A 50,662-nucleotide genomic window follows, 5' to 3' on the forward strand; every position below is an offset into this window, starting at 1 on the left:
TACTTCGTGATATTGATTCAGACAGCTATCAACACCGGCATCAGCATAGGCGCCATTCTGCTCTCAGGGGAGTGCCTCAAGGTATACCGATGTAGGTATCTAGTCGTTCTTTAGCCCACAAAGACTCATTAACTCGTTCCTAACAAACAACGTGTACATATGCTAAAATCTCATGAAAACAGGACATATACTTGGTTGGAGGCACTGCATTACATATTAACATTCCTCAATTTTGTTGTCGAATTTGTTCTGACTTGGTCTCGTTGTGTTGGGGTTATAGATAATGTATACGGAACTCGCTCCAGATGGATCACTGAAACTGTATCACTTCATAGCAATGGTCACAGTAGTCATGATCCTCCTGTCTCAGTTTCCATCCTTCCACTCTCTGAGGCATATTAACCTTGGCTCCCTTTTCTTGAGCCTCGGCTACACTTTCCTCGTTGTGGGCGCTTGCATATACGCAGGCACTTCAAAAAATGCGCCTCCAAGGGACTACTCGTTAGAGTCATCAGAGTCGTCTAAGCTATTCAGTGCTTTCACCTCCATATCGATCATAGCTGCCATATTTGGCAACGGCATACTACCCGAAATCCAGGTAACCCTAATAGCCCCTTACGATTTCTACGATATGGACTATCTCACGATGCATTTTGCAGGCGACGCTGGCGCCTCCGGCCACTGGGAAGATGGTGAAAGGCCTCATCATGTGCTACACTGTAATATTTTTCACCTTCTACTCTGCTGCAGCTTCTGGATATTGGGTGTTTGGGAATAAGTCTAATTCCAACATTCTCAAAAGCTTGATGCCAGATGAGGGACCCGCGTTGGCACCCGTTTGGGTTCTAGGGCTCGCGATCATCTTCGTCCTGCTCCAGCTCTTCGCCATCGGCTTGGTAAAGATCATCCTTGGTTCGATATATTCGTCATTTCGTTCATTTTTTTATTTCTGATTTGGTCTTGCCATCATTTAGGTTTACTCTCAAGTAGCCTATGAGATGATGGAGGCGAAATCAGCGGACGTGAGGCAGGGGATCTTCTCGAGCAGGAACTTGATCCCGAGGGTAATTCTGCGGTCGCTGTACGTGATCGTGTGCGGATTCTTTGCAGCGATGCTACCGTTCTTTGGAGACATCAGCGCGGTGGTGGGGGCCATCGGGTTCATCCCTCTCGACTTTGTGCTGCCGATGCTACTCTACAACATGACTCACAAGCCAACCAAGGCATCCGCGGCGTTTTGGATCAACAACGGCATCATCGTCGTGTTCACGGGCGTCGGACTCCTCGGCGCCTTCTCCTCTGTGAGGAAGCTGGTTCTTGATGCTAAAGAGTTCAAGATTTTCAGCGATGATGTGGTTGATTGAATTTGAGTGGATGTAATGTAACACCAAGTTTATTTAGATTTTCCTGATTTTGTATGAAGTCAAAAACTTGTGTACATTCATTCTAATGTGCAGCGAATCCTTCCTAACTATATTTAATTGGATTTTTTTTATTTCTTATTTAATATTTAGGAGAAGGAATGTGAGGTATATTCGAATAGTCTGCCTCATCCGAATATTTTCTTATGTTAATTTTGGCGGGAGAGGCTGGTACTACATAAGGGTGTCCACTATAAGGCGCCCAATAGGCCCGCCCCAGTTTTTGTCCATAGCCCCAATTTTATTGTCCATAGCCCCAAAATTTTGTGTCCGCCACTATGGTGGACACTTCCAATAGCCCCCAAATTTTATAATCAATTTTTATTTTATAATATTTCAAGTAATTAAGAACAAATTTATCGGGCTCTTAGTGGATTAGAAGAAGTCGACTATACGAATTAAAAAAAAATAAAAAATAAAAATAAAAATAAAAATAAAATACAAATTAAAATTATAATTAGAATTACACACTAAATTAAAATTAAAATCACACACTACATTGAATCTAGTACAAATCACTACAAAGTTTACACAACGCCACTACCTCCCCTACGTGCTCACACTTCTTCAATCAAATCGGCCAGCAGTGTGTTATGTGATGTGGTCCTGCGCATATCAGCGAAGCGTTGGATCAAATATTCATTGCTCCGTGGTATGCCCATCTGGATCGGCGCGGAGGCGACACCGTGACTTGTACTTGCACCCTCTTCCGGCGCCCATCGCTCTGCCGAAATACGCATGCCAGATCTTCAGACGGTAGTCCGCAACGGCTTCCAGTATCATCGTTGGATGTTTGCTTTTGAATCCAGTAGTGAACTGGCCTTTCCATGCCACGGGGCAGTTCCTCCACTCCCAATGCATGCAATCGATGCTTCCTAACATTTCTGGGAAGCCGTGCACCGACCCGTGCATATCAAGTAGGCGCTGACACTCATCCGGGTTGGGCTTCCGTAGAAACTCCCCACCGAAAATTTCCTGGATCCCCTTACAGAACTGCCTAAGCACCGTGAGGCTAGTCGTCTCACCCATTTGTAGGTATTCATCGAACATGTCTGCTGGTCCAGCGTAGGCAAGCTGTCGGATTGCAGCGGTGCACTTCTGTTGTGTGGACAGCCCGATCCGGCCAGCCGCATCACGCCGGAGGGTGAAGCACCGGTAACGCTCCGCCAAATTCGTCGCTATATAGTTGAACAGCCGCTGCGACATCCTGAATCTCCGGCGGAATATCTCGGGTGGATAACGGAGGTTATCCACGAAGTAATCATCCATTAAACGTTGGTGAGCATCGACGTGGTCTCGTGGGATTGTCCGCCGATGAGTAATGGTGCGAGGGATCGGATCCTCCGCATCCTCCGCCTCCTCCGCCAAACGGGCAGCTACCTCCTGGGCGGCCTGGTGTTGCACCTGTTGAATCAGAGCATTCCAGTTGTCTCTCCACAAATTGTTCATTTCCAACCCCAAAGTGTAGTGAGAGAAATTTGTATAGATGTTGTGTTTGAATGGTGTGAAGATAATGAATGGAGTGGGGTGTATTTATAGGTGAATTGAAGTGTAAAAATTAAAAATAAAAAATCGCCCCGAACCGCCGCGGCTAATGTCCGCCGCTATAGGCGCCGCGCCTATAGGCGCGGCTATAGCCCCCCCGCCGCGTCCTCGCCCCGCGCCCGGCGATTCCTCGTCCGCCGCCCCCCCCCCCCCCACCCGCCGCGTCCACCCCCGCGGCGGACACCCTTCCCCACTATAAGGCGCCCCCGCTTCCGCCCCGCATCCGCCCCAAACGCGGCTATAGCCGCGTACTCATTATAGTGGACGCTCTAAAGAAAAATTGAATAACACTTTTTAATGCTGATGCTAATTATACTATCAATACTTCATAAAGTGTCCTTATTGTTAGTGTCTTAATTAAAATTACAAGACACATATAGAAGCGTTCTAAAAAAAGTAAAAAATTAAGATAATATGCTCTCATACGTTCTAAAAAAGTAAAAACTTAAGATAATATGCTCTCAACTTGTGAACGTTTTCTTTTGCGTCATAAATTATTATTATTATTAAATATTTCTAAATGTTAATGATTGTGTCTCAATTTTTGTGTACCTAAAAGATAAAAAAATTTTAGTGTAGGTTTACATGAGTTTAACTATAATTAATTCTTTAATTTTACTTTAATTAATGTTTTAACAGTAATTAATTAGGGAGTATAAAATAAGCATTATTGTTTAATCAGTAATTATCGATGGATTAAACGATGTACTGCGCATAAATTTAGTCATCACAATAAAGTTGGAATTAATCTTTTCATTAATCATTTTTTTAGGGATCGTGGTCCGTGGATCAGGACGAGCCTATAATATTGATGTCTGATAAAATTAAATTCAGATTCGTTACACCCAAAAAATGCGATTTGGATTTATGTTTTTGTTGGAAAGAAATCATGTAATTAAGCTAATTGATCACAAATTGATTGTTACCATAGCTAGAATAGGATCCCTAAATTATCTCCTTACCATATGAAGGATTGATTGTATCTATAAGATTGTAACCTAGCACACAATGAAATCAAGAAACAAATTCACCAAATTACCGATTCTAGTTTCTTCATGGCATCAAGAGCAGGAAAAAGATCTCTGGCTCAGAGAAATCTCATCACTGCCGTGTAATACCCCTCTCGGCCTTTACCTAAAATCAAACACAATCAACCTCACCAAAAATGTCAGACGGAGCAGAAGAGAAACCAACAACAGAATCCTCAACATTGAGGACGAACAAGAACGTTACCGTGGCGTTCAAATTAAACGGGAAGAATTACCCGTTATGGTCGCGCCTAATGAAAGTCGCGATAGGAAGCAGGAGAGGATATACGCATATCCAAGACAAACCGCCGGAACCCGGAAGTAAGGGGTACCGCGAGTGGGAAGAGACAGACCTCGTGGATCATCGACAACGTCGAGCACGATATCATTGCCGACTTCGCCCACCACCAAACGGCCAAGGCGTTGTGGGATAATCTCGCAATTACGTTCGAAGGAAAGGCGGATCCATATCAGATATATGACCTGGAGGACAAGATAACATATATGAGACAGGGAAATCTCGACGTAGAGACATATTACCGTCGCCTCCACGGATTGTGGATTAGCATTGATCGAACCCAGAAACAACCGGTCACATGCTGTGATAAGGGGATCGGACAGTATCGACAACACGCAAATGACAAGAGGCTCATCAAATTCCTCACTGGCCTGAATCAAGAGTACGACCACATCCGACGGGAGATCCTCAAGGAACAGCCGTACCCCTCAGTCGAAGAGGCCTACGGATGGGTGAAGAAGGAGGCGGCTCGACAAAGGATCATGCCACCGGCGTCAACTCCACCCGCCGGAGACCCCTCTGGCATTGGAAGTGCCGATGCATCATCGGGGGGAGATAGGCTACGGATTCGGGGCACAGAGAGATCTACCGAACAATCGAGGGAGCCAGCAGCGTCCGCCACCAGCCGGAAACCACCACCAGACCGCCGCAGGCACCGGAGGGAGACCGGACAAGAGCAAACTGTGGTGCTCCCATTGCGAGAAAAACAAGCACACGAGAGAGACCTGCTTTCTCCGGGTAGGATACCCGGAATGGTGGGACGAAAAACAGAGAGCACGAGCCCAAGGGAGGCTCGCCGCCGTCGGAGTTACAGAAATCGCCCAACGACAGCCCCCAAATCAGAACAGGGAAGGGGCGAGTGGTGGAGGAAATTCAACCGGTAATTCCTCCCAATCAGAAATCAGCGGTGGCGGTGGAAGCAGCGGCGGCGGGAGCGGCATCCAGATCGGAAATTTCGTGGAACGAACCGGAGCAGCGACAGAGAATCAAAATTGGGGTAGCGGCGGAGGAATAGGAGGTAAAGGGTTTGATCTTCGATCAAACCCTAGTAAATCCCTTCAATTATGTTTCTATCCCCAACACTTTCAAATATTACAAAATGAACCCCACTACATTGAAAAAGAGCCCCCAGATTCCTATTATTCCGAAAAACCCCCCACACTTACTAAAAATCCAAAATTGACCCCAAAAATTGAACAATTTAGTATCCAAAACCGTTTTACACCCTTGTTAAATATTTCCGCTGCATTCAACGTGCAAAATAGAGATAGGACTGATAAAAGAGGTTGGATTTTTGATTGTGGAGCCACAGACACCATGACCCCTGAAAGAACGGACTTTAGCGATTTTAGTGAAGTCACTAAAACCTTTATTAGAACTGCGAATGGGGAATTAATTAAAGTAGCAGGGGCAGGAACCATAGAAATTTCTCCAAGTCTTCGATTGTCAAATTGCTTATTTGTGCCAAGCTTGTCTCAAAGATTGATGTAGGTTAGTCATGTCACACGGGAACTACAGTGCACTCTTCTGATGCACCCAAATTGTTGCGTTTTGCAGGATATTCGGACGAGGAAGATCATTGGGCGTGGCACTGAGAACAATGGACTCTACTACGTGGATGGGGTAGTCCAACATGGCAGTGCAATGCTAGCTCACGGATCTACAAGAGAAGAGGCTTGGCTGTGGCACAGAAGACTAGGACATCCTTCTTATGGTTATTTTCAACTTTTGTTTCCTAATTTTAAAATTCCTAAAGACTTCTCCTGTGAGACATGTGTTTTGGCCAAGAGCCACAGACAATCTTTTAAACCTTCAAATTCTCGTATGAAATCTATGTTTGAACTTGTGCATGCTGATGTTTGGGGCCCTGCGCCAGTTGTTGGGGGAAAGGGATTTAGATACTTTGTGACTTTTATTGATGATTGCACTAGGATGACATGGGTTTATTTCTTGAAACACAAGTCTGAAGTGGTTGAAAAATTTGTTCTTTTCTTCCATATGATTCAAACTCAATTTCAAACCACCATAAAAATCCTTAGGTCCGATAATGGGAGGGAATTTGTCAATAGTGATATGTCGGATTTTTTCCAAAAAAAGGGCCTTATTCACCAAACTTCATGTGCGTATACGCCCGAACAAAATGGGGTAGCCGAGAGAAAGAACAGAACAATCCTAGAAATAACCCGAGCTATCATGATTGACTCCAAAGTCCCAGCCTTTCTTTGGCCAGAAGCCGTGGCAACTTCCATCTACCTCATAAACCGATTACCCACAAAAATCCTCAACAAAAAAACACCCCTTGATGTCCTTTCCCAACAAGCCAACATACCTGAATCCCAGAGTTTGTCACCCAAAATTTTCGGATGCACAGTTTATACCCATATTCCCAAACATGAAAGAACAAAATTTTCTCCATGTGCCACCAAATGTGTCTTTGTGGGGTATGGAATCAACCAGAAGGGATATCGTTGCTTTGACCCAAGTACCGGGAAGATTATCACCACCATAAACTGCACCTTCTCAGAAACTGAGTTCTTTTACACCCACCACCTTAGCAGTCAGGGGGAGCAAAATCCTGAAATTAATCATAGGGACTGTCTAAGTTGGTTTGTGTCACCTCCAAGTCCTTCAATTGAGGATCCACCAGAGACTGTAGCGGTCACTGCCGCCGAACAAGCCTCACCACCAGAGTCTCCTCAACCACCTCAAGATCAACCTCAACCGATATCCCAGGTATCTCCTATACCACCATCTGAAGAGAATACTGTGGCTAATACTAACCCTGCAGAAGAAGAAGAAGATAATACCATTGATAGTGATACTGGGAGATATGTCCTCCCAAATCGAAGTACTCGGGGCATCCCTCCGAAACGGTATTCTCCCGGGAAGATTGGTGTCAAAAACAGATATGGGGTTGCAAACTTTGTGCAAGGGAATTTGAGCAAGATGGCGCGCGCATTTGAGGCAGCGCTGTATGAGGAAGAAGAAATTCCGCAAACTGCGGAAGAAGCAATGAGGCACAAGCACTGGAGAGAAGCCATGGATACAGAAATGAAAGCATTGATGAAGAACGAGACATGGGTGAAGGGAAGACTGCCAGAAGGAGTCAAAGCCGTGGGATGTAGATGGGTGTTCACTATCAAACGGAGACCTGATGGCTCGATCGAACGATATAAGGCACGACTGGTAGCAAAGGGATACACTCAGACTTACGGAGTTGATTATGCTGAGACTTTTTCACCAGTAGCAAAGATCAACACAGTTAGGGTGCTATTCTCGATCGCAGCCAACAAAGATTGGCCACTTCATCAGTTTGACGTGACGAATGCCTTCCTACATGGGGAACTACCCAAACCGATCTTCATGGTTCCTCCCCCAGGATTCGGAGATAACTTTCAGCCTGGAGAAGTGTGCAAACTACAGAAGACATTGTACGGACTTAAGCAATCCCCGAGGGCCTGGTTCAGTCGATTCACCGAAGTGATGAAGAAGTATGATTATCGGCAGAGTAACTCAGATCACACGTTGTTCATCAAGAAGAAGAACGGCAAAATCACGTGTCTTATCGTATATGTGGACGACATGATTATCACTGGAGATGATGAAGAAGAAATCCAGGAATTGAGAAAGAACCTGTTCAAAGAGTTTGAGATGAAGGATCTGGGTCTTCTCAAATACTTTCTAGGAATTGAAGTCTTAAGATCAAAAAGGGGGATCTTCATCAATCAGAGGAAATACATCCTTGATTTGCTAGCAGAAGTGGGAATGATAGATTGCAGGCCAGCAGACACGCCAATGATACAGAATCACGGATTACAAATAGTAGAAGGAGCCAAACTCACAGACAAGGGGAGATATCAAAGGCTAGTAGGTAAGCTCATCTACCTAGCTCATACTAGGCCTGACATAGCATATGCAGTGGGAGTAGTAAGCCAGTTCATGCACTCACCACAAGAAGATCATTGGGAATCAGCTCTCAGGATTGTACGTTATTTGAAGGGTACAGCGGAGCATGGGGTCCTGTTCGAGAAACATGGACACTTGGACATTAGTGGTTTCACTGATGCAGATTGGGCCGGGAATCCGAACGACCGAAAATCCACGGCAGGGTACTTTACGCTGGTTGGAGGAAACCTCGTTACTTGGAGGAGTAAGAAGTAAAAAGTGGTTGCTCTCTCAAGCGCAGAAGCTGAGTTTCGGGGAATTAAAAGTGGCCTCACTGAGATTTTGTGGCTAAGGAGGCTCATGATAGAGCTTGATTTGTACGTGCCAAAACCGTGTAGACTGTTCTGCGACAACAAAGCTGCGATCAGCATCTCCGAAAATCCAGTCCAGCATGACAGAACTAAGCATGTGGAAGTGGACAGACACTTCATCAAGGAGAAAATTGAAGCCCGGATTGTCGAATTTCCATATGTGAAGTCAGAGGATCAGTTAGCAGACATTCTAACCAAGGCGGTGAACTCCACGTCTTTCAAAGGAGTACTGAGCAAGTTAAGGATCGAAAATCCCGTTACTTAACTTGAGGGGGAGTGTTGGAAAGAAATCATGTAATTAAGCTAATTGATCACAAATTGATTGTTACCATAGCTAGAATAGGATCCCTAAATTATCTCCTTACCATATGAAGGATTGATTGTATCTATAAGATTGTAACCTAGCACACAATGAAATCAAGAAACAAATTCACCAAATTACCGATTCTAGTTTCTTCAGTTTTAACACTTATAATTTACAATTTGTGAGTTAAAATCGGCTATTCAATATATAATCTATATAGGAATTCTTGAACACTTCAAAATTTGGATGGAATCTATATATTGTTCCACTTTTTTTTGTATGGCCATCATGTATTTATGATTTTTTATTCGAATAGTATGAATTATGGAGTATTTAAGGCCATCCACAACGCTGTCTCTATACCGTCTCTTAAACCGTCTCTTAACTACTATTTGAGCACTATTTGAGGGCCCCACTGTCCTTTTTTCCTCCATCTCTTAACTAAGAGACGGAGGCTGCAACGCTCCGTCTCTTAACCGTCTCTATACCGTCTCTTAATTACTATTCATTCAATTTAATTTATAATTTTTTTTAAAACCCAATTCAATTTAAACAAACACACTTTATTAAAATTAAAACAATATTACAACTTAACATTAAAAAAGCGAAGACATAATTAAAATTCTAAAAAAATAAAAATGACATAATTTAATATTCTCCGCCAAAGTTTTCCCAAATGTGCTCAATTAGATCCTCTTGGAGTTGGGTGTGGGCGCTAGAGTCGCGTGTCCTTGCCCGAATAGCCAACCGTTCTTGTATAGATGGATGCGCTCCACTTCGCGGCGGACTACTTGCAGTTGAGCTTCCGGGGGGATTCGGGGTCGAACCAATTTCCGGCATCGGGTCCTTCGTCTCGGACAATCATGTTGTGCAAGATTATGCACGTATACATGATGTCGACCATGCGGAAACGGCGACGGAAATAGGTATCTCCCCAAATCGGGTTATCGCAGAAGTAGTCGCGTACTAACCGTGCGGCGGCTTCCTCCCGGTTCCGATTGATGTACTTCCGGGAGCGTCGTGGGGGTGGTGCGGCTTCCTCCGCCTCTCGTCGTCGATCTTCTTCGAGTGATTGTTCCATTAATTGACGCATTTGCTCAAAAGGATCCATTTGTTTGAGTTGATTGAAGATGGAAATTGGAGTGATAGAGAGGATTTGAGAGGAATAGATGTGTGTTTGTGTTTGAAATGAGTATGGAATAGAATTATTTATAGAGTAAAAAAATTAAAAATTTAAAAAATGAAAATAAATATTTAACGGTAATATTACCGTTTGAAAAAAAAAAAAAAAATTTTTTTTATTAAAAATCGATTTTTTTTTAAAAAAAATGAATTATTGCGTCATCAGTGACGACGCCCACTCGCGGGCCAGCGAGTGGGCGTCACGCACGCATGGGGACGTGCCACGTGTCTCGGGCGCGTGGCGAGACAGCTCGTCTCGTGTCTCTCCGAGACGAGCTACGCGACGAGCCGGTCGCGAGCTGGAGACGAGACGGCCGCTGCAATGCGTCTCGCGGGGGTCTCGTCTCTCCGAGACGAGACGCGAGCCCGGCGCGAGACGCGTTGTGGATGGTCTAACTATTATTTCAAAACAATTATACACCTAATTTTATATTTATCAATCTTAATTATATACTTTAATTGTGAGTAAACAGTAGTTTATAATATATAGTTACAAAATTAATGTAAAGAATATAGTATGGAAAAAAAATTGAAACAGTGGTATACTAAGCAAGTATGGTGCACTCAACCTCACACGTTTCAAATTTTAGCTATAAATCATAGCATGAATCATTGCAATTTACATTGAAATTAAAACAAAATTAAGCTCCTTAATTTTGTATCCTATTAAGGTTCAGAAAAGTTGTTGTTTTCATGGGGATTAAAAAGAATTACTACTAATGTTGCTAGAAAAGGTTGACACGTTCACCCGTACGCTTCTAATAAATTAATTTGTTACTTAATGAGGAATATGTCAATATAGATTAATTATTATATAGTTTTTTTTATTAAACGCTTCACTTACAATTAGATGGAGGTAGTATTTTCTAATTTCTATATAATATTAAATTCAATTAATGAAGCTAAATTTTTCATTGACTAGTAGAGAATAGACGTGAAAGTGGGAGTACATAGATTTGTTTCACACCAAACTAACTATTTTAATTTATTTTACAATTGTCATTCGACTCTGGCGTACACTCAAGTTGTGTGTTTTTGATAGATTCTCCCCTAATAATCCGGTTATTAATTTTGAAATTTCTGTTAAATTGAAAAACATACGAACTTTTCAAGATTCCTATCCTCAGCTTTTTTAAATAGTACTAGCTAGTATTTATTTTCCAACTTAAAATTTTTTCTGGGCGCCAATCTCCAGCTCTTGTGTTGATTTGGCTTCTTCACGATGATGGTGGTGAAGGAGAATCCGTTTAATTCAACAAACCATCTGACGATCAAAAGAAATGGTAAAAAATATAATTAAATTGCAATCAAGTAGTGGTCGAATTAGAGAAGTGGTCAATGTGAGTTGTGGTTAAGAGTAGTTGGAATCGATGTTTTAAAAACCGGACCGGCAAGCGAACCGGCGTCATTACTGGTTCACTGGTTCAACCGGTTCACTGGTCGAACCATTGGTTGAACCGAAATACTGTTTATATATATATTTATTTATTTAGTAGTAAATAATAAAATTTAATCAAATGTTTTATCAATAAATATTATAGTATTATACATTTAATAGTATTATTATAGAAAACAAGTCTTGTACTGGTATATTAGAATATTTAATGACGTTAAGTTTAAATACAATAATAAATTATAATACACAATATTAAAAACTAGTATTAAACTCTGTGTATAATTATAAACTCCTATATTATAAAACTTTAGTGATTGTAAAAGTATAATTAAAATATAAGAAATATATTAAAATTAACAATTTCTTAAAAGAATATACAAAATTAAAATGAATTATCTTAAAAGAATATAAAATTAAAAAGAATATATTTTTAGTGAATGGTAGAATTTTATTAATTTTTTATCAACAAATATAATTAAATATATAAATTATACTAGTAGTAAGTTATTGTAAATAAAAAATTTAATATTTATGTATAAAAATAAATAAGTTTATAGTATTATTTTCAAAAAGTAATGCGGCAAAATAATATTATACACAAAGATATATGAATAAACATAAATTAAAAACATATATTTAGTAAATACTCCTAGTATATAATCAAATAGTAGTAAACTTTTAATATAATTAATCACATATTCTTAATATACATATATACGTATTAAACACGAATTATTAGTTTATATAGATAAATATTTCGTGTTTAATATATGAAAATAATTTATGTTCATATTACTACCAAGAAGTCCTTGTGGTGTAGTGGTAGAATTGTTGGTAAGTTCACCGGTAGGTCTTGAGTTCGACCCCTATCAAGGCCAAAATTTTAGAATAAAATTTTGAAAAGCATTTGAACCGATTTCCGGTTCCCGGCGAGACCGGTCCGACCGGCCAGTTTCGGCGGTTCATGGCGGTTGAACATGTCACTGGTTTTATAGTGCTAACCGGACCAGACCACCTATCGGTTCACGGTTGAACCGGTCGAACCGTCCGGTCCGGTTTTTAAAACATTGGTTGGAATAGTGGTCATATAAAAGTTACTTAACTTCACCGTTTTTAATTTACTTTTTAGAGTTTGTTGTTTTAGGATTTGTGTTATCGTTATTTAACGGTAGGGGTTTATGAAATAAACTAACATTTAATTGTGGATAATTAGCTATTTTTATACCATGTTAAAAAATATGGAGCATATGAAAATTGCAAAAATTAACAAGAGAGTCTATCTTGTATAATGAGTTTATGTTTCTGTAGAACTCTTTTCCTCGATCTAATACACAATTATTATTGTAATGCTAAATACTACAGTAATTATGGTGCAATTTTCCATACTTTCCTTTATTAATGGCTTAATTTTCCCTCGACCATCTCATTGATCATCCTTAATTTCCTTAATCGATTGATTGCATTATTCCAACGTCTTATTTAATTTTTGTGTCATTTTCGTGTAAAATTGGCCAAATTTTGAAATACATTTTCAATGTAACAGGGTGGGATTTTATAATCAGAAACTTCCAAGCGTACGCGACCGTAATCATTATATAAGATACCAAAATAATGCAACGATCTCAAATCATTTTAAGACTGATCATATTGCATAATGCCCCCCCATTCACATCATTAACAACGATCGACGTTGAACAAGCTAGCAAATCCCAATTTTAAAAGTGTTAATATCAATTATCATACCTCCGTGTCACATTTTCGATTTCTATATGATCTCCTCACAAATTTTGGCGTTCAAACAATGAACCACATTGCCAAGTTTTTAAGTTTATTATATATAGTCCAAGTCAAACCGTAAATTGGTGAGGTTTTTTATTTAATTTTTTTAAAAAAAATTAATACTTAAAAAATAAGTAATACTACTTACTCCATAGAGTGTGATTAATTAATTAAACTTGGAGAAATAGATGCATAACCAGAATTGAGCCAGCTATGCAATGAATATTAAATAGAGAGACATGAAACTACCAAGAACATGAACACACATATATATCCATCCACATCCATTTAATGCAAAGTTTTTCCCCCAAAATCAAAATTAATGTCACTATGTCACCACCACCACCACCACCACCACCTTCACCTTCATCTCAACCTTGTGGTCTACATTAACAAAACGTGAAATTTCACCCAACCATCCAAACCTACTAAAAAAAATCGATCCACAAAAAAACTCAAATAAATATGAACTCAAAAAAGCCCCTAAATTTGCATAATCCGATCCCTAATCCGGACCATGTTGCAGTGTGGGATTGTGGCAGCTCTCTCTACGACTCGTTCGAGTTGAAGGCTTTCGAGAGGCAGCTCGGCTCCGCCATCCATTCTAGAAGCATGTCGATGCCGCACTTGTCCGATCGCCGACCTCAGCCGCCGCCGCCGGCCAAGAAATCGGCGTCGAAGATAATTTCTCGGTCGCTGCAGAGGCTGATCCGGTCGGTTTTCGGAATTAGGAGTAATAGTAGTAGTAAGGCTGGCTCGGGAGAAGGTTTTTTCGTCGTTTATGATAAGTCGGCGGCGCTGTCGACGATTCCGGAGGCGCCGGAGTTTGATGGGGTGTCGCCGGAGATTAGGTCGCTGGTGAGGAGGACGGCGTCGGACAGGTTTAGTGCTGCCACGTCGGTTGGTATTTCTTGTGCTTGAATGATTAATTAGTTAATTAGATACATGATTAATTATCATGATTTGTATATTATTTATACTATAGCATAGTTTTACATGTATGATGGATCTTTAATTTGTGTGTTGTTATAGGATTTTGTGGTATAAAGTTATAATTATTGTGTGTTGATGTAGGAATTTTTACAGATGTTAAGATATGTGTCGGTCTAATTATAAACAAAAATTGGTTTTATTGTTAATTAATTTAATGAAGCTTTGGTGTTTGATTTCAGTAATTACTTTGACTTCGGACATTTGATTAGGTGTTTTATCTCTTGGAATCCGTACACTATTAAAACGATAAAACTTGTAGGTGAAATATGCTTTTCAATTATCCATCTCGTCTTATTATATATCGCCTATTTAGAGTATGTATAGTCTAGACTCTAGGCAAACTAAACGGAAAATTAAATAGGTTTAATCTATTTTATATATATGGATGCTGGAATCGACTCTTTTATTGTAGTTTATTGTGTACCTACCATATCCACTATTGATTTTATTATTTTATTGCAAAAACAAAAGATATGAGTATATTAGTACTCCTAAATAATACTAGTCCTTATCACTAAGATTTGAAAATAAATATAAAATAGAAAAAAATATCTTAAATTAAAAAAAAAAATCGAAAATGGGACAAAGGATTGCATATATATAATGAATTCGATATTACTCTAAAACAATTTACGAACGTCCCCACTGATAATTTCCCATCTTGATCAATCCAAGCCCCTTGGCCTAGCGGTAAAGGGTGCTGGATACCGCGTCCATCCTGGAGGTCTCGAGTTCGAACCCTGGGTGGCGTAATTTGTCTTTCCTCCTTGTTATAGGAGTTGATTATAGAAGTTGATTTGTAATTTCCTCCTTCATATATATAATATAAATATATGAAGTTAATTTAAAAAAAAAAAAAAATTTCCCATCTTGATCAATAGGAATCATGCAAAGGTTATTTACGACAAATACATCTGCCAATTTTTATTTGGTGTCATTTTAGAATGTTTGAATTTCTTAACTTTCGTATTTGTCCTCACCGATGTTTGATAATATCTCTATCATGGTTCACTACTATTTTTGATAATGTATCTATCATCATTCATCATTTATGTTCACTATATATGAACTATTTAATGTCAACATTACATGAGACTATGAGAGATAAATATATATATAAAAGACACAAATTGAAATATTGGCAGGAGTAATCGTCGGAGGTGTGATAAAACAAATGGATTCGTGTCTCTTACTCTGTTACAGGTAACTATTGCACAATTATGTACGTTGACACATAAATGCTAGAATTAAGTCAGTTTTGTTTTTTTACTCTGTTACAGGTAACTATTGCACAATTATGTACGTTGACACATAAATGCTAGAATTAAGTCAGTTTTGTTTTTTTATAATTAATCATATTCAAGTTTTTTTCATTATAATTAATTTATCTTGACATAAATACCATTAAGAAAATAAGATCTCTGGATGACTTCAAAACTAGGAGTACTTATTATGACCGGCCAAGGTATTGGCAAAGAATCCACCTGGTAATTTGAAGAAGTTGTAATTAGTTCCTATCGTATATATTGGGAAATAAATAAAAAGTTTCACTTCGAACAAGTTGTAATTAATGCCTAGTTTAAGAAGAATTTGTATATTTCAGATTTTTAATACACGGTGGTATATATAAATATATATATAGGGAGATGATCAAAATAAGTATGTGTTTAAATCCAGAAATGCAGACCAAATCTTGGCCCTAGGATTAGATGATCTAATGGTCAATAATTAACCAAAAACACGGAAGGTCATAATTAAGCAATTTTATGTCATATTATAATATTTGGGTTTAATGTCATGCTAAGATCGTTTTAGGTCATGCTTTGTTAGCATGACCTAAAAATTACCTAATTATGACCTAAAAGTGACCTAATTATGATATTGTTCTGCGTTTCTGTATTTAAATCTAGTTTTGCATAGATCAAAACCCTATATATATATATATATATAGTCCCATTATTCACAAATCCACTCTTAAAGACCGAACTAGAGACCAAATTTAAGCCCTTAGATCTAATTTTTAATGGCTGAGATTAGATCATGCTTTATTAATTTCACTCCTTCATTAGTTAGACAATTTACTTCAATCCAGGGATATTTTGGTCAAAATCCATTTAGGGTAAAAATCCATTTAGGGTAAAAATACACCTCTTTAGCCTTCAAAATTTGTCGTTTCTCTTTCTTCACGCGTTTCTTCATTTCTCATTTCTCCCTCTTTCTTCGCACCGTTTATCTTTCGCTTCTCTTCATTGTCATTTCTCCCTCTATCTTCTTCTTCTTCAAATCGACGGATTCCACAGTTTCTCTTCTGCAAATCGACGAGATAATCGTCGACCGGAACTAAAATCGACGACATTTCCAGGAAGTCGATTAATCATCGATTAATCAAACATTTGAAATGGTTGACACCAGGAAGTCGTCGACCAACAATGGACGCCAGTTACGTTCTGGCCGAACATCTGGTGAAGGTAATATACCTTGAACCTTTCCAGAGTTCTTATTCTTAATTTACTTCATCTAATTCTTAAATTTCTTTCCGATTTTAGTCAAAGCTGAACTCAAATATTATCGAAAGAAGACAGCTGGAAGGAAAAATGATGACGAAGAAGGTATAAAAACTATTTGTTATGAAGTAGTAATTTGATAAAATGAAATTAAAGCCCTAATGTATAATCCTATGAAGCAGTAAATTGGTAAAATGAGGTAATAAAACATAATAAGGAAGTAATAGACACTATATATGAACAATCTATTTACTGTGTTGTATGGATTTAGTGTTTTTGGATTAAACTTCACTGCTGCGCTGTTTGCACATTTAAATGAACTACATATTCTTTTTAACGAAGTAGTAAATTGTTAAGATGAAGTAATGTTATGATATTGAAGTAATATAAATTTGTTAAATGAAGTAATGAAACACCATAATGAAGTAACAGACTCTAATTATGAACTACCTAGTATTAGGATTGAACTTAACTTCTGTGTTGTTTGCACATACAAATGAACTACATATTCTTTTCAATGAAGTAGTAAATTGATAAGATGAAGTAATAAATTATAATGATGAAGTAATATAAATGCTCTGTTTAAATAGTATGGTTTATGACTGAAATGAAGTAATAAAACATTATATTGATGTAACAGACTCTAAAAATGAAGTAATAACACTTAATAATGAAGTAACATATTATTCCAAGTGAACTATCTATAATTGTGGATGATATGTTGTATATTAATTCTCTGTTTGTTATGTATAGGTAAAACTTCCTCTCCAACTAGGAAGAATGCAAGTAAAACATTCATAATGCATGTTACTTCATTCGTACACTATATTACTTCAATCATGTTGCCTGTTACTTCATTTTTCAGATTGTTCATAGTACTTCATTCGTAAAATTTATTACTTCATTTATAATGCTTGTTACTTCATTCGTACGCTATATTACTTCAATCATGATGCCTGTTACTTCATTTTTCAGATTGTTCATAGTACTTCATTTGTATACTTTATTACTTCATTCATGTTGCTTTTTAATTCATTCAATAGGTGTTGTTCCCCATATGTGCAAATCAGCATTATTATGCTGTTTGTTTTTGCTTCAAGAGAAATGCTATTGTTGTAATAGACAATTCTGCAAACGGGGATGACAATGACCTCACAATAAATTATGGTCACATTCCAGAAACATTGGTTCGTATTCTTCTCTTATGTTTGAATTTTATAACACATACATATGAATGCACACAACTATAAATGACATGTATTTGTTTTGTACATGCAGAGATCATACTTTTGTCACTTCCTCACCAAGAATGGTCTCCACGCATATTGTAAGATAGTGTCCAACTCCAAAATGCAGAGATTGAAAATGCCATGGAGGACAGTTGATAACGTTGAAGATTGTGGAGTATTTCTAATGCGGCATATGGAAACGTACAAGGGTGAGCGAGAAGGTTGCTGGAATTGTGGATTGAAGAAATCAAGTTCGGGTGTCCTTCAAAGCTTGAGGGCTAAATATTGTTCGACGCTGATGTTAGCCGAAAACAGCCATGAAAGCTTCAACAACAAAATTGTTACAGCAGCGTATTACGAAGAGGAAAGCAAACACATTGAAATTGATGTTGAGAAAATGATTGCGGCATATTTAAAGAAGAAATGATCATTTTAGCAGATCAAATTTTGTATTCGACATACATCTGTTATGAGCATTGAATAAAGTACCACGCGTTTTAATGTTGTTCATTATTAGGCTATACTACTGCATTGGGTAACAGATTTAGTTCATTTCAGAAATCTTAGTTCATTTCAATGATTTATTGACAAATGGAAAATATTTCATATAAAGTTAGATTAATAATCTATTCCTACAATATATCTTGTTTATTCTATTTAAGCTTGCAAAAAGTCTACACAAATTCAAATTCAAAATGTAAATGAAGTAAGAAACAACATGATTGAAGTACAGAAGTAAGGGAATGAAGAAACAAATCCAGATATTTAGCCTCAACATCGGATTTTCCTCTTTATATGTTGTTCAATATTAGCCTGTAATGCTGCATTTGGTACCATATTTAGTTCATTTCAGAGATCTTAGTTCATTTTTTAGATCTATTGATTATTGATAAGTGAATGACAAATGAAAAATATATCAAAGCAAGACTGAGAAAAACATTATAATAAAGAAAAAATAAGCCATTATAACAACACTTCAGTCTATTCTCTTTAAGCTCGCAAAAAGTTTTAACAAATTCAAATTCAAAATGTAAATGAAGTAAGAAACTACAAGACTGAAGTACAGAAGTAACAAAATGAAGAACAGAAATATCCGAATGAAGTAATAAAACAACCAGCTTCAACATTGGTTTCTCCTCTTTTTCTTGTTATTCTCCTCCTGTATCTTATCACAATTTCTTGAATCATGCCGACCAACCTCGCCGCATTTTCCACATTTCCGACCAGGCTTGGACATCTCTCTCATTTCCTTCTCAAGCCGAGAAAGACGTCGACCACAACCTTTTGTTTTGACGACATCTGGCGGATGAACATCTATTTGACTAGGGACATGTGATCCATAAAATTTCTCAATCATTAATCTCTTTTCACTAATTGACAACACATTTCCCTCACCAAGTACTTCTTTTCTCCCTTCAGCCATAATTTGTCTAAATGCTCGAATTTTATCACCATCTCCTTCAATAAGCCGTGCAATATCATAAAAATCTCCATGCATATCCCTATACTCCTGCTTCGTCTCATCCACAACAATAAATGTTTCAATATCATCATCAAACCCACAATGCACAGCCTTGACAAATTTAGACTTCAACCAGCGTCCTCCGTGTAACTCATTAGGGATTAATTTCATTTTTTTTTCTCAAGACCCAAAAAATGTGACTGCATACAAGCCCAATCCTCCCAAACATCTTACAACTACATGCATATGAATCAAAAGATGTGGAGTATGACACAGTCCAGTTCTTCGAGAACTTGTCGTTGACTACATAAATCTCATTCTCACCAATGTTTGACAATGTCACTATGGTGACATTGTCAACTGCTTCCTCAATCTCACTTTGAATTAGTTTGAAACCACTATCACTATATATTGTCGAAGCATGTTTCTCGAGGGCTGAATTTGTTTTCAAAGTTGGAATTGTGTTAAAATCCAAGTATTCTAGCCTATTGTTGTTGCTCCTTTGGCCATCCAATGCATTGTTGTAATTCATAAGAAATTCAACAAGATTAGAACGAGACTTGGAGTACCTCTTGAAGAATATGTTCTGAGATTCAGATATTGATGTGGTCTTTATAAAACATACAAACAACTGTTAGTGGAAAATTTAAACAAAACAAAACATATTCATTCGAACAAGAACAGAAGTTCAGTTTTACTATTTATTACTTCATAGTAACAACAATTTAGTTCATTATGAGTACAGATCGCATATACACTACAATAATATCAGCATTTAATATTCAACAAGAACATAAGTTCATTTTAACTTGTTATTACTTCAGGATAAATAAAATTTAGTTCACTATGAGTACAGATCGCATATACACTACAAACATGAAAAAAAATCTGTTTTACTTCATTATTTTTAAGCACATGGATCAACTTTCCAACGTTCCAACGTAGTTTTAAGCTCATTTTTTCGACATTTGGTTCATTATTGATCTTTTTACACTACAAACATGAAAAAAATCGAAGATAACACATTGCTCAATTAGAAAAAGTCATCAACCTTCATCTGCAGTATTATTTGATTCTGGCTCTGAATCCGAATCTGAATCCGTATCAAAAAGAGAGCCTCTTGGATTTCTAAGATCATTCATAATCGATCCATCATTGATCGATGTAGATCCTAATCCGTCTTCATTATTGGTCGATGAAGATCCATCTTCAACCGCAGAATTTGTCGGTGTTTTTCCTACTCCATCGAGATGCTGATGAATTTCACGTGTGGAATTCTCCATGGATGACAATTGAGGCAGATCATGAATTGAAGGAATTGCGAAAACTGAGGCAGCCGCAGATCGATCGAGAATTTGATGCAGATTGCGATTGATCGACGATGCAGCAATTGCAAAACGATCGTGAATTGAGGAAGCAAAACCCGATGGAGTTGAAGCATTCGTATGCTGCATCGATCAACAAAGTAGTGAATCAGCAAACGATCGTGAATTGAAGGACAGATCACAAGAAAATTGATGAAGATTGCGTAAAAATTGATGAAGATTGCTTGAAGATTGTGTGAATATTGTATGAATTGAGAGAAGGAAAGAGATTAACGTTTTTTATTAAGATTAATAAACTGATTTCCGAAAATACCCTTAAGCATGTTTTTATTGAATAAATAATTAAATTAATTGTAAATTAATCCTAACCACAAGATTTAAAAAATGGAGGGCCCTAATTTGGTCTCTAGTTCGGCCCTTAAGATTGGTTCGACATTGATCACATCCCTATATATATATATATATATAGGGTCCTGTTAGGTTGAGATTATTTAGCTAAATTGAGAAATGAGATGCAATTCAGCCACTAATCCACAAGATTAACTAAATGTCAACAGCTATCACATTATGTCAACACGGGGGTATAAGTGTCATTTCGTGTTTTAATGTGTCGGATTGTTGACATGGCTTTTATGTCTAGTTGACATGACTTATAATTGTTGTTGACATGGTTTCTATGTGCAGTTGACATGGTTGTACGTGTAGTTGACATGGCTTGTAACACAGTTGACATGGCTTGTATGTGTAGTTGACACGATATGTACCGTAGTTGACATGACATGTATGTGCCGTTGACACGATATGCACCATAGTTGTCATAGTGTCACCAGCTTATATATCAAAATGTCAACAACTGACAAACACTGTAACAAAAGCAAAATTGATCAATTGCATAATCCTCTCGCATTTAGATCTGCTCGATTCTGGCCGCAGCTCCACCAACATGCAGATCGCGCCGGCCTTGATCGCCTTCAGCCTCGACTTCTTCGACGCCTCCAGCATCTGCATCAGCAGCTTCAGCGCGCACGAGCTCGCCTTGTTGCAGATCTCGTCGGAGACGATCTCCAGCAACGATTTGAAGCGTGTCAATGGAAAATTGCTACTAGCCAATCCTCAATCACAACGAATCGAGATTGAACACTACCTCAATACACAGGTAAATCAAAACAACCATTTGTTGCTGTCAAATTGAAGAGAAAACAGAGTAATTAATAATTACAATTTCGTCAACCGAAACAGAACGACAGATTGAGAATCGCACTATATGAGCGGCGGCGGCGGCAGACGGCGCTCCTGGTGAGGAGTTACGATTTGAAGATCCATTCTCTACCGAAGCAGAGAGACGACGAGATCTCGAGAGCGGGTGGAGGAAAATGGACCTGGAGGAATGGGTGAGGAGGATGGAGAAGGAGGAAGCTGATGTGGCAGAGATTGGCTCAGGAGAGCGAGGTTATGGCGGCGTCGCTGATGGCGCGGATGAAGGAGGCGGCGACGGAGGACACGACCAAAATTGCCTTCTTATTCGTGGTGATGTCGACGATTGAGATGGTCTGGAGCTCGTCGGAGGCGTCGAGGTAGGATAGGGCGGCGTCAGGAAGCTTATCGGCGACGGAGATTGTGGCAGAGATTTTGGGGGCGGCGGAGAAGCGGAGGGGCTGAGATCGAAATCTGCGGCGGGGATTTGGGAAGGAGATGGAGAACACAAGCGGAACAAACCCAATTTAAACATAAAATTACCATTACGCCCTTTCATAATTAATTAAACTAAAAATATTTTCCATGTGGCAAATTCTGGACCACTCATTTAATAAAAATGAGTGGCTGATAATGCATCTCATTTCTCAATTAGGCTAAAAAATCTCAATTGATCACAACCCTATATATATATATATATAGGGTCCCCTTATTCCCACAACACCTTCTTAGTGTAGAACTAGAGACTAAATATTAGCCAATGGATTTTAATCTAGTGGCTGAGATTAGAGAGCCTACATCATAAATTCGAATTTCATCTTGTGAATTAAATTGTTCATCCAAATGGCATGTTAGTCATTTCTTAATGTGGTTAAATATGGTAAAAATGAGGGTGGCGTTAATGATGGTATTATGAATTAGGGTAAAAAATCGCACCCATTCCACTTCCCACTCTATTCTCCGCCGCTTCAGCTTTACCACCACTCTCTTCTCCGTCGTTTCACTACACCATTTCTCAACCGTAGCGCTTTTCCTTTCATCAACACTAGTCTTCTACCTCTCCACCCTCCCCAACACCCTCGTCATGGGCATCCCCTTGCTCAAAGGCATGTACGGCGCCGACTCCGGCAGCCTCATGGTCCAGATCGTCGTCCTCTAGTGCATCATCTGATACACGCTCATGCTCTTCCTCTTCGAGTACCGCGGCGCCCGATCCTTAATCTCCGAGCAGTTCCCCGACACCACTGCTTCGATCATCTCCTTCCGCGTCGACACGGATGTCATTTCGCTAGACGGGAAAGAGCCGCTGGAGACGCAGGTTGAAGTTGGCGAGGATGGGAAGCTTCATGTCAATGTCAGGAAATCCACAAGTTCAAGATCTGAAAATTGTATACAATGAAAAATATAATACTACTTCATCTTATAATCACTATACTTTATCTCGTAATGAAATAACTTCACCCGAGAAATGGAAATATTTTGGTTAATTGAACCAATTATGAATAGTCCAAAACAAATAGCTTCATCTTATGATAAAATTTCTTCATCTTTTAACGAAATAACTTCATCTTATAATGTAATTAATTCACGGTATATAGCTAAAATGAACCAAATTTGAACTATCAAACAAATCGAAACTCATATCTTGAAAACCATTGAGAAATCAGAACTCGCCACAAAATACACTAAAAATGAATCGAAATTAGAAATTAATTATCCACTCACTTCATTTTATACTCACATTGTTTCATCTTATAATGAAATAACTTCACCCGAGAAATGAAAATATTTCGATTAAAATGAACAAAATTTGAACAGTCCAAAACAAATAACTTCATCTTGTGATATAATATCTTCATCTTATAATCATGTTGCTTCATCTTATAATAGAATAACTTCACTCGAGAACTGGAAATAACTTATAATAACTTCACGTTGCAAATGAAGAGGAGTATTAGAATCGTGTGAATATTATGCAATCATATTAAATCAGTTATGAATATATTTCAAGATTGAATTGCAAATGAAGAGGACAATTTAAAATCGTGTGAAATGCATTTCCAAATTAACTGGTCTGAAATCAAGGAAATGATTGCCAAAGTTAAAATTACAAAATGGACCCACACGCTATTTTATAATATCATGTTCAATGTAGACAATATTTAATAATATTTGAGAGAATTAATTATGACCATAAGATTAACAAAATGGGTGGACATGATTTGTTCTCTAGTTCGGTCATTAAAATTGGTTCGACATTGAATATAATTCTATATATATATATATATATATAATCAAGGAGTACTATATAAATATGCAACCGGAAGAAAACTAAGCATGCCCTAATTCAAAGCACTGCACATTTGGTGCAGCGCAATATCTAAACCAAATAACCAATCAAATTCATTATTTTATCCAACAGAGTGGATAACATGACACTTTGTGGCATTACCAACCCACGCCTCCCACTACGCCAACTCTTCAAATTATCATTCCTTTCATTTTTTTTGCGCGAGGCTTCAAGTCCCCACGCCCTTACATTAATTTAAACTATTTACTATTTTAGTTGTCAAATTGCAAAACAATAAACAAATAATATAATACAAAACTAATTGATCATTAAAGATGAAGTTTTAAAATTACAAATTAAAATTTAAAAATTTTAACTTTAAAGAAATACAAGTGCTTCCTTTAGCTGGCGAAGGGGGGTGATCATGTCATTGTGCAACTCACGGCCGGGCTACCAGACTGGCGGCTGTTCCTACAGTGTCCCTACTCACACGCTTCCTAGGCAACAACTTCTAAGGGGTGACTTACCTTACAATTGCTCCAAGCTAAGCACGCTTCACTTTAGAGTTCTTATGGTGAGACCGGAGGAAGTCCATTGTGATTGCTCATTATCCCAATAAATATGAAACGTTTGGTTGCCAATATATATGAGATTTTATTTAGTGTTGTTTTGCGAGTTAATAAAAAGATGCGAAAGAGGAGGAAAAAGTAGAGATCGATGATGTTGTTTTTATGTTAGAAACCGTTTTATTTTTAATGGTACAATTCAAAAATGAAAACGTTTATTTTTTAATGAAACATAGAAAATATGCTGACACTCTAATAGAACATGGGCATGGATCCCCTACTGTGCACCTTCTACAGCAGGGGGTGTTGTGCTCTCACAGCTCCAATATTTTAAAAAAAATTAAATTTTTTAATATTTTATTTAATGAATAATATATGAGGTTGTAAGAGCATAGCACCCCCTACTGTGGAGGGTGCACAGCAGGGGATCCGGGCTAATCGGTTTATATTTTTCCGGGTTATGAAAGTTCAACTCTAACCCTAAAAGCTCTGGTTTCGGGCTAGCCCAATGAGTTAATCGGGTTGGTACCGATAAATTGACATGCGATCAATCCAATAAATAATGACGAAAATTAATTATATTTATAAAATATAAAATATTTAATTGTGATAAATTTGAAATGTATACTTAAACTCAAACAAAAACATAATCAAATACTAATATTTAAGAATTGTGTAAAATAAAACAAAAATTTTAATATTTTAAAGCATGTTTTAGAAATTTAAATATTTTTAATGAATTTGAAATTTCTAATTTATTTATTTATTGTATTAAATTAATAAAAAAATTAATATATAATTTTGTATATGTAATATAAAATTGAAAGTTATTTCTTTTATTTATCTATATTGTAAAAATAATCAATGAAAGTGTCCAATTAGGAGTCAAACAAATAAAACAATAGAAAATTTATCGGGTTTTCGAGCCAGCCCATCAGACTATCAGGTCTGGCCCTAATGGGTTGCGGGTTAATCGGGTTGTGATTTTATCTGACTAGAAATTTTCAACTCTAACACTATAAATTTGGCAATCTATTCGGGCCAACCCACGGAATACGGGTCACATTAGCATCCCTACCCACAGATATATGACACGAAGACGCTCAAGAAGTTGTTTATAATAAACGTACCGCATATCAAAACTATAGGTTATTATATATTTAAACATAGTTTCCATAAATGGGTGAAATTGGTTATACTTATAAAGCTATAGAGCGTAAAACACTTGTATTTGTAAGTAAACTAACAATACATTCGTAGCGAATAGGAGTTGTATTTAAATAATACTATCTCTATTTCTTAAAAAAATGTGAACTATTTCCTCACTATTTCATCCTTAATAAATACTTCATATAAACTATTTCTTTATTACCCCTACATATATTTTATTTATAACTTATATTATTACACTACATTAGTAATAATGTAGAATTCACTCTCTACTAATACTAATTACACTATTATTTTTCTCTCTCACTTTACTAATTATATATTAAAACTGATGTTGAATCAAATGTTTATAATTTTTTTAGAGATGGTGGACATATTTAATTTTTTTTTTCATAATTTTGAATTCTAACTCAAGTTTGAGTTCATGGAACAAGGTAGATGCTAATGTACATTCTTAATTGTAGCGTATTTTTAATTTATAGCTATTTGACATAATTTTCAAATTAACTTATATAGCGTATTTTTAATTTATACTCCAACCGTTTTTTAAAAATAGCAATTCTTTCCATTTTAGTATGTTCTTTAAAAATAGCAATTTTTAAACTTTCTATTTTAGGAATTTTTTACACCCATATACATCAATTTATTTACCACTTATACCATTACAATTAACAACTTAAACTAGGCCCCATAATCCACTAACATTAGAGCATCCGGAATGGAGCGGACGATAGGCCGCCCGATGCATCGTTCGCGCCCTATAGATCGTCCGCGAACGATACGCGGACGATAGGGCATCGTCCGCCCACTGTGGGCGACGCGTACGATGCAACGCGTTTTTTATTATTTTTTTATTTTTTAATTCTAAAAAATTTATTTATATAAATACCCCCTACCCCACCTTCATTTGTAACCTTTCCATTCACTTTTTCACACTCAAATTACACTATAAAATGGAATTCGGTGAATACCCAAGTCCGAATAGTCCGATATTTGGGGGTGGTGCACGTTGGCCGGGTACAGACCCTGACAAATATCTGCCGTTCGACTCCAACACTCATTACGATCCCGAATTCAGTACGGATTCGTACGGTCTATCTGACATGGAGTCGTCTCCAACTCGCCCCTCCGCCCCCTCTGCTGCCCCCTCCGCCACCGCCAGAAAGAAGCGGAACGACACCGGGCGTACAAGGTGCCACCTCCGGAAACGAATGAAGAGTACGCCCCCCGGGAGGACGAACTACCAACCGGATGAAACCCACGTCTTGGCGAGGTGTTCGGTGGATATTTCGGAGGACCCGGTATTCGTGAACAACCAAAAGCAGGTTGCGTACTGGGAGCGCATCGCCGAGCGCGTACAAGCGCTATAGGGAGCAGCTCCGCAAGCACTGGTATCAGGTGAAGAAGCAAGTCAACCTGTTCTCGGCGGAGTACGATAAGTGCTCGAGGGAGCAGGGAAGCGGCGAGAGCTTGAGCGATGTGCGCGATAGAGCGTTGTTGTCGTACCAGTCAATGTACGACGACTTCAAGCATTTCAACATCTGGACGCTCTTGAAGGACAAGCAGAAGTTCCAGGGCGGGATTCTGCCATCGCCTGCGCCAAAGTGGACGAAGACCACCGAATCCGGTGCTTACACAAGCAGCGAAAGCGGCGCATATCCGGTGGACCTCAACCGGACGATGTACGAGGATGAGGAGAGTTCCGGCACACCGGTGTCTTCCCGACGTCCCATTGACGTCAAGGCTGCGAAGAACAAGGGGAAGGCGAAGGCGACATCCTCCTCGCAAGCCGCGGCCGCCCCCCATCGCCGATCCCGACCCCGACGGCACTTGCCTACGCGGAGTTGGCAGCGGCCGCCAACCGGAGGACGTTGTTGGACACGCACAACGCCCTCATGCAATGTCAGGACCAACCAAAGCCGAATACCTCCAGGGGATGATCGATGAGCTGCGCCGCAAATCGGGACGTTTGTACAGTAGTCAACTTTTTTTTCATTTCTAACTCGTGTAAAACTTTTTTTTAATCAATGTAGGATTTACCGTTTTTAATTAATCGTGGTATTTTTTAAATTATTTTGCATTGACATATTTGAAAACATTTAAATTAATTAACAAAACAATAGTGAAATCTATAGGGCGGCCTTTAAGGCGGCTTATAGGGCGCCCCACTGCAGGTGGAAGGGTATGAGGATAAAATGCTGACTTGACGGTGCATAGGGCGAGCTTTAGAGCATCCACAACCGTGCTCTTGCCAGTGAGCACGGTTGTGGGCACGATGCCACTATTCATGTCTGCTCTCTGGCAAGAGCACAACACCCACAACTGTGCTCTTCCGCTAGGACGAGCACAATTCAATTTAAAATTCAATTGAACAAAATCATTTCCATAATATTAAAATTCATTAAAAAACCACAATAAATATTACAAATTACAAATAAAATAAAAAAGACATAATTAAAATCCTAAAAATTAAAAATTACATAATTAAAATACTAAAAATTAAAAATTACATAATTAAACTCACCTTGGCCGGACATCGCCTTGGCCATTGTTATGTTGTAGGGTGGAAGAAAGATTGAGAATGGATATGAGAGAATGAAGATGAGAATAGATATGGGAGAATGAATATGAAAATTGTATAGTTTGATGTGAATTTTTGGGTGTGAAAGTGAGGGTATTTATAGATGAAAGTGTGTATTTTTGGGGGGAAAAAATTAAAAAAATTAAAAAGTGGTAAAAAACGGTAATAAACGGATTTATTTTTTTGGGGAAGTGATTTTTTTTTAAAATTTTTAATCAATTTTTTAATTAAAAACCGATTTTTAATAAAACAAAATATATTGCCGTTACCCAATCGCTGTTCGCCACGTGTCCTGCTCGTTGGCACGACGTTGCTCGATGCATCGAGCAGCGCCGTGCTAGCGGCGCGAGCGCAGCGTCGGCGAGCCTCGTCCTTGCCAGCGGCGCAGACGGACGCGGGGCTCGGCGCCACCGTTGTGCATGCTCTTAGGGTGTCCCTTATGGCGCCCCACTGCTAATGTTCTTAATACCATTACTTTTTTCTCTCCCTCTCTCCTACTTTACCAATGTTTCTTTTCCTCTTTCTTACTTTACCAATTTTTCTCTCCAATCTCTCTTATTTTACCAAATTGTGCATTAAAACCTGTGCCGTTTCAAATGTCCATATTTTTAAAAAACGGAGGGAGTAGCTATTATTGACATAATTTTGAAATTAACTTATAATCCAAACAGTACGTAGTTGCAAATTTTCGTTTTTAAGAGAGATACTATGGAAATAAATTAGATCCGTAATAAAACTAAGTTAATTAATTAGTACTATATAGGTTATTATCATCGCCTATGTATATGGAGAGAAACCTCATAAAATAAGATATATATAGAGAGATTAGAGATAGAAACCCCCAAATATTCGCAGAAACCCTAGATTAACAATTGATCAAAAATCATGGTGAGGAGAAAGATCGACATCAAGCTTATCGCAAACAAATCATACCGACACACAACCTTCACGAAGCGACGGAAAGGCCTCATGAACAAGACCGAGGAATTCTGCAAGGTTTCCGATTCCAAGGGGATCGTGATCAGCTTCTCCGACGCCGGAAACTGCTTCTGCCTCGGCCATCCTGACGTCGGATCCGTCTTGAACAACTACTTGGGCGACTCCTCCTCTGCGATCGCAACGGAGGCGGAGAAAATAATAGGTGATGCGTTGGAGAGCGGGAAGTGGGTGGAGGCGGTGAAGGGGTTGCGATTGGATGGGCTTGACCGAGTCTATGTGGAGTTGGAGAACGCCACCCGAAAATTGGAGGCGCTTGCGGCGGCCAAGGAGGAGACTCAATCTTATGGCCGGAGAGATTAGATTGCTTACTGTAATTAAATTTGAAAGCTTAGTTCATTACAGAATTAATTGGAGTAGTTTTCTGTAGATTAATTAATTTTCCATTGTTCTATTTTTTTGGTTTTTCTGATATATGGAGTAGTAATTTTATTAAAATAGTCATTGAAGATTTTAGAAAAAATAATGAGAAAAATATGTAAATTTAAGGCTCTCTCCGATCGAGTCTTTTTCATCTTATCATATTAAATTTAAATGTATTTTTACATTTTTTTATGGAACAATATAAAAAATGAAGGTACTATAAAAATTTTGTAAGGCATATATTTAAACATAGAGTAAAATTTAAATTTAATGTAAATGGTTGGTGTAAATTAGTTTTTAATGTAACGTATATATGAAAATAAGCTTGAATTTGATATAGATAGAGATGACATTGTATTAAATACAGATAATCTTGTTCATAGATGTCAATTTAATTATTTCGTATGATTCCATTCTAACTCTATTTCATCTACTAATTTGTTATGCAAAATTAATGATAAATCACCAGAGATTATTATTTTTAAAAATATTTAAATATGACTTTAAAGTTTAACGTATATTTATATTCGAATCTAAAAAATATTATACTCTGTTCACCAATATTCCAACAATAGATATACATCACAGTTTCTAAACTAATGATCAAAGATCCTAAATATCTAGACAGCTAGACTTAATTCCCAAATAAACGGGATACACCCCATTATTAGTTTGATGACCAACAAGGCAAAACGCTAAAAGGAAATTTTAAAATTATCTTGAATTTAGATATTAATATGCACTTCTATTGGTTAAAGGTAAGTTCGGTTTTCTATATTTTATTATGGTAAAATATTGTCGTCCATATCTTACTATGATTTTTGTTAATTTTCGTGACATGTGACTATCCAACTTGTACTCAAATTATATAATTGGTAATTATAGTGCAATTAATACTTTTGAGCCAATTGTTTCCTAATGAATACATAACTATACACAATTAGATTAGTACTAAGTATATTAAACTTAGGAATTAATTAATATTGTGGGCAATTTTGACGCCTATATATATAATGTGTACACAGCCAACAAATTACTACATAGAGAGAATAATCATACAAAAAAGGGCATAATGAGGAGAAAGATCGAAATAAAGCTGATCGAAGACAAGCCAAAACGACACACGACCTTCACAAAACGGCGGCAGGGCCTCATGAAGAAAACCGAGCAACTCTGCGAGATTTCCGACTCCCAGGCCGTCGTCATCGCTTTCTCCGGCACCGGAAACTGCTACTGCCTCGGCCATCCCCACGCCGACACCGTCTTGGACCGCTACTTCGGAGAATCCTCTTCCGCCGATGAGGTGGAGAGGAGGATCGGCGATGCGATGAAGAGCGGGCGTTGGGTGGACGCCGCGACAGGGTTGGAATTGGATGAGCTTGATGAATTGCTTGCGGAGTTGGAGGAGACGACGCGTAGGGTGGAGGCGCTTGCGGCGGAGTCCGGTTGAGATGCTAATTAGTAGAGTTTAGGGTTTCAAATTTGGAATTTTAATTAGATAAGTTACTATAGATGAATTTTGGGTGATTTGCATAATTCTATCTTTTTGGTAGTATTTTTTTTATTAGTTAGGTTAAATCTACGTACCTTTGTCACTTGATCGGATTTGAATACACATTTATTTTATGTTGTTGCTAAATTTATTAATGGCTTGGTTACGCTGCTAATTCTATATTATTGGTATCAAAAAAACAACTTCGATTTAGATGGTAAATATTGATCTAAAACTTGTAGTATTGGATTGTGGTGAGAATTGTGAGGTGAAACATCCAATAGTCGAGGAGAATTTTGGCTAATTAAATTGGATCGGATGAATATGATTAATATTGAAAACATTTATTAATGCATGATACTTGCATTTGCATATGAATGAAGTTTCGCAAAAAATATTCATCTCTGCATGAGCATAAGTTAAGTGATTACATGAAAAAGTATTTGCTAGTTATGCAATATCCTTACGTTATATGGTTTAAAATTTACTAGTAAATATTAAGATTAGACGATTAGTTACCCTTAATTTGAATTAGTGATTCGTAATTTGTTAAGTAATCTCAATTTTGAGGGTGATTATATTTATTAGTAATTCTTAGGTCTCACTTATAATATTACTATATGCTTATGCAATATCAAATTCTCAATTCTCCTTCTACATGATTTGGAACAAATAAAAAACAATTTGAAAATATTAAATAAGAATTATTTGAAGATCTATATATACACTGAATTTTTGAATGGATTCATATCTATCATTCCAACTCTGCTTCCAAAATTTTATTTTCTTGCATTTATTAATTTTTACAAAAATATTGTCATACACGACAACGGAATCAACAAACTAGAGTTGGAATGCGAGTTGCATTCAATTTATATTGTATAGTAATTTTTCAAAAAGTATTGTTACAATTAGGGATGTCAGTTAGTCCGTAATATATGAATTGATCCAAAAATTTGCTAAATTTAAAGGATTAGATTTGAAAATTTATAGCCAAATAAAATTACAGCTCGATTTGATTAACTCACAATCCAAATAGAGCTGACCCAATGGATTAATTCTTTTTATACTAAAAGACAATTTTTTATTTTCCAATACTTATTCCCTTGTCATCTAATTCAATAAATATCATTATCATAAATTTCATGTTTAGAGGAAATTGATCACTTGAGATAAACACTATGGAGTAAAACGGTGTCGCATGGTGCACATATTTCTCGTTTCGTCGCATATACGTCGAAAAAAATATGAAGATGTCGTTCGGTTGCTATAACTCATTGTCATATGATTATCTATCTAGGATTATGTTATGAGACTATTTTAATTAGGATGAGTGGCTATGACTCATTATCATTTAATTATTGTTTGATGATTAAGTTATAAGATCCACTCATATGAACCAAATATAATGATATCTTTCAATTGGTATGACTCGTTATCATAGTATGATTATCACTATAAGATTAAGTTGTGGGAATAATTTAATTCATGAGGGTGGTGTTTGATTTTCTATATAAAATAGTACTCCCTCCGTCCCGGACTACTTGCACTTATTTCCTTTCTGGGCGTCCCAAGTTATTTGCACTCTTTCCATTTTTAGTAAAAATTATCACCTACAGCCGCAATTGTTGACTTTGCTATACACTCATTCCTTAATCTCCGTGCCGAAAAGGAAATGTGCGAGTAGTCCGGGACGGAGTATCAAGATATAATCTAGGATAGATTGAATAGTGAGACTATTTTGAATAGTAATTATCCATGATTATATCTAGCTAGGATTAAATTTTGAATTTGAATCTCATAAACTAACGCACTACATAGTTAATTTGGAGATACAATCTTGCGAACTGAATGATATATACTCCCTCCGTCCACAAAAAATAAAGCACATTTACCATTTTTGGTCGTCCACAAAAAATAGAGCACATTCATTTATGATAAGTTTTCAACAAAATAACAACCCTACACATCATTTTATTTACCACTTATGCCACTACTTCTCTCTTACTCCCTCCGTTCCATGTTAATAGAGCCATTTTTCTATTTTGGGAAGTTCCAAGTTAATTGAGCCATTTCTATTTTTGGGAAAAAATTAATTCTTTTTTTTACTTTATTATCTCTTCATCTCTCTTACTTTTTTCACCATCCATTTAACACACTATTCTTAAACTCCGTGCCGAAAAAATGCGTCTATTAACAAGGAACGGAGGGAGTATTTTTTTCTCCTTCTCTCTTACTTTACCAATTCTACATTAAAACCGGTGTCATACACCAATTGCTCTATTTTTTGTGGACGGAGGGAGTATAATGTTTTCAAGTTAGTACAAAAAGTTTTAAATTAGCATATATCATACAAAAAGTTTGATTAGTGTTTCAAATTAGTACATTCCGTCAAATAACACTAACACTGTTAACTATTTCTTATTTTTTTTATCCTTAATCCACTCCAAATTATTTCTTATTACTATTTGTTTCATTATATTTGCATGATACTCCTAGAAATAAAAATCGTGATGAACACCTAAAATGAATAATACTTGCATTAGTGAAAGAACGAGGAAAATCATGATAACCCCTAGAATGAAATTCCATTTTTATTAAAATAATGATTAAATATATATGATTCTCATTCTCACCATAAACTAAACTCACTTCCCTTTCCTGATCAACACCACCACCGTCCATGACCTTGAGACCAATGCCAACTCCCTCAAACAATGTGCAGTTCAGGAAGCCAATTGAGAAATCTGGATTTCTTCAACTCTAAATCAAGATTTCTCGAGGTGCCCAGAAATGATAAATCTTCGAATTTATGTGGGAGGAGAACGAGTGGAAGAACGGTGAAGGCGTGAGTGAGATTGGAAGAGGGAAACCTGCAGGAAACTAGCAACGAATGGGGGAAAGTGTCGGCGGTGTTTGACATGGACGAGGGGGAAAGTGTCGGCGGTGTTCGCGTTGTGTAAAAGCGAGGAGCTCTCAAGGTTGGCGGCAGTCGATGTTTTCGCGGAGATGGGAGTTCAAGTTACGGTTACTTCGTGCATCTCATGTGCACGGCTATCCAGTTCAATCAAAAAACTTATCAAATTTTGGAGTGGAGTGAAGGATGAAAAATAAGAAAAATAATATGGCGTGGAGTGAAGTATGAAAAATAAGAAAAAATATGGACTGGAGTGAAGGATGAAAAATAAGAAAAAGTTAACCATATTAGTATTATTTGATGGAATTTATTAATTTGAAACACTAATCAAATTTTTTGTATGATATAGATTAACTTAAAAAAAAGTTTTTATACTTGCTTAAAACCTTAGTGAAACCTTTTGTAGGAAGGATGTATTTATCCCTAGATTAACTTATATGCTCAATTCGATAATAGTTGAATCAAATTATATATCATTGCAGCTCGATACGATTTCACTTGCAGAAATCTTCAAAGAGATAAGCCAACTGAAATCTCACTCATCCAGTCCAGTTCGTAACAAATTCAACTCGTAAATGCAAAAGGCAAACCAATTGTAACTCTCAAACTCTGTAAAATGATGGTAAGCTATCTGCAAATTGAAATCCGCTTCAACTCCTTCAAGAATCCACCATTTCTGGTTCCATCCGAAGATTGCAGAGAACCCCCTCTCACTTTGAAGAAGCAATCCCACCTCAAATCCCAAACTTCAAAAGGGAGGAGGATAACATCTCCAAGATACGGAAATGCGACGGTGTGCAGTGGGATTATGTTTCCAATCGATTCATGGGCAGCGGCCGACGTCGATTCTCCGGCCATTGCTTCGCAGCTCTCTGCTTTCTCTCTCTTACCCTATATGGGCTTCTTGTATTTCATCACCAAATCAAAATCTGCCCCACCCCTCACGCTTTTTGGATTCTACTTCTTGCTCGTCTTTGTGGCTGCCGCCAGTAAGTAATCTTCCTTTTTTTTCAAAAAAAAAAATTGATCTTGGAAAGAATGTGTAGTATCTATGGTTTGTTGTGAATCTATTTTCTGCTATGGTGCATATAACATGTGATGAAGTATTTGGAAATTCTTTATGCATTTCTCAATAGACAAAATTAGAAGATTCTTTGAGGAAGACATTTGATAGAGAAAGGGAATCAAGTGGTTATACAATGTGGATTTTGGTGTTGCCCTAATACAGTTTGTGATTCCCTAATTTATGGTCTCAAGCTGCTTATGTGTTGTTTAGTGATACTCAATTGTCCATCTGATTTTACTCTAGTTTATGTGTAAGCATTGAGAATTTAAGTTTCAGCTACATTAGATTTGAAGAGGGTCTATTTCTTTGCTTTTTTTCTTTCTTTCTTTTCTTGGACTAAAAGCATATGAACTAACCACTTCTACATCTGTTTCTGCTGCATCACCTCCTCTTCTTCAGTACCAGCAGGAATTTATGGTAAGTTTTCTCCAATGGGGCATTGTTTATAAGCTATCTGAATCGAATTTTACATAATTTTGCATATGTCGGCCGTCATAGAAAATGCCCTCTTTCAACAGCGAAGTTGCACTATGACAAATCCTTGGCCAATGTCGACTGGTTGCACGGTGGGGCTGAGTCACTGCTTATGCTTACCAACCTATTCATCGTGGTGGGGCTCAGGAAGGCTCTTAGGGAAGCTGAACACGAAACTCTGGATGTTACTTCAAACGTCAAAGATGAGGAGAGGTCATCAGTATAGGTGATAGATTTACAATTTTCGTAGGCTCCAAGAAATGTTAGGGCATCAGATTGATCATTGAATTGAAACAAGTGAACTACATTTTTTGTAACTAGTGATAGGCAGATTGTCTCATTCACATTGAGATGATTCCATTACCCTTGAGCTTCTTTTGTAAATCTTGATAACTAATTCTTTAAGCCACTCGTAACAGGTTGAAAGAGAGATTTTCACTTAGCGCTGGAACTATATGGTCTATCTAAATGTTCATTCTCTAGGTTATATGGTTTTGATATGCAGTGTGAGCTTGGTTGCTGTATTTTTGTTTACATTTTGATGTTGCGTCAGTTTCCATCAAATCTTCCTTGTAAAAGCTGATCAATAAGAGATTACAGCGGCCTTATCTTGCTTCATGTTGATGTCAATTTCTTACCAATATTAATGTTTGTTCTTTTTTATCTTTAGCTATTATCTTATATGCAGCAGCGGAGCTTGTCTCCTAGCAAGCAATCTTTGCGAATAACGTGCTTTCATCATATGCTTGTCAAGATTCTTCATAAATTTGAACATTTCTTCCTCCTGTTGAGATCTAATATACAGAAATTAGAAAAACATGCTATTCTTGATGTTTTACATGAATCCTAGTAGTTTGCTTAGATTCTTGATGTTGTAAATTAAAAAACGGCAGATTTTGCTTTGATATTATTTCTCTAACTCCAGCTTTGATATATCTAGATAGGTTAACGCAGATGCCTACACCTCTTATTTGCCTACTTTTGAAATCCAGTCATCTGAAGAATCCAGAGGCGTTGAATGGGAAATTCGGATCTAGTTCCAACTGATCAACTGGGAAATCCATGCTCCCCATTGGAGAGTTGGTCGTTGATGCATGGGCCGATACAATGTCTGCTACATCAGACCCTCCGAAGCCTGCCATATGGTGGGGTGCCGGAGAGAAATAATTTGTTTCTGATGTGGCCGGAGATAGAAACAGTGGTGAGTATGCTCCCAAATTACCATCTCCAACGAGAGCGGAGAATGAAATGTACTGATTCTCTGTGTCACCTAGCTCATAAGTCGAGGGGAAGGAGAACTGAGCCGGCATCGTCTCCTTGCTGTCCAAGCTGCCGGTGTTCACTCTTAGGTTTGCTTTCAAGTTCAAGAGTGCCTGACTCGGCTGCTGTGGGATGTGCCTCGTTTCTTGCTTCTCCGGTGACACTGGCGGGGGAACTACTGCATTGGTCGACTGGTTGCACGTGTGCACCCCTTTGTACGTGATCTCAAACACAGTTCGGTCGTCGTCGGATCTCTGCACCTGCTTCGTCGCCCAGCAGTCTTGGACGAGACGGTATGTGCAACGGTAATAGCTCCTGTTGATAAAAAAAATGAACACACACACACACTAGTATTAGTTAAGTGTTCGGATTTCGATTTTTCTGATATTATCAAAAAGGGAGAGAGAATAAACCTGGGATATCTAGCTCCTAGAATGTCTTTCTGCCCATATTTTCTCCAACTATATCCATCATCAGTGGGGCCTTCAAGTCCATTTTCAGGGTTAACTTTCACTTGTTCTGTCCACGTAGGCTGCATCTTTCTGTTAGCACCAATCATTAAACACCAGAAATTAGCATCCAGTTTTGAATATCATTATGATAATTTTTTCTTGATTAAGTGAAGCTTTACCTCTTTTTTGATGCATTGTAGTCTTGTTGGTCTCTGAAGCTATTGCTCAAGTCCTCACTTCTGCAGCTTCCATCAACTGATATCGATGACTCCACGATGCCCGATGCTGGTGTTGGTGGTGCTGGAGTGTGCTCGGCCGCCCCCTTTGAGTTCAGGATCGAAAGGGCCTTCTCGTACGAGGATAGAATCCTCTGCATGAGCATGTTCTGGGCTCGGGATGGGGAGGTCGAACACAGGTGGAAATGGAGCTGCTTGGCTTTCTCCATCCCCTGCACCAGCTCGTTGATCACCATCTCGTATTCCCAGGTGCACGCGCTCTCCATTTTCCGGTTTTCGTTCCGTATGTTCGATCAAAGGGTGATTTGGTTCAAATGGAATCAGACTATGTTCATGTGTTTAGGGTTTGTTTTAGGGCTCGGGCGATCTTCGGTTAGGTATTTGAGGAGTAGGATTTTCAGGTATGAGGAATGTGAGTAGGTATGTGTTGATGAGGATGAATGGTCAGTTTGTTTGATTATGTATATATATAGAAAGAGAGGGTTTGTAATTGTAGGTATTGATTTGTGATGAGGAAAAAAAAGGAGAGGAGAAGAGTGGAAGTTTGACTGGAGAAAACGAGTTATTCTTGGTTGACTAGTCATTGGTCGTGTTGGAAGTTTACTACTATGATGTTGACAACTAGGAAAGTCAAGTGCTGACCAATTCCAACACATATCATATAGTAGTAGTAGTATATGAAAGATATGAATCTTTTATATGCTTGACGACTACTTCACTGTCACAAATAATAGTATATCTGAAAGATTTAGATTTAGATTTTTATATTAGACTGGATAGTGTGTCTTGTATATTCTCGTCGAGTTTGATTTTTAGAATGATGTAATTGCGCGAACTTGGATTTTAAAGTTTAAACTTTTACACATGAACTAATATTATATCGCTCTAAATACATAAATTTTCAATTGTTTATTTTTCACATGATTAATAAATTTTTGACAAATTAATGTCATTGTGATTAATTTAAGTGTTAAATTAATGTTAGCATGACTAGCTGAAGTGACGTAGAGATGAAGTATGTATGATTATTATTTCACATAGTTTTCCTATAAATTAAATTTGAATGCATTTATTGTCACACTTTTGAATTACTAGTTTTGTCTCTCTTAACTGAGGGAGCTAGACCACGTTAAGGCATTAAGCAAACAGGGAGTATTTTTTTTTGGAGAGAGAGAGAGAGAGCGCTCTGACCAATTCAAAGTGGTGAAAAAATGATGTGGCATATGAATTAATGATTCAACTTTGAGTTCAAGTATGATTATTATATTAGTCAATAAAATTGGTATAATAATCTAAAGAATCTTCAAACTACGCGTTTATATAACTCAATCGTGGGCCTCTGAGGTGTAATAGCTGAAACTAGACGAACAGTATTGCTATATAAAGAACTCGAATATTTTGCGAATCCGATTATGACAATATATTCGATTTGTATTTAAATGAATATTCGAAAACATTATAAATATATTCTGATGAATCCGCGAATTTCTGATGTTAGTAAATGCTGGTAGAGAATGAAGACTACGACACAAAGAATTTACGTGGTTCGATTTACTGAAGTAAATCTACGTCCACGGGAAGAAGGGAGGGCAAGATTGTATTGCTTGATCTCGGATTACAGCTTACAACACAGACTTGCTATATGATTTTATCTCTAGAGAGCTTAACCTTTTTCTATCTGATCTAAGTTCTATTTATATATTGAACTAAGATCGTGGCTTGCATCACCACCCTAAGTCGTGGATGTCGTGTAGGTCATGGCCTAAGATCGTGGATGTAGCGTAGGTCATGGCCTACGATCGTGGCCTGAGTTGACACCAAGTGGTAGTGGGTGTGTTGGAAGTTGTGGAAATCCTGTATGGGTCCACTAACTCCTTGCTCGGTCGAATACTGAGACCGAACTGCTTTGGTTGCCGATCTGAGAGCAGAGCTTGATGCCGACCTGAGAGCAGAGCTTGATTGGTTGGCTTTTACCGAGCTGTAGGCTGAGGCCGAACTCTTTGTTCGGTCGAATACTGAGACCGAACTGCTTTGGTTGCCGATCTGAGAGTAGAGCTTGATTGGTTGGCTTTTACCGAGCTGTAGGCTGAGGCCGAACTCTTTGGTAATGCCGAACTCATACTCTTCCTTGGGCTTTGGGCTGATGGGCCGTCATTGCTGTTGGGCTTGTTTAGTACGCACCCCATCACTACCCCCCCCGAAGGGCGAAGTGAATCACTTCGGCGAAGTGAGTCACTTCGGCATTCTGGATAAAGGCAAGGGGGAGGCTGATGTCAGGGGACGTGCCTTGCATTAAATGCGACAGTAAAATCCGGCCGTTGAATCCTGAAAAGGTGGGATTCGAAACGGTGCGACGATTTTGAAATCTTCGCCGAATCTGATAAATACCTCCTTTCTTCATCATTGAAGCACTTTTGCGACTGCTTCTTCTGCACTCTCTCTTTTTTGCGAAAATTCTCTCTCCGCTTTCAAGAATTTCTTCAGACTTTCTTCACCTTCAAAAAGTAAGAAAAATGTCTTCTTCTTCTTCTTCTTCGGAGTCGGGTAGCGTTAGGAGAGGCGGTAAGGGGTCTTCTGGCCGGAAAGAGTCCGGGGAGAAGACCGTAGAGTATTTCCATAGTATTTTGAGTAAGGATACTGTGATATCCCTACCCGAAAAATACTTTTTTCCTGGGGGGAAGGCGGTGGTACCTGACGGTGATCATAGGGCTGACTCCCCGCCGGAGGGTTACGCCACCGTGTACGAGGCCTGCTTAGAATGCGGGCTTCGTTTCCCCCTCCCTTCTGCCTTTATAGATTTACTAGATTTTTTTCAGCTTCCTTTAGGCCAGGTGACTCCGAACTCTTGGAGGCACTTGTCGGCCTTCGCTGCCGAACTCCGTAGGTTAGGAAGGGATTTGTCTTTGAAGGCGATCCTTAAATTCTTTCAATTTAAGAGGAAGGGGTCTTGGTTTTACTTGATCCCTGTACAGCCCTTTAGGGCCTTTTGTAAAACGAAGTGGCCGAAGTGGCAAAACCGCTTCTTCTACTATGATAGGACCGCGGCTCCTAGTTTTCCCTGGAGAGGGCCGAAGTCCGTTATCCGTCATCCTCGGCCTGAACCGTTGGACGAGCTCGATGGCGAGCTCAACAAGATTCCCATAGTTAGGAAACAATACACGGAGTCTGAGCTCGTCAAGGGCGACGTCGTGTTCGACATCTCGTCTTCGGACGAAGAGGCCGAGGGTGAGGATTTCTCTTTATCTTTATGCTCTACTGCTTTAACGAAGAAAACTAACCTTGCTTTCTTGCTTTTTGGCAGTGTACATGCTGAACAAGGCTATCCGAAAGTCCTCCGAGCTTGTGGAGCCGGAGAGGCAGAGAGCCCCTCGCTCGGCGTCTGAAGCCGAGAAGAATCCGAAGAGGCAAAAAACCTCTTCTTCGGATCCGAAAGTGCCGGAGTCGTGTTCGGCTAAAGGGAAGGGGAAATTTCATGAGTCCCCAAGAGTGCCGGGGAAAGACCTGGTCATCTCCGAGGTGGTTGCAGACATCCCGGAACACGTCCCTGAGCCTTTTCAATGGCCGACGAATTTTGTGGAGGTAAGCTTTCTGACTTGGCTTCTTTTCCACATTTTTTGATGGCCATTCTGTTGAGTTTTTTCCTTGTTCATCTTCAGAGAGCCAAGCTCGTCTCCGTGGAGCTCTCCAAAGCATCCCACGACTACGAGGAGATGCAGAAGAAGATGCATCTTGCTCGTAGTCTGGCCGAACAGGCTGAGGCCAAATTTGAGAGGGCCCGAGCTGCTAGGATCTCGGCTCAGGATGAAGCCCGGTCAGCCAAAAACCAGCTCATCATCCTGCAAGAGCAGACGAAGCACCGGGAGGCTCAGAAGGAGGCTGCCGCCGTGGCTGCCCAGGGGGAGGCTCTCCGTGTTTACACGGAGAAACTCTTTTTGAGCAGCCAGTTCTCGGCCTTTGTCGGTAGTCTGGTAAGGCTAATTACCGATAAGGGCGAGCAGGGGGCCGACGTCGTGCTGCCTCTGTACAGCCGAGAGATAGCAGCTCGGCTTCAGAATCTGCCGCTCCTTGAGGAGCTCGCTTCATCCTCGGTCCTGCTTTCTGCAGACCGAGTCCGGAGTTGTCGAGCTGATCGGGACGAGAACCTGGAGGCTATCTTTGCCTCCGTGGGACCCGTTTCACCCGCTTCGACTTACAACGGAGAGGGTGAGGCCGAGCCGCTGGAGCTGGAGGCCGAAGTCGAGCGGGCCGGGCATCCGGAGAAGGAAGCCGATCAGGAGGCGGAGGCGAGGCCGGCAGGATGCGAGGCCGAGGCTGAGGTAGCTCAGGAGAAAGAAGCTGAACCAGACCAAGGAGCCGGAGACGAAGCTGGCGGAGTATGATTTCGTCTCCCTTCTCTTAGTCTAGTTTCTTCCTTGTAAAATGGCCTTGAAGCCCTCCTAGTGTAAAAAATTTTCCTTGTGAATGAAAAATTCTCTACACTTGTCTTCGTATAGCTTTTCGTACTCGCCTTTATTCTTGTTGTATTTTACTATCTGCTCGGTACAGCTGCCGAACTAATATAGCTGCTTTGTACTCAAGGAGATGGAGATACTTCACTGGAAACGGCTGTACTCTTCGGCTTTAGACGAAGCTGAGAAAAGAGCTATAGCCGATCAGACGAAGAATGACGAGCTTCTGGCTCGTTTAGTGAAGCTGGATGCCGATAATAAGGACTTAGAGTCCGATAAGAAGGATCTGGAGGCCGAGCTGAATACGACCATTGCTGAGAGGACTGCGTACGAGGATTACATCCGTGTGCGCGGGGGAGTGACCATATCAGATGTTCAGAGTCGAGTTGACGAACTGTGGGAGGAATATCATGTACTCCGGAGGAACAATGCGCTGGAGAGCTCGGCTTGCCAACAAGTTGTGAAATCATTACGGCGCTGGGCTTCTCGGTACGACATCATTCTTTCCCGGCGTCCCGCAATCGAGAGATTCCTTAGGCATTTCCCGCCAACAGATGCTCGCACTCCAGATCAAGCCTCTGGTTCCCTTGTTCAAAATCCTACTCCAAGTCAACAACGAACTCCGGAACAGCCGGAAACGTCAAGACGAGAACGGGCTCAGGAGCAACCGGAATCGTCAAGACAGGGACGGACTGAAATTCGCCGAGGAGTTGTGACTATGAGCGAGCAAGATCAGCAGATGCTTATTGCAGAGTCTCTTCATCGCCGAGGGGTTAGAGCTTCTGGGGCTCGCGGAAGAGGTGTTGGGTCGAGGATAGCATCTCGTCGACCTGCTTATTCTTCATCTGCTCGGAACAACCGAACTCGGCTTCCAGAGGATTTTGCAGATAGGTGGCTTAACTTCAGCAACCCTGGACAGTAGAATAGTCCTTTGTAATAGCGTAACGCCATTTTGTAGGGTAGCTGAGTTGTATGCCGAACAAGATTTGAAAAATGAAATTTTGTTTTCGCTTCTAACACTGTATTTACAGCTTAGCGAAAAAATTTCATCGTACTTGTCCTCGGTCTTATGAAGTAAACTTCTTTGACCGGACTTGGTCCTTGGTCTTATGAAGTAAACTTCTTTGACCGGACTTGGTCCTTGGTCTGATGAAATAAACATCTTTGACCGGACTCGTCTTTGGTCTGATGAAATAAACATCTTTGACCGGACTCGTCTTTGGTCTGATGAAATAAACATCTTTGACCGGACTTGGTTTGTGTTCTAATTTGGCGATTTTTGTCGCCGGGATCGAACTTTCCCTTGTCCTAATTCGGCGAGTTTTATCGCGTGGATCGGACTTTCCCAGTTAACCGAAGTGGTCTTATGCAGTAAACCTCTTTGACTAGACATGGTCGTCCCCGGTCTTATGAGGTAAACTTCTTTGACCGAACTTGGTCGTCCTAATTCGGCGAGGTTTATCGCGTGGATCGGACTTTCCCTTATTGCAGTTCGTTTCAGACGAAGTGCTTATTTCTTAAGCCGAATTGTGGTCTTGTATCTTCCTGAGAAGCTTGGACTCACAATCGTTGGCTTATTGCAGTTCGTTTCAGACGAAGTGCTTGTTAAGCTGAATTGCGGTCTTGTATCCTCCTTGGAAGCTTGGACTCACAATCGTTGGCTTATTGCAGTTCGTTTCAGACGGACTGCTTGTTAAGCTGAATTGTGGTCTTATATCCTCCTTAGAAGCTTGGACTCACAATAGTCTTTAATAATCGATCTAAAAAGGGGATCAGTCTTTAAAGAACGATATACCTTGGTACCATTTGTAAGAGACGACAAGCACATAGAGACAAAACACATAGAGAAAAAATGAAAAAGACGAAGGAAAAAAACTTTAAACCTTTTTTTTTTTTTTTTAAAAAAAAAAAACGACAAGTAAAAGGTACAAGTAAGAAACAAACAAATAAAAACATATACCCCTATGACCGAGCTAGACACAAGACGGACTGACCGGACTTTTGTCTCTTACAAGTGGAACTTCTTGAGGTTGGAGACGTGCCATGTTCGGGGTACTTGTTCTCCTGACATGTGAGTCAATTTATAAGACCCTTTGCCGAGGACTTCTGACACCCGATATGGACCCTCCCATGTGGGTTCGAGTTTGCCCAGCTTTTCTGCTCGGCTTACTTCGTTGTTTCTCAAGACGAGATCTCCCACTTGAAATTGAAGCTTTTTCACCCTTTGGTTATAATACCGGGCTACTTGCTCCTTATACTTGGCTGCTTTTATGCACGCCAATTCTCTTCTTTCTTCGGCGAGATCTAGTTCTGCTCTCAGTCCGTCGTCATTCATTTCTGAGGAGAAATTTAGAGTTCGGGGACTGGGTACGCCGATCTCCACCGGAATTACGGCTTCAGTGCCGTACACCAGACTATACGGAGTTTCACCGTTGGAGGTTTTGGGTGTAGTTCGGTAGGACCATAGGACTTGAGGGAGATTTTCTACCCATTGTCCTTTGGCTTGTTCTAACCGAGCTTTTAACCCTTTCACCAGAATCCGGTTCGTTACTTCCGTTTGTCCGTTTGCTTGGGGATGGGAGACCGAAGTGAACCGCTGTTGAATGTTCAGCTCTTGGCACCAATTCTTGAACGTCTTGTCGGTGAACTGAGTCCCATTATCCGAGATGAGGATGTGGGGTATGCCAAATCGGCACACTATGTTCTTCCAGACGAAGTCCAATGCCTTTGAGCTCGTTATCGTAGCTAATGGTTCAGCCTCCACCCACTTCGTGAAGTAGTCCACGGCATATTCATTGACCATTTTTTTTATGTGAGTTGGGGCCTTTCTATTAATTACTCCGTAACTCATTTCATTTTTACTACTTATTATCAATGAACCACGCATTTTATCAATTCATTTTACTTTCAATTGTTATAAAACTAATAGAATTATAATTATGACTCATGTTCTAATTCATTTCACTTTTATAATTCATAATGAGGATGTATAATATTGAAAAAATTCCCAAAGCATTTAAAAGTACTTCACAATTATAAATTGGATGTCGTACATAGTACTTGAGATTTATGCTCTTTTGACAATTCTATGCAATTACTTATTTTAATTAGTCTTGCAAAACTAAAACAAATACAAGTGGTCGTGTCAATTGCTAATATTCAAATCAAATGAGGTACTGTATTTCTTCAGTATTCTTAAATCAAACAATCTTCGAATTTGAATATTTTAAAGAAATATTAAACTCTATAATAAACTAGAATAAACATTTTTCATATATTCGATTCAATTTGCTTAGAACCTTGCCCTTTACTTAAGCACAAGAAGAAGAAAAAACTTCGTAGGTTCAAACATCTAGGTCTGCAAATAATCACTAATAACATGTAACTATAGTCGTTCGAAGCCTGTATTATTTTTAAATTTGTGGAAAGCTACTATTTATATTATATTAATAAACATGCACTGTATTTTATATGATTATGTTGACGGTAGTAAATTATTGGCTATAATAAAACAACAGATTGGGGGTTTGGGGGGGAAGAAAATAATCGAGAAGAGAAAATGTTTATTAGTTGTGGAGTGTAGATTTTTCTTGTAGAAGTTGAAAGATAATTCAACCCTTGAAAAAAGGAAAAAAGAAATACTGAAGTTCAACAATTTGGACTGGCTGAGTCTGTTTTGTGGCAATACTATTCGACTATTACTAAGTGGAGCCAACAAGACAAGGTCAACAATCCAGAAAACCTTATCTTAAGCTTAATTAAGTATTCATCTTAAAACATCACTAATTATTGTTGTCTTTAATGAATATAGAGGTATGGACGTATAGTTATCCATAAATATAGTTTAAAACGAATTATGATTTTAAATCAGATGAGTTCAATTGTATGTGTCTCAACGACATGACCAACTTTTGGAGAAACATGCTGCTTTCTTCAGTTGATTATGAATAATTTATGATTCAGTGCAGTAATGAATGTGACCAATTCATACATAATCAATCTGGGATTCATGTCGAATTTCACATTTCTTCCGTTTTAGAGTTTACAAACGCGTTTCACTTACAAATCATTGATCACTTTGCGAAGGAAGAAGCACACTCCCCTGCCTGCTGACTTCTCGTCAGTTCCGAGCATGGCAACGGGCTGACTTGAACCGCACCTCCACTTACATCAGAGCACTGCCAAGGCGAATTTCTCATTCCCGGGGCACCACTGAAACTAATATTGGAGAGACAAATCCCAGTGAATGGCGCATTTTTCAGACCATGAACCAGACCAGGTTGCTGCACCCATTCACCCCACACGTCCTTGATGGTAACATCTTTGAGAACTGGGAGAGCATTCGGATTATATTTTTCATCTGGATGATCGCCAACATCACCTGAGATCTTTATCCCTTTTCGTGCTTTGTACATGTATACATTGGATACTGTAATGTTTCTTATGACTCCACCCCTCCCGATATTGGTCTTCAAATGGATGCCAACACCCATGTTAGATAGGGTTATGTGCTCAGCTAGAACATCCTCGACGCCTCCAGATGTTTCGCTTCCAACTGCAATTCCAGCGAATGCTGATGATCCAGTTACCCGTCTAATGGTTATACCACGACTAGGGCGGCCATAAGAGATTCCATACTCATCCCACCCACTCTTCACAGCCACCAGGTCATCTCCTGTTGATATGTAGGTATCCTCAATGCATACGTCCGTGCTCGAGTCTGGAAAGGAAACAATATTGATGAAATATTCAATACTACCCTTAATATATGACACTTCATAAGCTCTATCTCAACTCAAAGCCCTCAAAACATTATGACTGCATGATTGACGTTAAGGTAATGGAAAATCGAAAAAAATATTGTGTGGATACACTTGTACCGAGTCATGCCTTCCTTTCTTGCACCAATAGGTCCGATACAGAGATATAAACTAAGCTATTACTGTAACTTGAAACTGTAAGTATCAAACCAGCATTTGCAGGCTTACCTGGATCTATTCCATCAGTGTTTGGAGAATCAGCAGGAGCCACTATGGTCAAATAATTGAAGACAACGTTGCTGAAAAGAGGTAAAGAGTGAGCGAAACAATATACAGATCAAGAGGGAACAAATGAGGTAGCTGTAAAATAAACATTTTTCATACATCATAAACGACTTATACCTGCAATACACAGGGTGTATGTTCCAAAATGGCGAGTTCATGAAAGTTAAATTGGAAATTATTATGTCTCTGGAGTTCTTCAATTCAACTAGGTTGGGTCTAGTATACTGAAGGGTTCTTTGCCTCCACATGTTCCACCAAATGTCACCTTGACCTTCAATCGTCCCATTTTCACCTACAAATAGCATTTTATTAACAAGAGCATATAAAGTTCAGGTTCCTGTTAAAAATAGTAAAACTCAATAGTATACTGCAGGATCGTTCACATATTTTCAACATTATATCAAGTGGAAGATAATCCGCTAAAAGCCTTCTTGTGCTGTTGACATTGTGATTTTTTAATACTCAAAAGCACTTTTTCCAATTCATTATTCAACAAATCTACTATAGTATACAAACCTGTTATTATCACATCATGGAGTCCATCCCCATGGAGGAAGCTCATATACCTTCCTCCAAGCCGTTCTCTCCCTCTACCATAAGAAGGCAAGGGAGCTATTAAGGGCCACTGGTTAGTATCCTACAATGAATATACAGTTAAGTTAGAGATCATATGGTTATGGAATATCTATGATGAGTGAAACAAGGAGTTGAGTCAATCTATGCCGTGGTTAGTTTTAAGCTTTCAGAATGCCATTACATATTCACACATGGCTTGTAATGAAATATATGACACTCTACTTCCAGGCATAAAAAGTCAAGGAGAATGGACAAATTTCCAAGTGAAGAAATGTTTACTAGGAAATAAGAGTGAGAATCTCAAGTATCAAAAATTTGTGCACAATTAACAAAAACATCATAAACTAAATGCTAGAAAGACCAAAACTATAGGAACTAGGAAGTCCATCATGGGCAAGAAGATCCACCAAAAGTAGTATTTTAAGAATCACAATTACTGGTACACTAACTAGACATAGTTTTTATAACTGAAACCTTTATAAGAAAGACTTTCAAGGCACAAACTAATGCGTGGACATTGACTGTTATGTAGAGCAAGCTAGCATAAAGTTAAGTCTAAGTGCATTGATTGAAAAATGACTTCTTAGTAATTAAGCTGATTATAAGTAGAAGTGATTTTGTTAAAAAGAAAGGCTATTTAACAGTTACTGACTTCCACTATAAAACAAAACATGGAATTAGAAGGATAACATCATGTAACACCATTATTGGCTGGCAGATTCTCAAATGGCAACCAAGTCCCTCCACTAGCTTCTCAATCAACAGATATCCCCAAACATATTCTGGAAAACTACAGGCTCTCATTAAGTTATTTGGGCGAAGTTTGAGGAATTAGCAGCATTCAGAACTGCTCCATAAGAAATCCAGTCAAGAAGATAAGAGTTCAAGACAAACTGAATTTCCTTGTTAAGTTATCCCATTTTTCTTTTCATCACATTCCATTAAAACGTGCGAGATATGCTTGTTCGAGTGGCAAACACACAGTTATCAGTAAAAATCAAACCTTCATTGAGAAGAAAAACAAATTCATAAAAAAACAGAAAGCTAAACTTAAATGAGCTCCATGCTTGTAAAAGGTGTCCAATTAGGAAAACAAAATTCCCACAACAGATAAACACCTTCACATACCATATAAGAGCAAATAAACCAAAATCCTCGTTCTATAACCTGCATATGCCTACTAACATACCCAATACAGTAAATAAAATATAGAACACACCACACATTTAAGCCAAAAAGGAAGGACAGAGTAGAGAATCAAAACAAAAATAAAAAAGGAGGCGATTCCAATACCACTGTGGCTTTGAGGACAGCACCTCTTGCCAAGTATAGAGTCATCCGGCTAGTGAGATTAAATGGTCCAGTTAAGTACTCTCCAGAAGGAATGTAGAGAAGCGCACCGCCGGTCCTGTTTAAATGCCTAATTCTGTATATAGCTTCCCTAAAGGCCTTGGTGTTCGGAGTCACTCCATCACCCACACCTCCGAAATCGGCTATGGATATGTTCTCATCGCGATGTTTCATCGGTACAATTCCCGAGCACGTCACCCCATCCGCGTTAACAGTTGATACCAAGCAATTTGTCAGAAGCACAGCAACCCCAAGCCATAGCAAAATCGAAAATCCACGATCGTGCATTTTGAGCTGATTTGAGCTAGACGGAGAAAGGGAACGTCAGAATCGTCCAAACAAGGGATGAATAATACGAAATTTGATGAAGAAAAACTAACGGAAGGAAACAAAAGTAAGTGGATTTATGGAGTAGGATTTCTCTGAACCTAATTTGCAAAGTTTTCAATAATTCACGGTTGCTACAGTGACTGGAAAAGGAAAGTTCTACTTGCTTTATGCTTTAATAGAAACTAAAACACATAATTAACCACTCATTAGAAAGGCAATGACTATAGCAACTCCTAATAGCGTGAGATCTGGAAACCGATCCAAACAGAAACCTCCAAATATGAACCTTCTGCAATGCTGATAAAGCAAATATGCATATAAAAGGAAAAATTAGCAGAATATGAAGTGACGAAAACGTGAGCTCATAAATTAGAAAATTCTAGATCAAAAACTAGAAGCTAAGTATAGTTGTGATAAAAATGAGAGAAAGCAACAAACAGAAGTAAACAAAAAAAAAAAGCAGTGCTAGCAAACACAAAAACGGATATATATGTGTGATTAGTAGTGCGAAAATCGAAATGCTACGTGAAGTGGCGAGCAGAAAAATTTTCTGTCAGCAAGAGCTTGTCTTCTCCAGAGAGAGAGAGAGAGAGGAAGACGATACGGCGAGATTTATGCAGAATATCGTAAAATTGCGATAAACGTATTCTCTCTCTTATTTATTGATTAAGAGAGGAATCCACAATTAACGGATAGTTTATGGAAATATAGCTTAAGATTTCCAAGCGACTGTTGTCGGCATCGGAGATTAATACTATATAATCTTTTTTAGTAAGTCTTTTTTTTAATATACACACGGGAATGTTTGACACTACTTACAGTGTGGAGAGCAATAATCCTTAATTAGTTTGAATATTTGATTTATTATACGTAAATGAAATATCAACACAGCCCACTAGATATAGCATGAATTAGTCGTTAATTGCAAGATCATAGCTTTCATTCCACAGATTAGCTAGATTACTAATTGTGATTGTGAGCATATTATGATAATTAATTGTTATCGAGTAGGGATTCTTAACATTAAAGTAGGTAATTTTACTGGATAATACTAACCGGGGAAAATATTGGACAGTGACTTTTTAAACTGGAATGTCAAGTACGTGTATTACCCATTTACCCTAAATAAATGCA

General features: G+C 38.6%; 8 protein-coding genes across 9 annotated transcripts in view; 6 read left to right on the forward strand and 2 right to left on the reverse strand.

Annotated features, from left to right (window-relative positions):
* LOC121770048 (probable GABA transporter 2) overlaps nt 1–1,474 on the forward strand; it is a 2,706-nt gene extending 1,232 nt beyond the window's left edge. Inside the window, exons 3-6 of the mRNA XM_042166846.1 lie at nt 1–81; nt 281–598; nt 660–896; nt 975–1,474. The exon at nt 1–81 is cut by the window's left edge and continues 17 nt beyond it. Coding sequence (XP_042022780.1) covers nt 1–81; nt 281–598; nt 660–896; nt 975–1,364 — 1,026 coding nt within the window. The 3' untranslated portion in view covers nt 1,365–1,474. The remainder of the gene's footprint in view (nt 82–280; nt 599–659; nt 897–974) is intronic.
* An 11,970-nt stretch (nt 1,475–13,444) lies between these two features.
* Nucleotides 13,445–14,384, forward strand: LOC121770983. The gene has a single exon (XM_042167771.1). It carries the CDS (start codon nt 13,675–13,677, stop codon nt 14,128–14,130), a length of 456 nt encoding a protein of 151 aa, XP_042023705.1. The 5' UTR covers nt 13,445–13,674; the 3' UTR covers nt 14,131–14,384.
* Nucleotides 14,385–15,140: 756 nt separating this feature from the next.
* Nucleotides 15,141–18,445, forward strand: LOC121771190. Its single transcript, XM_042167974.1, has 5 exons — nt 15,141–15,405; nt 16,565–16,670; nt 16,749–16,811; nt 17,750–17,893; nt 17,985–18,445. The coding sequence occupies exons 1-5, from the start codon at nt 15,377–15,379 to the stop codon at nt 18,360–18,362; spliced, it is 720 nt and encodes a 239-aa protein (XP_042023908.1). The 5' UTR covers nt 15,141–15,376; the 3' UTR covers nt 18,363–18,445.
* A 10,916-nt stretch (nt 18,446–29,361) lies between these two features.
* Nucleotides 29,362–29,890, forward strand: LOC121771393 (agamous-like MADS-box protein AGL23). Its single transcript, XM_042168176.1, has one exon. The coding sequence runs from the start codon at nt 29,409–29,411 to the stop codon at nt 29,820–29,822; it is 414 nt and encodes a 137-aa protein (XP_042024110.1). The 5' UTR covers nt 29,362–29,408; the 3' UTR covers nt 29,823–29,890.
* Nucleotides 29,891–30,954: 1,064 nt separating this feature from the next.
* LOC121770258 (agamous-like MADS-box protein AGL28) lies at nt 30,955–31,332 on the forward strand. Its single transcript, XM_042167023.1, has one exon. It carries the CDS (start codon nt 30,955–30,957, stop codon nt 31,330–31,332), a length of 378 nt encoding a protein of 125 aa, XP_042022957.1.
* A 3,397-nt stretch (nt 31,333–34,729) lies between these two features.
* On the forward strand, nt 34,730–36,410 carry LOC121769863. Its single transcript, XM_042166627.1, has 3 exons — nt 34,730–35,280; nt 35,757–35,774; nt 35,876–36,410. Exons 1-3 carry the CDS (start codon nt 34,908–34,910, stop codon nt 36,055–36,057), a joined length of 573 nt encoding a protein of 190 aa, XP_042022561.1. The 5' UTR covers nt 34,730–34,907; the 3' UTR covers nt 36,058–36,410.
* A 138-nt stretch (nt 36,411–36,548) lies between these two features.
* Nucleotides 36,549–38,366, reverse strand: LOC121769862 (probable WRKY transcription factor 53). The gene is made up of 3 exons (XM_042166626.1): nt 37,723–38,366; nt 37,505–37,633; nt 36,549–37,406 (listed from the first exon to the last, which is right to left on the reverse strand). Exons 1-3 carry the CDS (start codon nt 38,043–38,045, stop codon nt 36,824–36,826), a joined length of 1,035 nt encoding a protein of 344 aa, XP_042022560.1. The 5' UTR covers nt 38,046–38,366; the 3' UTR covers nt 36,549–36,823.
* Nucleotides 38,367–46,195: 7,829 nt separating this feature from the next.
* LOC121772547 (probable polygalacturonase) lies at nt 46,196–50,210 on the reverse strand. Of its 2 annotated transcripts, XM_042169685.1 has the most exons (6): nt 50,054–50,210; nt 49,142–49,502; nt 47,789–47,909; nt 47,390–47,564; nt 47,216–47,286; nt 46,196–46,947 (listed from the first exon to the last, which is right to left on the reverse strand). In XM_042169685.1, the coding sequence occupies exons 2-6, from the start codon at nt 49,484–49,486 to the stop codon at nt 46,301–46,303; spliced, it is 1,359 nt and encodes a 452-aa protein (XP_042025619.1). In that variant the 5' UTR covers nt 49,487–49,502; nt 50,054–50,210; the 3' UTR covers nt 46,196–46,300. The 2 variants fall into 2 exon arrangements, with proteins under 2 accessions (XP_042025619.1, XP_042025618.1); XM_042169684.1 differs by lacking the exon at nt 50,054–50,210 and having other exon boundaries at nt 49,142–50,042.
* Between the last annotated feature and the right edge of the window lie 452 nt (nt 50,211–50,662).

Source organism: Salvia splendens, chromosome 16, assembly GCF_004379255.2.
Source record: "Salvia splendens isolate huo1 chromosome 16, SspV2, whole genome shotgun sequence".
Classification (NCBI taxonomy): Eukaryota; Viridiplantae; Streptophyta; class Magnoliopsida; order Lamiales; family Lamiaceae; genus Salvia; species Salvia splendens.

Excerpts from the sequence above, each read along its gene's own strand:
- LOC121770983 (XM_042167771.1), top strand. The coding sequence starts at position 13,675 with ATGAACTCAAAAAAGCCCCTAAATTTGCATAATCCGATCCCTAATCCG.
- LOC121771190 (XM_042167974.1), top strand. The coding sequence starts at position 15,377 with ATGGATTCGTGTCTCTTACTCTGTTACAG. Across the intron at positions 16,671-16,748 it reads TGGCCGAACATCTGGTGAAG|TCAAAGCTGAACTCAAATAT; the intron begins GTAATATACCTT and ends TTCCGATTTTAG. Across the intron at positions 16,812-17,749 it reads GAAAAATGATGACGAAGAAG|GTGTTGTTCCCCATATGTGC; the intron begins GTATAAAAACTA and ends TTCATTCAATAG.
- LOC121771393 (XM_042168176.1), top strand. The coding sequence starts at position 29,409 with ATGGTGAGGAGAAAGATCGACATCAAGCTTATCGCAAACAAATCATAC.
- LOC121770258 (XM_042167023.1), top strand. The coding sequence starts at position 30,955 with ATGAGGAGAAAGATCGAAATAAAGCTGATCGAAGACAAGCCAAAACGA.
- LOC121769863 (XM_042166627.1), top strand. The coding sequence starts at position 34,908 with ATGATGGTAAGCTATCTGCAAATTGAAATCCGCTTCAACTCCTTCAAG.
- LOC121769862 (XM_042166626.1), bottom strand. The coding sequence starts at position 38,045 with ATGGAGAGCGCGTGCACCTGGGAATACGAGATGGTGATCAACGAGCTG. Across the intron at positions 37,634-37,722 it reads TACAATGCATCAAAAAAGAG|AAAGATGCAGCCTACGTGGA; the intron begins GTAAAGCTTCAC and ends TGGTGCTAACAG. Across the intron at positions 37,407-37,504 it reads CTAGGAGCTAGATATCCCAG|GAGCTATTACCGTTGCACAT; the intron begins GTTTATTCTCTC and ends TTTTATCAACAG.
- LOC121772547 (XM_042169685.1), bottom strand. The coding sequence starts at position 49,486 with ATGCACGATCGTGGATTTTCGATTTTGCTATGGCTTGGGGTTGCTGTG. Across the intron at positions 47,565-47,788 it reads CCATGATGTGATAATAACAG|GTGAAAATGGGACGATTGAA; the intron begins GTTTGTATACTA and ends TGCTATTTGTAG. Across the intron at positions 46,948-47,215 it reads CACTGATGGAATAGATCCAG|ACTCGAGCACGGACGTATGC; the intron begins GTAAGCCTGCAA and ends TTTCCTTTCCAG.